We start from the raw sequence: 72089 nt of genomic DNA, 5'->3' as shown, positions 1-72089 counted from the left end.
TAACTACTCTATATTTCCTGTAAAGAGAACATCCTTTTCTTATAAGTACACCTCATAATGAAATAATAAAACCAAAGTCAGTTACAAACCCATAAACCTAGATTATATGGGCCGGAATGCATAATTTTGAGAATGATTACTTTTAGGGAAAGGATAATTTAATAAAAATTATTTTCAGAATATACACCAAAAGTCTAAACATACAATATTTCATAGAAGAGAGATAGGGAAAATTTCTTCTTTAATAGAGGAGAAAGTTGAGGCTTGGGAACAGTGAGGAGCTTGCTAGTCACATATTTAGCAGGTGAAAGAAGTAGAGTTAGAAACAGAAGCCTGAACAACTCCAAAACTGCCCTTGACAAACATCCTGTGTCTCCACAATGAGACCCGACTGGCCTCTCTCAATAGCTGGAAGATTTCTCTAGAGAAGCCTTGCTAGCATATCATCAAAGTAGTCTTTGGTTTTGTTTTTTGGTGTGGAGCAGGCCTGAGATGTCTCTCTCTCTCCCTCGTATCCCCATAATAGCTCAGCTCTGCCAAGAAGGCAGGGGTAGGTTTTCAACTGGATGTGAAGAAATAAACCTGCTTTGTAAGAGTAAATCAAGGATGCAGCCACTGGAATGGATGCCCATGAAAAGTGCAAGGGTCCTGTGGCCACTTGGCCTGGGGGACTCAAAGAATGAGGGTTCCTCCCCAGAGACCCTCACAGTTCTGCTCCTTTCTCTCCTCAGGACCAATTCTGAAGAAACAAGCTGCAGCAAAGCCAGATTTCTGCTGGATGAGTCCCATTGCCGCTACCACGATGAGACTCTGAGTAAAAGTCCCTGTGACGCATTGAACGCTCTTCCGAGATACTAAAATAGAAAACCAAAGCTGTCTCACAAACAGTTTAGTCCTCACCATGGAAATGGTCTCTGAAGGTCCCTGGTGCCCTCAAAATCTGTGTCCTTGTCATTTAATTCTTCCTTGCCAACGGAGGTAAACACCACCCAAGGACAATGAGCTCAAAAGAAAAGGAATAATAGTTCTGTGAGTTAAGAGCTGACATCCGTCAATACTTTACAGAATGTCTCTCATCGTTGGTTTGTAAGTCAAGGGACATTGTTTCATTTTACAGATTGCGGGGCTCAGAGAAGTGAAGTAATATATCAGAGATTGCACAGCCAACAGCTCTCTAGCCCAGAACCCTCTGGTTAAGCTGACATGAGCTCATGGACGAAGTGTGTCTTTAATCTTTTCCGGAAGACTCTTTGGTAATAGCCTTGTACTTCGTAGCGAGTTGGCAATTAGGTCACTGAGGACCTTCCCCCATGGTCAGCCTTGTGCTTCCTGCCTGTGTTGTCAGTAACACACTAAGTTTAAGGAAGACAAAATACCACTGAAAAGAAGCGAAAAGCGCCACATTGTCCCCCCCACACACACCATTTAAAATGTCACAGAGGAGCACTGGATGTCAGCAACACACACTGACATATCTGTGTCTCTCCACAGTGTCAGACTTTATTGAATAATAATAAATTCAGAAGCTATGCCAGTTTTCTTGGTTGCAGTCTGCCAAGCAGTCCTGCTAGCTTTCCTTGACAGCTGCCAGGGGCAAGCATAGGTTCTTTTATTCCGATCGTAATTACTAATATTAATTCTCAGCTCACACAGTAATTATATCTGTGTGTGTGAGCATGCACCCATGCACCTGCATGTGTGTGTGTGTGTGTGTGTGTGTGTGTGATACAGACCTGCACAGTTCAAGCAGGTCAAAGAGGCTTTCCTCCCAAGGCAAAAGAAGGAAGCGCACACAACTTCAAAGAGATAGCTAATTGCTAATAAGGACCCAGCTGTGCTGAAGGGTCACCGGATTGATCCCTACCCCAAGCCTGAGCAGAGCCTCAGGTGTGAGTCGGGCTGCTGAGGAGAGAAAGCCCAGATGAAGAAATGCCAAACCAAAAGAACTTGGGGACAAGCTGAAGTACTGGGTTTTGATGGACAAACTGATGGGCCAATGAACGGATAGATGGATCGATGACAGTTTGCATATTAGGCTGTGACTGTAGTGAGGACTAAAGTGAGCTGAAAGCTCTGCTTCAGTCAGGCGTTCTCTACTTCCTTCCTTTGACTCAAATATAAGTAGTCATACCGACAGGTCAGTGGGGGCCCGGGGCCACGGATGGCATTACGTCATCTTCTCTTACAGGATCCAGGTAGGGTTTGGCATCTGTTTCTTAGTGTAAAGTCCTCAGGCCTTGCTGTCCTGATAGTTTTAAGTCCCTGTGTCTCACGTGGTGTATTTAGATTGATAACGTTCTAGGGCAGTGCCTTTTGACTCTGAGGATCCATTGTCAGGTTGTGCGCTATGGGTGGTAGGGATACGAAGGGGCTGTCTCCACATACAAGGTGCAGGGTCATCCTGCCTCTGCATCGATGCTCAAGATGGAGCCCAATGTGGTTTGTGAAATGACCGCTCCGAGCAAGGTTCAGTCCGGAAAGCCAATGCTTTGTGTTATGAGGAACAGCGGAGAACAGCAGTCACTGCAGACCTCAGGGGAGCAAACCAAAAGCGAGGGAGGCAGGCAGCGGGTGTGTGTGGAGGTCTACTGAGAAAGGGCTATTTATTCCTAGCAAACCGTGGCTTGCTTCTCAGACTTGCGGGATTATTTTTCAGTCTCCATTCTTTTTCATGTACTCTGTAACATATTTTTTTTTTATCAAAAGAATGAGAGCTCTGAGCTGTATCCCCAGCCCTGGTAGAGCTGTAGAGACGTGACTTTCTGAAGTGCTGGAATAATGATAAAAGCTTCTGTCTAGTGAAAGACTTTCCGGGAAGGTGTGAGGACACACCACTGGCCCTCCCTTAGAAGTTAATCCAAGTGCTGGCTGGATGGCTCAGCAGTTCAAAGCACTTGCTTTTCTTGCAGAGGTCCAAAGTTTGGTTGCAAGTACCTACATGGCCTCTGAAGACTGCAATTCCAGGTCCATGTGAGCCGACACCCTGTTCTGGCCTCTGCAGACAACAGGCAATGTGTGCAGTGCACAGACTTACATGCTTGCATTATAAACCACTCAGGCACATAAAATAAAAATTCTTAAAGAATCAATGCAAATGCTTTATCATTCACCAGTACAGGAGAATCCCCTTGGAGAATACATCTGCTCAGAGGTTTTAGAAAGGAGCATAAAGCCCACTAAACACATGAACCAGCGCAGTTACTCTGTGAGACTGGCTCACACCGCGATGCTCTGATATGAGCCTCACCTGTCTTCTATGCTCTACACTATGCGTCCCATCTGAATCCTTTAAATGGCATCCCCAAGGAGGGGAAGCAGAAGGGAGACCAGAGTGAGATTCTGGTAACATTTGGACGCTTCACAGTTGAAATTTGCCAAGTCTGATTTCTCTTGGCAGCTTTGCATTGTGTTTCTGGGAAGCTAGCAAACGCAGAGACCACAAATGGGAAGGGGAAAAAAAGATAAAGACGTTGCAGATCTCTGCTTCCTGGGCACTCCTACAACGGCAAAGAGCTGATTCGATTCACAAAGGTAATTGGAAGGAGGGACTAATGATACAGCCCTAGTGGGGCACGCGGAAAGTGGCCACTGGCAGGTTTGCTACTGGCCAGAGCGAGAACTGAACAGCAGGAGCGGTACATTCGGAAATGGAGCCCCATAGCGTGCATCTTCCTTCCTGAGCCTCTGGAGATCTCACACCACATCAACAAGTGCTGAGTCCCTCTTTCTCCCTTGCCGTTAATCTTTTGTACCTAAGATCCCAGGATGAACCACAAAATACCTTTGCTTTTGCTAAGTCCCCTGTTGAGAACATTTCCTGTTTGGTGCCTGTGCCTTCCCCAGTAAACAAGGCTCACCAAGAGACCTGCGGGGTCACACCACCTGCCCCTTCAATGCACTGTCCACGTGACTTCATGGTGGAAGCTACTCGTGAGAAGTCTTCAGTAACCCATCCCTCAAAATCGCATATGCTTTGGTATCTTCCAGCTAAACACCCATATGTTCAATCACTAAAACAGTCTCTGCCCTGGGCCGCCTCCAACACTAAATAAGTACTGTGGGCTTTGATGTAAAAATGAAGAAGAGGATTTCCATGCTATGAAGAAATTAAAGCAGTCATATAAAAGAAAAATCCAACCCCTCCCCCAAAGATAAAACTGTCAAACCCACAATATGATGAGTAGACGCGTCCAGCTCCGAGTGTAAGCAGCAGGAGGGCTCGAACCTCAGGCGTCAAAGCTCACAGAGATCGAGTGATCAAGTCTTTCTGTTACATGGTCCAGGCTGATACAGTGCAATACCATCCTATGAGGCTTCCACAGTGGACATCTATTGTTTCCTCGCGGTTCTAGAGGCTCGGAGTTTAAGATCACATGGCCCTCAAGCAACCTCATTTAGCTCCACTTACCTTCTGAAGATGCTATCTCCAAGTGGTTTCGTTGGGAGTTAGAGTTTCAACACATAAACTGGAAGGCTGTACAGTTTAATCTGTTATACCTCCAGGGTGCTAGGACTTGGCCAAATTGAAGGCAGCTAAGTGGGGGTGAGGTGCATTGTGAGCAGTTTCAGAGGCTGCAGCAGAACCAGCACACTGGAGCAGAGCAAAGAATTGGACACAGAGTGCTAGACTAAAGGAAGTCTGGAATCCTAAGCATAGTGGACTTTGCCACACTTTATCAGGTAGGAAATGGGGATGCTAATGGAACTTTAAGTAACAGAATTGAACAAGCTCTCATTGTAGAAAAAAAAAAACAAAGTAGCTGATGTCCATTTGAAAGACAGCAGAAGGCAGAGAATTAGAACTTGGAACCCACTCCCTGGGTATCATAACAATCCCAGGAAAGGGTCTTGCCAGGCCCAAAGCAATAAGTATGTCTTAGTTAGTTACTCTTGCTGTAATGAAATACCATGACCAACGCAACCTAGGCAGGAGAGAATTTGTTTGACTTACAGTTCCACATCACTGTTCATCAGTGAACGAAGTTGTGGCAGACACTCAGTAGGGCAGTAACATGGAGGCAGGAACCTGGAGACAATTGATGCAGAGACCATAGAGGAGTGCTGCTTCCTGGGCTGCTCCTTGTGACTTGTTCAGGCTGCCCTCTTATAGAACCCAGGGCCACCTCCCAGGGGTGGCCCCACCCTCAGTAGGCGCTCCCACCTAGGATATAAATCCTATCTGTGCAGAAGTCTTATACATTGGACTGTCTTTTGTTTACAGTAATGCCAGTGATAAACACAAGAGCTGTTAGTCTCTCTAAGTTTCCATATGGTTCTGGGGAGACACACTTTTTGAGTTTTCAGAACCTAAGACTATAATACAACTCTATCCACTACTGTTAATTCAAAGACTAATCCTTATGTTTAGACACCCTGACCATCTTTCCGATCATATTGTTCCAGATCAGTTCTGCTCAACAGAGGTGCACCTAGAACAACAGGCATGAGTTATGGCTGTTGAAAATATAATCTGAAAAACTTTAGTAGCCATATTTTTTTTAATTTATTTATTTATTAAGGATTTCGGCCTCCTCCCCGCAACCGCCTCCCATTTCCCTCCCCCTCCCCCGATCAAGTCACCCTCCCTCATCTGCTCGAAGAGCAATCAGGGTTCCCTGACCTGTGGGAAGCCCAAGGACCGCCCACCTCTATCCAGGTCTCCTAAGGTGAGCATCCAAACTGCCTAGGCTCCCCCAAAGCCAGTACGTGCAGTAGGATCAAAAACCCACTGCGATTGTTCTTGAGTTCTCAGTATTCCTCATTGTCCGCTATGTTCAGCTAGTCCGGATTTATCCCATGCTTTTTCAGGCCCAGGCCAGCTGGCCTTAGTGAGTTCCCGATAGAACATCCCCATTGTCTCAGTGTGTGGGTGCGCCCCTCGCAGTCCTGAGTTCCTTGCTCGTGTTCCGTCTCCTTCTGCTCCTGATTTGGACCTTGAGATTTCTGTCCCGTGCTCCTCTGTCTCTGTCTCCTTTCATCGCCTGATGAAGGTTAATATTCATGAGGATGCCTATGTGTTTGTCTTTGGGTTCACCTTCTTACTTAGCTTCTCTTGGAACATGCATTATAAGCCCAATGTCCTTTATTTATGGCTAGAAACCAAATATGAGTGAGTACATCCCATGTTCCTCTTTTTGGGTCTGGTTTACCTCACTCAGGATAGTGTTTTCTATTTCCATCCATTTGTATGCAAAATTCAAGAAGTCCTTGTTTTTTACTGCTGAGTAATACTCTAATATGTATATATTCCATACTTTCTTCATCCATTCTTCCGTTGAAGGGCATATTTTTAAAACAAAAAGAAGTTTGCAGTTTGGTGTCCAAATGGTTAGGCATTGGTCTCATAAAAAAAAAGAAATGAATGAAATTAAATTTCACAATGCCTTAAAAATATGTAAAATGTTAGCACCTTATCGTTTGTGAATATAAAAAGCTATTTTACATTTTCGTGGTACTGTTATTGAGCCCCGGTGTGTAGTTTACACTTTGTAGAACATCTGGAAGCAGTCAGGATAACTGCCAATTGCTCAGTGTCCTGTGGTTTTGCGACTTCAGAGTCCTGTGCTGGGTAGTGCAAACTAAGAAACGCTGAGAGAAGCATTAAATATCTGGCACCATTTCTCAAGGGTGTGAGCTAAGCTGTTGGTTGACTTAGAATAGTAATAACAATAATAACATTATATTAGCACTATAATATGAAACGCTGAACAGTATTTCAAAGAACATTTGGTCACATGATTCACTTTGTTTTCTACTATGAATTCTAGCTTCCAAAAGCTATATAGTAAACCAATATTTAACATGCCCATGTTTGAAGAATATTTTCTGATGTATTTTTAAAAATAAATCCATCAGTGCATTCCCAGCTAGTCCACGAGGGAACCAACAAAGGTTTCTTCCTTTTCTATCAGCTGTCACGTAGGGCCCCCCATTAGGTGACAGGGGTGAACCGTGACAACAATGCAGTCATGGTTTATGACATAGGGTCAGGGCTGCCTACTCACTCAGCTTCTGGGAACATAGCCAATAGCATCTGCAGATCAAGTACTTCATCTCAGCCAAGGCCTGGAGTCAGGCCTGAGACTATTTATAAATATCTGCCTCTCTGTTGAATATTGATGACTTCGCCCTCCAAACTCCCAGCCTCTCTCTGCTGACCCACGAAGTGGGAATGCTATAAATGCCAGACAGCATGTTTCCCATCCATCCCGGATAGATTCGCTTTCCTGGGGCAGATTAACTGGCTCAAGAAGGCCATCAACCGGGCTGTGTCCTGTGGTCTGTCTCTGCTGCTCTGCCTTCTACTATCTGACACCCCACTCAGTGCACACAGCTTCTTCTGTCCCCTGGTTCACAGGTATAGAATATACTACCTGTAGAGTCTCTGTGCTCTGCCGGGTACTGTGCTTTCTTCAGAGATGAGAGAGAGCTGCAGGGTGGACGACAGATGTGCTACCAAGTCAGGAAGGAGCCCAGGGCCAGTATTGCACAGGGCTGATGCATGCTTTGAGCTCTGCATTCTGCTCAGGCCTATGTGTATGTCTCTGACCCACACAGTTTTAACTATAATGGCCCACTTAGTCTTATGTATTGTAACCCAGGCCCATTTATTCATTCTTTCACAATCATGCTTAGACCATTCTTAGCCCTTTGCATTTTCATGTAAAGTTAGGACAGTCGTCTCAAGATACACATGTACACACAAATACGTGCATATAATTGTTATTTGGGTTGTAATGCTTTGACTATAGAGAGATTGACTTGGTACTAATCAGGGTCCTTACATAGTCAGGCTTCAATACAAGTAAAATGCTAAAAAACTATTGGATTTGGGGGCAGTTAATAATCACTGTGAGCTTGGCTTGCTTTAAAATTAACTTAAAGATGAATGCAGCAGAGCTAAAGGTGTGTTTGTGAGGGTCTTCTCTGAGACACTTGAATGCTTTGAAACTGTTAGGAGAATAAATCCTGCCTCCCTTAGCTTATTTTTTGTCAGGATCTTATCAAGAAAAATAGCTAAGCATTTCCTTAATTGTGTGGCTTCTACATAAAGGAGTTGTGTATATAGTTCTTTTCGCTCTCATTTTGTACTTTATGCTATTACTAGTGATATGTTCTTTTCTATAATTTTATTTTTAAAACAATCTTATTTTACATACCAATCCCAGTTCCCTCTCCCTCCCATCTTCCTGCTTCCCCCATCCCTAAGAAAGGGTAAGGCCTCCCATGGGAGTCAACGAAGTCTGGAGTAGCACTTGAGGCAGAACCAAGGCCTTCCCCCAATAACTAGGCTTAGCAAGGTATTCCTCCATAGGGAACGGACTCCAAAGAGCCAGTTCATGCACTAGGGATAAATACTGGTTCTACCGCCAGTGGCCCCACAAATTGCCCAAGCCACACAACTGTCACCCACATTCAGAGAGCCTAGTTCAGACTTATGCAGCTTTCTCAGCTGTCATTCTGGAGTCAGTGAGCTCCCACTAGTTCAAGTCAGCTGTTTCTGGGCATTTCCTCATCATTGACCTGGCCCCTTTGCTTGTAATATCGCTCCTCTCTCTTTATGGCTGGATTCCAGGAGTTTGGCTCAGTGCTTAGCTGTGGATCTCTGCATCTGCAAGATTCTATGATGACAATTAAGGTAGTCATCAGTCTGATTACAGGGGAAGAGCAGTTCAGGCACCCTCTCCACTATTGTTTAGATTCTGAGCTGGAATCCTTGTGGATTCCTGGGAGTTCCCTAGTGCCTGGTTTTTGCTTAGCCCATAATGACTCCCTCTCTCAAGGTCTCTATTTCTTTGCTCCCCCTCTCTGTCCTTCACCTAACTTCACCCAACTCGATCTTCCTGATCCCTCATGTTCTCCTCCCCACTCTCTAATAATTGCCATTAAGCAAAAATTATGTCAAGAGTCTTGCTAACACTGTTGATCCCAGGGACTTGTTTCTAGTTTCTTTTTGTACTTCTAATTTTGAAAATTTAAACTAAACTTTTTATTTCTAACTTTTTTTGATTCCCTTTCATTTTTAAGATTCTTATTTGTAAATAACTGATAATCATTTCCCTTTCCAGTCACTTTTAGTTCATTAATCAATTATTTATTTCCATGTGTAAGTCAGCAGCTCTCAAACTTTTTATAAAGAGCTCATACTGATTGTTTCTGCTCCAGTAGGGTTCTGAAGAGAAAGCCCTGTCATGTCAGCTTGAAGTGTACAGTTTCCACTTTCTGTTTCTTTGTATCTTTTCCTGGTTTGCTAAGAAGCACACTTCTAGGGACTGTTGGATTTTTAAGTGTTTTCTGTATTTACTAAAATAGCCATATTTTCCATTTAAGTAACCAAAATAAATTTTTAAATAAGAAATTAACCTTTCACTTTATAAGAATAAGTTCAACTCAGATTAAGTGTGTTCTTATTGTTGTTTTTATCTATAGACTTTTGGGTTCTGTTTTGATTCTATTTTTCATAGATTCAAGAATTTTAAGACAATATCCTTTATTTCATTTTTAATGAGTTATTTGGTTTCAACAATACATTTATAGTAATTGACTCATTGACATTTATTTATATATTTACTAACTCTTTTGGGGGGTTTTCAAGACAGAGCTTTGGAGCCTATTCTGGAACTCAATCTGTAGACTAGGCTGGCCTTGAACTCACAGAGATCTGCCTGCCTCTTCCTCCTGAATGCTGGTATTAAAGGTATGAAGCACCACCACCTGGCATTCTATTTATTAATTCTTTAAGAAATACATGTGTTCTATTTTGATCATATTCACCCCTCTCCTGAACTCCTTCCAGATCCTCTCCCATTCCTTATTCACACAACTTTGTGTACTCACTTAACAATAAGAAATCAAGTCCCACTTGTGATGTGTGTATACTCTTGGATGTGTGGTCTTCCCCTGGAGCGTGATGGACTTCCTCTCCTGGCAGCTGTCAATCACCACGAAGTTCTCAGCTAGAAATGGAACATCATGATGATGTCCTCCTCTGGGTGGAGTTTTGTCTGCCTTGAACTGCACTGGTCCTGTGCGTGCTGTTTGGGCGACTGCCCTGCTGTGTCTGGAAGATACTGACTCACTGTAGTCACTCGCCTTCTCTGCTTCTTAGAGTCTTTCCACACTTTCTTCCACAATGATCCCTGTGCCTTTGAAATGTAGGGAGCAGGTAAAGCACCTTGTCCTAAATACTGCCATTTTGACTTGTAACTCCATTTTACCTGTAAGATGAAACAAAGTTCAAGTTCCCAAGGAGTTCCCATGGGAACTGTTTAGAAACTAACCAACTGCCTCTCTAAGCAGCAATCCCCAAAACATAGTGTCTGTTCATAACAACAAAAAGAACAAATAAAACTAATTGAAAAATCTGTGTCAGTTTACTTCTGGAAGTTTTTCATATATGTATAAAGTTATTCCGTAAATAATTATTTGAGACAATAAAGCTTTGAAAATTGTCTAAGCACCCAATAGTAGGGCTTACAAAGTCATCTTTTCATAGCTAAGCTCTGCTTTTGGATGGCTAAAGAAGGGACATGGTTGTGGGTTTTTTATAACAGCCCTCCCCAAGTTGTATTGCGAAACAAATGCAAAAGAAAATAAATGTTTTTGCCAATGATCTGAAAGCACTGTGGGTCTCTGGAAGAGATGAAAGCTGAAAACTGAGTCTGTGTAACGATTTAAGTTTGGGGGCAGCTGGGGTAGGAGGAGACTTTCTTTTCACATGGAGAGTTTTTTTTTCACATATACATCATGAACATATTGCTAAGCGTGGTGACATAAAAAAAACCTATTTATCTCAGTGATAAGAACCCACAGTTGTTATGGCAACCGCCCCTCATTCATCCAACTAGAAAACAGCTTTAAAAACTCATTTAAACAGGAGGAGATAAAATGAAATCTTCCATGAGATGAATTTTATGCAAATCTATACTAATTTTTGCTTTTGCGGTGTAGTTTTTAAAAATTCTTCCACCAAAGCACAAAGAGATATTAAGAAAATGAAAATCTTTCTATTGTCCAGGACTATTATTATGATAGTATGGTAGCATTGCCAGGCAATTAGCTCAGTCAAATGATTTTTAAAGCGCTCTCTCTCTCTCTCTCTCTCTCTCTCTCTCTCTCTCTCTCTCTCTCTCTCTCTGTCTCTCTCTCTCTCTCTGTGTGTGTGTGTGTGTGTGTGTGTGTGTGTGTGTGTGTGTGTGTGTGTGTAGGTTTCATGTGTACATTTGGAGATGAACACGCCCCGGTGCCAAGGTGAAGATCAAAAGGCATAACCTTTGCTGTTATTTCTCACCTTCCACCTTGCTTTGAGACATGTCGGGGGCCAGCCTCGACAAAAATGCCCTCTTCCAAAGGCATGGAGGCGTGGGAATTTGGAAATATAGTGAAGATTATGAAGACATAAAAATAAAATAATAAAACACAGAAACATATAGTATAGTGTTGGAAGGGAATTTTTCAGTGAGTACCGAAAATTTGCCCGTGTTTAATTTCCAAATGCTTAACATACCCCTGACCCCGAAACATAGGAGTAAGACAAAGGACTGCATTAATACACAAATTGAAAATCTCAGGCTACATTCATCACTCAAGCCCAAGACTCTGCCCTAGAACAAACGCTTTCCAGGCAAACTCCCTGGGTGGAATCACAACTTATATCCATACAGGGAACTGGAACTTAATTGGATCCTTAGACTTTTGTTTTAGGTAGGAACCAACTACACCCCAATTTCAGGTGCACAAGGACTAGCAACTAGCCACACCTATGTTGACAATAGCTTTGAGAGAACAGAACTCTTATTTACAACGAGGTGGGACGTTTATTTGAGTTAGAAGCACCATAACCTTGAATGAACTAAAATCAAGTCCCAAACTCTCTGACCTTTGGCCTCTTTGGGCCTCCACAGAGACAGGTCCTTGTTTAACCTGCATATGCCAGGGAAGCTGGCCCATGAGCTCCCAGTAATCCCCTGTCTCTACTTACTATCTCTCTGTAGGAATGCTAGGATGCCAGACTCCTGCTACCATGTCCGACTTCATATGGTTGCTGGGCCCCAGGTTCTCAGACTTTGTGGGAATTGATTTACCTACTGAGTAATTCCACCCCCCAACTGCTCCTAAATTAATAAAAAATAATTTTTTAGGAAAATATTCAGTGTTTAAGAAAATATTTTTACTGCTAATGGTCACTAAGTAATAGCCTAGATTCCCATATGCACTGTAAATAATGTATATTTCAAATGTCACAGTTCTCACAAGCAGGAGATGCCACCCAGATGGCAAGAGAAGATACACTTCCCAACAGTTTGACATTCAGTGTTTTCAAGTACATAACTACTCCTCTGTGTTTTCTGGATCCGTTTTAGAATGGAATGTTGAGCTGAAACTGCCAGTGTATACTCAGAGCTTCATGAGCCACTGTAGGGACTTGGAAAACAGGAATGAGGAGAGCCGTGCAGATGATAGAGGCCAGGGCTGGAAGGCTTCGGAGGGAAGCAAAGCCTCTCCCAGAGGCACTTGACTGACATTTTGTATTGTAAATGTGTGGTTTCACGTCAGCTGGGGCTGAGGAAGCAGCTGTAATAACAAGAGGCCAGCATCACTAACGGTGAAACATTTGCTTTGCTGGAGAAAGTGTTTTTGCCTAATGGGAGTGAGTGCTGCTTTTCCGATAATTACAGGTTTCGCCGCACTCTGTGTGCTTAACTCAGAGTCAAGATTTTCAAGCTATCTAGGGACAGAATCGCCCTTGCTTCCGGATAGCTTCCAAAACAACAATCTTCCTTAAATCTCTCCTCAAATGACTGGTCATCCTTTTTATGAGTTGTCCGCTGATATCCTAGATACGTGTGCTCCTGCATTTTCGGGCAAGTAGGTCCAGTTTGTTAGATTCTTGGTAATGTTAGACAGCAGACTAGAAAGTGAGTAAATGCAATAAAAGTAAAGAGAATCATAAACTCTTAGAGTTCCTTGTGCGTGTCCATGTTATCTAATCCCAGGAGAGGCCACCTTCCTATGACAGACCTTGCTTTAGGTTATGGTGGCCAAGTAATCCCTGTTATAATGATACAGTTAGTTGGCTGATATAAAAAGAATCATTAACAATATGTTATGATATATATAAAAAGGCACAGCTATGTCTCCAGTAAAATTTTATTTGTAAAATCATGCATCTCTCTGGATTGGTCTGTGAGCTGCTGTTTATAGGCCACTGAACTAATAATACAACTCAATCATCCTACTCCTGCAAAGTAATTTGAGCATGAAGATGAGCAGTGATATTTCAGATGGAACGGGGAGGTCTTGGTGTGTGCCTATTGTCTTACTATAATTACCAATGCTCCCATCTTCACTCATAAACATCCTGGTCTTGATGACAAATTAGATGGCCACCCTTTCCCAAGTCCTTTGGCTTAAGGAAATCCTCATGCATTAAGAGCTCCCCAAAAGTGCTCCAAGTTGAGTGCACATGATGTGGGAGTGTCATATATCAATCTGTTGATTTCATTAGCTAAGCAATAAAGAAACTGCTAGGCCCATTGGATAGGCCCACCCTTAGGTGGGAGGAGTAAACAGAACAGAACGCTGGGAGGAAGAGGAAGTGAGGTCAGACTCCACAGCTCTGCTCTCGGGAGCAGATGCAAGAGAGACGCCATGCTACCTGCTCCAGGGAAGACGCACGCTATGAAGCTCTGACCCAGGATGGACTTAGGCTAGAATCTTCCCGGTAAGCGCACCTAGGGGCGCTACACAGATGATTAGAAATGGGCTAAATTAATATGTGAGAATTAGCCTAGAAGAGGCTAGATAGGAATGGGCCAAAGCAGTGTTTAAAAGAATACAGTTTCCGTGTAATTATTTCGGGGCATAAGCTAGCCGAGCCGGGCAGGTGGCTGGGGTGTTTGGGGACGCAGCCCCGCCGCTCATATTACTACAAATGGCGCCCAACGTGGGGCTTGAACCCACGACCCTGAGATTAAGAGTCCCATGCTCTACCGACTGAGCTAGCCGGGCAGGGCAGGCGGCTTGGGGTGTTGGGGACGCAGCCCCGCCGCCGCCCCATATTACTACATGCACATATATCAAAATACAAATATTTAGTCACTACTATATTGCATTTGTTTAATTATGTAAAGATGTATTGTGTTTACCTCCCTTGTGTAAGGCACCTAATTCATCTAATAAAAAGCCTAATGGTCAATGATTAGGCAGAAGAGGGATGGGTGGGGCTAGCAGACAGAGAAAATGGGTTAAATGAATATGCAAGAGCTAGCCAAAAAGAAGCTAGAGCTAATAGGCCAAGCAGTGATTTAATTAATACAGTTTCTATGTGGTTATTTCTGAGCTATCTGGTGGTGGAGAAACAAACAAGCAACCTCCAACAACAGGAAAGACATCCTGAAAATCTTGACTACAGACATAAAGAAATAAACCAAGAAAAACTACATGACACGTGACCTATATACTGATCCCTCTGCATGGGAACAGTTGGAGACTGGGAAAGAAATACTCAGGAGTGACATCACCCCCTAGGTAGCTGGGCCATCCGCCATCCCACCTCAACCATTAATCAAGAAAAAAGCCCACAGATGTGCCCATAGACCAATTCGATGGAGGCAATTATTTGAATTGAGATTCCTCTTTCCCAGATATGTCTAGGTTAGTATCCATGCAGAAAAAAACCAACCAGCACAATACTGAATCTTTTAGTCCATTTCCCAAGATCATTTATTTAACCTTAGAAAATGGATGACTATTGGGGTATCAAAAATTTAAGCATTATTTTATTCTTCATCAAGAAACAGTAGCACAGTAGCAGTGTTGTGAAATATTGCTCTGTGAAGATGTGTTTTATTTGTTTATGCTGCATTTGCTTAACTAGACAAAAACAGTGTTACTCGTAATGCTGCATTTTTTTTAATTAAGTAAGGATGTGTTGTTGTTTCACCTTGCCTACCTAAGGCACCAAGTTGTTCTAACAAAAAGCTGAAGAACTAAGAGCTAGGCAGAAGAGGGGTGGTTGGAGTTGGGGAGGGAAGAGATAATAAGTTGGAGGAGGACTCTAGGCTAGAGGGAGAAGAGAGAGAGAATGAGGGGAAAAGAGGAGATATTCAGGGCCAGCCTGAATGAAGTAGGACATACAGAATGAAAGAAAGGTAAAAAACCATGAGGCAAAATGCATATCAATAGAAACAGGCTAATTTAATTTATAAGATCTAGTAGGACAATCATAAGATAAGGAAGGTCTAACATTCATAACTAATAAGAAGTCTCTGTGTCTTTATTTGGGAGCTGGTGGATAGCCCAAAAGAAAGCCTAATACATTTGCCCTTTTTGTCTAAATAAAAAAGAAGAAGTTTAACTTTAACATTGTAAAACTATATACAGTAAGAACAGTTATCAAATAAGAATTGCATTTACAATATCCAGTCTATTTGCATTTGGCAAATTAATAGAACACACTCCGTTATTCATTCTATCTTGGTGAATTCAAAGCTTTGTACATAATTTACCTTCTATCATAACTAAGGAAAACAGTAACTGTAACTATCTAGTCTTCAATTCCATCAAAGACCCCAGAAGGATGTAATATTACCTGAGTAAACAGAAAGTTCAGTACAAGTTACTTACAAAACTACAGGAATGACAGAGACAACTGACTACCTGGATAGTCATCCTAGGTTCCCCTGAAGCATTGGGACATCCATCTTCAGCCTACAAGCCTAGAATATCAGGCAGACTTTTCTATGAAGCAGGAATTTTGAAGGACTGTTCTACCTTGTGTTGGCAAATTCAGCAGTCACTTTCCTTTCTGTCCTGCATGTCCAGTTTGGATGGTATGCTTTTAGCAGCTGAGTCAAGGACAGTTTTTTGCCCAATTACCTAGCTTTGCCACATAGAAAGCAATCTCCCTATGGAGGTTCTTTGATGTTCATCATTCTTTTATTGGTAGATTGGTGTTACCAAAATCAAATGTGTCTTACTGTCAATGAAAATCCCTGTGTTAACAAAACATTTTAAATGCCATGTCAGGTAGGTCTTTAAGATGCTTGAAGACTATGTATCTATGTAAAATATATCTCTATATGATCTTGAAAGCAAGATAACTACAAGTTTGATTGTTATAGATGACTATTAACCTGCATTTATCTATTTTTACATTTATTTACATTTTTAAGTGATCTGCATAAGCACAATATCCCAAACAAGAGTAGAACATACATACAATATAACAAAACACATCCACCCAAGAAATATGATAATGATAATATTAGCAAAATTATACACCAGAAGTTAAATGTGAATTCATCCAATTCTCTAGATCATAGGTATTACTAATAAATACAATACCAATTAAGATTATAAAATATTTACCCCTAGAAACTAGCTATTCTAACTGCACAGAAGTTCATGAAATATATAGACTTTGGGTCTGGTTAATTTCACTTGTGTGATTATTTTTATTTGTAATTTCTTCATAATAAAATCAATTAAAATGCAAGAAAGATTTGGTTCTTGAGCTTATAGAAGTATGGGACATACTAGGAGCTTCTCACACTTCTTGCAGTAAATTCTCCAGGCTCCACCCCACAGACTTGACACACATCTGGATGTGGAAGAGATACTCCAAATAGCTCTGAAAGAAGCACATAATGGACCATCTTTGATAAACATCATCCAGGAGAAGGAATATTTACCAAAAAGTTGAAGGCAGTGTGGAATCTGGATCAACTTATTATCTCAGCAAGTAAAGAAGAGGTCAGGAAGGGAGAACAGATCTGAGTCAACCTTCACCATAACAGCTTTCTCCATAAGTTCTTCTTGTCCAACAAGTCTGCATGTCGCCCTTCCATGTGCCTGAATGTAATTGTACTTTTCAGTGACAAAACCCAGTCAACTGATGGCTATAAAGTTAATATCAGAAGCTAACTCAACTCAAATGGAGGGCAGTGCCCAAGGAAGTGCCACAGGCTTGACTGCAGGAAGCTGGAAGGCCATGGGTGCTTTTGCCACTTCTGCTGCACTTACTATGAAAGTTTTGATTTTATTCCCAAAGTGGAAGAATAATTTCAAATCCCATAAATAATACATCCAAAGAGAAAAGTTGTTTGAACCTTGTATCTGGAGAGGCCCTGCTAGGATAAAAGGCTCTATTCCACGCTTCTCTTGCTGGCAGAGAACAAGACAAGACAGTCAGGCAAGGCTGTAATTTACCCAAAAGCATATTGGGGAAATGAGCTAAGGAGAACATGGAGTGGAAAGCCTTGTCTAGAGAGAGCAAAAAGCTACACATGCAGCAAACCTGCCATTCAAGTGATATGAAAATGGGTTTGATCTAGTAGATTGGTGTTCTGAATGCTATGAAATCCAATATTTTTCCTATTGCGAATAGGAAGGTACAAAGTAAATTTGAAGTCAGTGCTTCACCCTCCTATCTCTGCTTGTGCTAGCTAATTTTTATGTCAGCTTGACACAAGCAAGGACCTGGGAAGAAGGAATCTTAATAAAGAAAATGCATCATAGGGTTGGCCTATATGCAAGTTGTATCGGCATTGTCTTAATTGGTGACTGCAGAGGGAGGGCCCAGCTCACCGTGGGTAGAGTCATTTCTGGTGGCTCTAGGTTGTATAAGGGTAAGCTGAACATGTCCATGAGTGAACAAGATGGTAAATAGCACTCCTCCATGGCTTCTGTTTCCGTTCCTGCAGGTTTTTATCTTGAGTTCCTGTCCTGACTTTCCTGGATGGTAGACTATAATGTAGAAATGAAAGTAACATAAACGCTTTATTCTTCAAGTTGCTTTTGTTCATGGTGTTTTTTGCAGCAACAAAAACTTTGAGATGCTCTTAGACAAGCAGAGGATACAAATAACCAGAACAGGTAGTTATGTGAAATCTTCACGGGGAATGCTGAGAAGCCAGTATGTACAGAAGGTAGTTTACAATAAATATGATCCCAGCTGTCTAAGAGTCCTGCTATCTCTGCTTTACAGAGACACTGGTCTTACTGTAGCACACAAAACAAGAGTTTCAGCATTTTCTGATGAACCTGTGAACATGCATTTAAATGTTCACAGATTCGTGCCTCTAAATGAAGGCCTATCACTACATAGTAATAAGGGAGGATACTGGTCTGATAAAAAGGCTGCTAGGAAAAAGTAGTTTTACAGTAAGCAGTTAATTCTTTTTTTTTTTTTTCCATTTTACCTTCCTGAAAAAGGTTTTTTTTTTTATTAATTTATTTATTTATTAAGGATTTCTGCCTCCTCCCCGCAACCGCCTCCCATTTCCCTCCCCCTCCCCCAATCAAGTCACCCTCCCTCATCTGTTCTAAGAGCAATAAGGGTTCCCTGACCTGTGGGAAGCCCAAGGACCGCCCACCTCTATCCAGGTCTCCTAAGGTGAGCATCCAAACTGCCTAGGCTCCCCCAAAGCCAGTACGTGCAGTAGGATCAAAAACCCACTGCGATTGTTCTTGAGTTCTCAGTATTCCTCATTGTCCTCTATGTTCAGCTAGTTCGGATTTATCCCATGCTTTTTCAGACCCAGGCCAGCTGGCCTTGGTGAGTTCCCGATAGAACATCCCCATTGTCTCAGTGTGTGGGTGCACCCCTCGCGGTCCTGAGTTCCTTGCTCGTGCTCCGTCTCCTTCTGCTCCTGATTTGGACCTTGAGATTTCTGTCCCGTGCTCCTCTGTCTCTGTCTCCTTTCATCGCCTGATGAAGGTTAATAATAGCAAGAACCTGGAAACAACCTAGATGCCCTTCAACGGAAGAATGGATGAAGAAAGTATGGAATATATACATATTAGAGTATTACTCAGCAGTAAAAAACAAGGACTTCTTGAATTTTGCATACAAATGGATGGAAATAGAAAACACTATCCTGAGTGAGGTAAGCCAGACCCAAAAAGAGGAACATGGGATGTACTCACTCATATTTGGTTTCTAGCCATAAATAAAGGACATTGGGCTTATAATGCATGTTCCTAGAGAAGCTAAGTAAGAAGGTGAACCCAAAGACAAACACATAGGCATCCTCAAGCAGTTAATTCTTAATTATCTACAGAAGTAAAAAACAAAGATAGTTAACACTTATTTTTAATACCTATAATAATTTTACAATTGTAATTTTACAACTTACAAATTCTTATAAATCTTACTACTTATATTCTTAGAAAAAAATCATGTAATATTCTGGATACCTCCATATGCACAATACAGAGGACCAAAAAATATATCAAGACAAGTATTACTTAGATGTGTGTGTGTGTGTGTGTGTGTGTGTATGTGTGTGAGTGAGTTTGTGAGTGTTCATATATATGCGTGAATGTTGGAGGTCAAAAGTTGAGGCCAAGTGTCCTCCTCAATCATTGCCCTCATTTATTGAGACAAGGTCTATCACTGCACCTGTTGCTAACAGAATTGTCTCTCTCTATGTCCTCAGTCCTCCAAAACATCTAGGGGTAATTTTTGTCAGCTAGTAGTTTCAGGAGTGTCAGAATGTCATTAAAATATCTCACAACAAAGGATGCCAATGCCTCAGATCGATGTGAATGCCAATTCCAAGGCCCTCCTCTCTCTCTCTCTCTCTCTCTCTCTCTCTCTCTCTCTCTCTCTCTCTCTTCTCTCTCCCTCTCTCTCTCTCTCCCTCTCTCTCGTTACACACACATATGTATATATATATACATATACATGCATACACACACATATATATAGCATACCTTTATGTAAAGATACACATACAAACATATCATAACAGATCTCACTACTCTGACACTAAGAATAGGCAAAATATTTTATTTTGGAAGAGAGATGTTAGCACAGCAATAGTTCTGTGTTGTTTAGTGTCTTTCTAACACACTGACATGTGAAACTGTTTCTGAGCCTCAGGTGAAGTGGATAACATGGCAGTAGAGTGAGGAAAAGACTGTGCTTGGGGTGTAGCTCAGTGGAAGATGACGGTTGGTCTTCAGCATCATACACGTACACACACACACGTGCGTGCACACAAACATGCACACACGCACACATGCACACACACATGCACACACACACACACACACAAGACTGGATGCTTCCTTCTGTGATGGGTGATGTAACAAGTACTCAGCATTTTCCAGAAGTCATACTCAGTGTACTAACGCTATAAAAAAATGAATACAAACAAGAGCTTTGGAAAGTAAACTAAATAAATAAGTAAATAAACAAAACCTTCTTTATTTTTGGTTGGACAAATTGTATATGGAAAAGTCTTTTAAAGTTTAGCTGCCTGCAAGCTACTGGCGTTAATATTGTCTGTGGGGAAGTAAATAAATACAAATATAACTCACAAAACAACCAGTTACATTCATATATGCCAGAAAATAAGTAGAAAATAAAATTGCTTGAAATTTCCTATGTAATAGCCTAAAATGCAAACTTCTTTTTTCTATTTATTTATTTACCTATTTATTTATTGTTTTTTCCGTTTGTTTTACATAGTGACTACAGCTTCCCCTCCCTCCTTTCCTCCCATTCCCCCCATTTCCTCTCTGCACCCCTCCATCCATTCCTCCTCTGTTTCTGTTCAGAAAGTGGCAGGCCTCCCATAAATGCCAACAAAGCATAGCATATCTAGTTGAGGTAGGACTAACCTTCTCCCTTTGTGTTAAGGCCACCCAGTATGGGGAACAGGCTCCTAAAAGCCAGCTCCAGTGTTAGGGACAGTCCCTGCTCCCATTATTAGGAGTCTCTTAAGTAGATCAAGCTACACAACTGTCCCACAAATGTAGAGGGCTTAGGTCTGCCCCATGCAGGCTCCCTACATGTTGGTGCAAGCTTCTTAAAGATAAAGAAAAAACCTGTGTAAAACAAAAGCACTGAAAATTTCAAACTTTGCTGAGAGACACAAGAGCCAGATTAGCAAAAATGATAGGTTCATGAGTTACGGTACTTGCTAACGTAAGATTATCAACGATTCCTAGATTGACCTGTAGGTCCACTGAATGAAACTATTGCAAATATTAACAAGAACTGCATAGAAATTAACTAGCTGACTCTGCCATGTATCACCAATGACCTAGAATGGCTAAAATATGAAGAAAAAACAAAATTATGTGTTTCTACATCATTTCAATGTTATACAGCTAAAAGAATCAAGGCAGTGAAATATTAACACAAAGATTCTGTGCATATGTGTGTGTACACGCACATGCATGCACGTGTCCCTATGATATAAAAGAATAAATGTCATTATCAAAAAACAGTGCTATATTAAAAAAACAAATAAATGGAAAAATTAAACTATTCACAAAATGAACTAAAATGGGTCAGAGACCTAAATGTAAAAGCTACATGGACACATTTGGAGAAAATAAATGTGACCTATTCCATCGTAAAGATACACTATATAAGACACTTCAAGCAACAGCAGCCAATGAAACAACAATCACCAGTAAGATGTCACCAAAACTGCAAAGTTGCTGCTCAAAATACATCTTTATAAAAATGAAAAACAGGTTTGGAAGTAGGAGAAAACATTTGCAATCTATCTGTGGCAAAGGAGTAGTACCCATGACAAAGAAGTTAATAATTAGAAGGCATACCAAGAATTAAAAGGCACACGAGCTAACAAGAAAGAAATTGGCAAGGTGTCTTCCAGTCAGCTGTGTTCATAACCATGGAATGTGCATCTCTGTCAGTCATCAGAAAATGCAAGTCCAATCTCAGATATATCAGTGCATACTCACTAGAAAGGCTAGAATTGGAAAGACTAAGCAAATACGGGCAAGAATGTGGAACAAGTAGACTCTCCTACTCTGCCAGTGGGAGTAAATAATAGTACAATCATTTTGCAAAGCAATTTGGTGATGATTTACACATCTAAAGATAAATCCACACTATGAAACACCCATTCCACTCACAATAACAAGAAAATATGTGTCCACCAAAATCTATAATTACTGGCATAAATTTAAAGATATAACCACTTCATAACACAATAATTCTACTCAAGATAAATGTGAAAGTTTGTTAATAAAACATTTGTAAGTACACTTACAACAGGAAGCATCACAAACATCCATCAGAGTAAAAGAGATTAGGAACTCATTCAATGTTTACACAGAACACTCAGCAATAAAAGGGACCATTGCTTGCACAACAGCAAAGAGAGACATCGGCAACACACAAACACACACTATGGCTGCATTTCTGCCATGCTCAAGAGCAGACAAACTGAGCTGATGACGGAAATCAAGACCCTAGTATCCCGAGTGAAGGGAGAATGGGAACCCAGAATGACAACAATTTTCTTTGTGATAATGCGATGGTGTAGTGTGCTATGCACATTTGCCAAGCTATGCCACATTTCACACTGAAGATCTGTCCACTTTATTGTATGCAAGTTTGTATAAATTTAAAAGTACATTTTAAAAACTAAAGTCATGTTAGGCTTCTTTATTTCTTTGCTATGAATTTAGTGATTTCATAACCATTATATCTTTGCCTAAGTTAAATTGTCTCACGTGTAAGATGCTAGTAAACTGAATTTCCAGACAGGAGGATGATAAGTCAGTGGATCTATGTTGTGTTTCCTACAAGATATGCTAATGTAATTGTGGTACCAAGCTTCTGGGAATAACCAACCAATATCTGATTTGACTAAGAACCATTCCATGTCTGATACTGCTTGAATGACCAAGAACCTGAGAATAGATAGCCGAGGGACCTAGGGCAAAACCAAATACTACTGTTCTTTTTTTTTTGATTGATTGATTGATTTATTAAAGATTTCTGCCTCCTCCCCGCCACCGCCTCCCATTTCCCTCCCCCTCCCCCGATCAAGTCCCCCTCCCTCATCAGCTGGAAGAGCAATCAGGGTTCCCTGACCTGTGGGAAGTCCAAGTACCACCCACCTCCATCCAGGTCTAGTAAGGTGAGCATCCAAGCTGCCTAGGCTCCCCCAAAGCCAGTACGTGCAGTAGGATCAAAAACCCATTGCCATTGTTCTTGAGTTCTCAGTAGTCCTCATTGTCCCCTATGTTCAGCAAGTCCGGTCTTAAAAACAAGAAACATAGCAATAAAAATCATTATTAACACCATTCCACTATACTCATAGATCAGTGACTTGCTCAGTCATCATCAGAGAAGCTTCCTCCTGCTGCAGATGGAAACAAATACAGAGACCCACAGCCAGCTATGGGGGGGGGGGGGAAGGAGGAGGAGGAGGAGGTGGAGAAGGTGGAGGAGGATGATTTTGGAACACTCAGCCCTAAATGGGATGTCTCCATCAAATCCCTCCCCTTAGAGCTCAGGGAACCCTGAAGAAAAGGAGGCATAAGAAGTGTCAGAGTCAGAGGGATGGAGGACGTCAAGAAAAAAGGCCTCTAAATCAACATGATCAGTGCACATACACATGCAAGAGACTACAGCAGCGTGCACAGGACCTACATGGTCTGCACAGGACCTACATGGTCTGCACAGGTCCAGTGTTTATATTATGGCTTCCAGATTAGTGTTTTTATGGGAGTCCTGGGTGTGGAAATGAGTGGACCTCTGATTATTATGCCTTCTCTTGAACTCTTTCCTTTTTTTGTTTATTTTTTCCAATTTCAAAGTCTTAGTTATTATTTTATCATACGATAAGGTATTATATTATACCTTAGAAGCCTGATTATTTTCTAATTAGATAGAGAAAGGGGGCAGATTTAGATGAGAAGGTATGTGGGGAGGAACTGGGAGGAGTGAAAGGAGGAGAAAACCATAATAAGGATATATTATGTGAGAAAAATCTATTCTCAGTAAAAGGGAGAACATTTTAAATGTTTCTATCATGTATATATTATTTTATAAATCATATGCAGAAAATACTCTTAATGAAGTTCCACAGAATGCTAACCTGCATTAAATTGTTTTTCTAAGCATCAGTCTTTGGCTACCAGGCGTACAAGATATGAAAGACTTTCTTGTGGAACAGGAACTCAGAGGGGTATCAGCCTACCTTGTCTAGTAAAGCAGGGCAATCAGCTCCTCAGTGTCTTGCCTGTCCATAGTCTGGACAGCATATTGGCAGCAGTTGAGGTGAAAAGCAGTTTTTTTTTCTGCTCCATGACCGGCTTTGTCATATTTAAAGCAAGTTCCAGGTGGAAATTCTTCTGTTCCAATCCATCTTCTTTGGAGGAGGTAGGGACACTGCCAGGAGTTGGCGTGTCTCTCTATCATAAAAAGCATTTTTATTAAACATTTTATTTTATTTATTTTATTTTACTTTATTGGTTTTTCAAGACAGACTTTCCCTACAGCACTGGAGCCTGTAATGGAACTAACTCCTTAAAAAATAAATAAACGAGAATTCAGGATTTGGTAAGAATCAGTTGTCTCTCATTGGGTAATAGAGTCTCCATTAAATGACTATTCAATCAACCTGTAAGCCCACAAACATCTCCCTCTTTAATTTCCCTACTTACTAAAACAAGCAGTTGCCTCTGATTGTTTTGTAAAGATGTAGAGAGTGTTGCTATCATTTGCTATAGTTTGAATATGACATATCCCCCACAAGTGTTGAAGACTTGAGGGTACTCTTTAGAGAAACTGTGAAACTGAGGAGAAGCGGATCTGGGGGAGCAGAGAAGTGGAGGAAAGGAAAGCTGCTTTCGGATATATTGTATGAGGAAAGAGTAAAAAAGGAAAAAGAAAACAGTTTATTTTGCACTTTTACAATGCAGTTAAACCAGTTATATTTAAGTCTGTTCAAATAGATACATTAGCTTTTTAAAATTCATACAAGCAATATGTTAATCTAATTCCAGTAAATGGAGGTTTCATTGCCTCTAGGTATATCTGAAATAATGTATAAAATATAATTTTCTATTTAACGCTTTTTTATATAAAAATTAAGCATATTCTTTTGTTTCTGGTCTTACGAATTCATGTTTTGCTAAGTAAAGTAATTTTCCCTGCATATATTTAGCCATATTTGTGCATATATACAACATTTATATACATACATATATGACTTGCACGCACACATATATACTATGAAAATGCTAAATGTAGCTTATATTTATTGAAAATTTGCTACATGCAAGGCCTTCTGCTACACGCACTGCATAAACTCTCTTATTTGCACTAAAGGGGAATGAAAACAAAACAGGAAAGCAGCTTCTATTTATAGCTGAGCCCCTGAGAGGGATTGGTTGGATTTTGATAGTCTGACTATTGAAAAGGCGCCTAAGCAGATTTGAAGAGAGAAATATGACACAAAGCCGTGCAGGCTCCAGCTTGGCCATCACCCTGGCTTTCCCTTGTGTCTCCCGCCTCCTTAAAAGGCCTGTTGTGAATATGAGCGGACAGTGCAGGCAGACAGCCCATCAAGTACGCCAGGTTCCAGCCGAAAGGGAAAACTGTCAGTAGAAGACTGCATTTTTGCTAAGAGCTCAAATACGTCACTCTAAGATGGTCACTTCTGCCAGACTCAGCTACAGGTGACCAGCTAGAACACCATGGAACGAAAGAAGCCTGGGGCACAGAAGCACAATGTTCTATGCTACAAGATGTATTCCCAACTGCGTCTCTAACTTGAGGCTCCGTGTGTCAGATCAGCATGTATTTGCTGTCACTTGTGAGCCAGCCAAGACTCCATCAAACCCCGCTTGCCAAATGGAATGCTTCTGACAAGGTCACCAGCAAAGTCACCTTCGGTGGTTGAATGCAGATGGTTGCTCTGTCGGGGCTTGAGGCTCTGTGCACAGATGCCAGAGACCAGTGAACATGGACCCGTCCTAAAGTCAGGAGCTGCATCGTTATCTGCCACAGACACCCTGTGAGCAATCATGTTATTACTAATGGTGGACAGTTTATCAAGAACAGAATACAGAAAGTGCTTCAGCAGACAGGAGTCACAGTCTAATCTCTAGCTCCTGACTCTGATGGTTCTGTCTCACAAACTCAAACTAATGACCACCCAACTGTGCTCTAAATTCACACCAGCAATAGATAGGTAGGTAGGTAGGTAGGTAGGTAGGTAGGTGATAGATAGATAGATAGATAGATAGATAGATAGATAGATAGATAGATAGACAGATGATAGATAAATGATAGATAGACAGGCAGACAGATAAACAAACAGCACATCTCCTTTCTTCCAGACTCACTTGGCAGTTCTGAAGACAAGGGAATAGATAGTAATTAATTTGTGAGTCATTGTGTTTCTGATCTAATAAAATTATTTATTCATCATAATGGGTAAGAATGTAAGAGATATAAGTAAAATTAATCACTCAAATTCTCTCACTGTACATGTCGCAAGCTGGGATGGGGCAATGTGGCAGTGTCTCAGTATTTCATCACACAGAACAGTCAGCAAATGCTTCGGTGTAGGAAAAAAAATGCAAACTTTGAAAGTTCATTTTAGGAAAGAAAAATGGCCTTTTCCTATCTGTCTCCATTCTTTCTTCCAGCTCGCTAACTTCTGTTACCCAAGGGGATCCTTAAAATAGAGTCTATTTATCCCCAAACAGATATAAAAGCATCTGCACCTAAAGAGCTGCTTCCCCTCTTGTTCTTTGGGCTTCTCTAAAAGCAAGAGAGAAAGGCAATGAGGGCTTAGGGAAGTGACGGCTTACAGACCCTTCTTTAAGAGAGTATGTGGTTAAAGGGGTTGCCATGACTTTTCATGCACAACTTATGTTTCCAACAGCTTCACTGGGGAATCATTTATGTGCCACAAAACCCACCCATTGTCATATATGTCTGAGATTTGCAGAGTTGAACATTATCCCTAAAAAACTAATATGTGAGCTTCATGTACCCTGCCTTAGTTACTGTTCTATTATCATGATGCAAACCATTACCATGGCAACTTATAAAAGGAAGCATTTAACTGTGGGCTTCCTTACAGTTTTGGAGGATTAGTCCGTGATCATCACAGGGGGGGTATGGTGGCAGCAGGCGTGGTGCTGGAACAGGAGCTGAGAGCTTCTATTTAATTCAACCAGCAGGCAGAAAGATAGGGAGAGGGAGCCTGGCATGGACTTTGGAAACCTTAAAGCCTACACCTACTGACACAGTTCTCCCAACAAGGTCACACTTCCTAACCTTTCCTAAGCAGTCCACCATCTGGCAACTAAACGTTCAAAAATATGAGTCTATGGGAGTCACTCTCATTCAAGACACCACATATCCCAAATGGCCTCCTGTCCCTTTTATATTACTCCTGTGTGACCACTGTTCTGCTTTTACTTTAGAGAGAATTGCCTATTCTGAGTGAGTCATCTAAATGGAAGTGTAGGCTTTGCAGCTCACTTAATGTAAGGGTTTTAAGGCCTATCATCAAAGAAAAGCAAGTAAAGCTGTTTTAGAGTAAAAATAACTCTGCTCTTTTTATGGGGTGAATAGTACCCTCCACTAGATGGACACAATGAGGTTTGCTTATTTAGTTGTGAGAAATAAACATGGGGTCACAAAGAAAGAGACCACCATTCTAACCACAGAGTCTTTAGAAGGAGAACTTCACTCTTGATCAAGAGTGTGTGCTCGGGAAGACCACACACAAAGAGACAGGAAATGTATTGATTTTTATTCTAAGGAAGGTAGTGGCTGTGGAAAAGGGTCACTATCCCAGGCCAGCCAATTTCTAGAACAGAGTAGTGGGTCTTTGAGTAAACAACAGTTTTTCTGGTGGGATGGGGTGTTGCTTTAACTTTGGGACAGTGGCTGTCAGTCAGCAATTGTGACTCCATGGTCATGTCCTGCTTCTCTGGCAGTGGCCCAGCTACTCAGGCCACAACCTAGTGGGAATTCTGTTTCCTCAGGCCCTGGCTCTGTTGCTGCCAATAAAGGTAGCTTTAACTAAATTTCTAGCACTCTATTTATAAATAAGACTTGAGAGTCAAAGTCTGGGGTGAAAACCTGCTAGCTCAGAGAGGTAAAATAGCATATAGGTAACCTTCTCTCCTTGCTGGCATCTCCCAAAGAGAGCATCTCTAAAATCAAGAAGAGCCTGGACAAATTTGCTACAGACCCTAACAGACCACAAATGCTAACCAAGATTATTCTACACATAGGAACTTTCAATCACAAAAAATGGATAAAATAAGACATTCCATGATAAAACCAAATTCAAGTAACATCAGTATATAAATCAAGCCCTACAGAAGGCACTAAAAAGAAAACTCCAATCTGAAGAGGTTAACCACACCCAAGAAAACAGAGGAAATAAATAATCCCAAACCAGCAAGTTAAAAGAAGGGAAACACACATACACACCACCACCATCACCAACAACAACAACAGCAATACCACCACGACTACCATCATCATCATAACAAAAATAACAAAGTAGCAAAAATCAATATTCAGTGCTCATTGATATCTATGGTCTCAACTCATCAATAAGATACAGACTAACAGACAGGATTTTAAAACAGGATCCATACTACTGCTTCATCCAAGTAATACACCTTAACATCAAGGATAGAACATCACCTCAGGGTAAAAGCATGGAAAAGAAATTCCAAGCAAACAGACCTTCAAAGAAAGTGTTCATAGCCATTTTAATATCTGGAAAAAAAGACTTCAAACCAAAACAAATCAAAAGAGATGGGGAAAGACACTACTATGTACTCACCAAAGGAAAAAAAATCTACCAAGAGGACATTGCAATTATTAACATCTATGCACCAAACACAGAGGCACTCAAGTTCATAAAAGAAACACAGCTACAGCTTCAGTCGCATATTGACCCTCACACCCTGGTAGTGGGAGGCATCAATGCCTCACTCTTGTCAATACACAGGTCACACAGAACAAAACTAAACAAAGAAATGCTGGCGCTAATGGACATTACACCAGCAGATATTCACAGAACATTTCACCCAACCACACAAGAATATACCTTCTCATTATCTCATGGAACTTTCTCCAAAATTGACCACTTGCTTACACACAAAGCAAGTCTTAGTAGATACAGAAAAACTGAAAATCTCCCTGCATCCCATCAGATCACCATGCATTAAAGCTGGATAACAACAGCAAAAGCAACGGAAAGTTTACAAACCCATGGAAACTGAACAACTTTCTAGTGAATGAAAAAAAAATGTGTCAAGACAGAAAATGGAAGACTTTCTACATTTCAAAGAAAATTAATATACTACATACCCAAACTTATAAGACACAATGAAAGCTGTTCTAAGAGGCAAGCTTATAGCACTAAGTGCTTCCATTAAAAAGGGAAGGGGAAGAATTCTTATTATAGCAAATTAGCAGCATACCTGAAAGCTCTAGAGCAAAAAGAAGAAATCACACCCAAAGGGAGTAGATGACAAAAAATAATCAAACTGAGGGCTGAAATCCATGGAATAAAACAAAACAAAAGAGTCAATGAAACAATTGATTCTTTGAGAAAATCAACAAAATAGGCAAACCCTTATTGTAACTAACTAAAGGGAAAGAGAGAATAGTTAAATTAACAAAAACAGAAAGGAAAGGGGGACATAACAATAGACACTGAAGAAATACAAAGAATCCAAGATACTAGACCGTAAAAGGCTAATCAACCCAATTATAAAATGGGGCACTGAGCTGAACAGAGAATTCTCAACAGAAGAAGTTCAAATGGCCAAAAGACACTTAAGGTCATGCTCAACTTCCTTAGCGATCAGGGAAATGCAAATCAAGACAACTTTAAGATACCATTTTATACCTGTCAGAATGGCTAAAGTCAAAAACACCAAGGATAGCCTTTGCTGGAGAGGCTGTGGAGGAAGGGGTACTCTCATCCATTGCTGGTGGGAATGCAATCTTGTGCAACCACTGTGGAAATCAGTGTTTCGGTTTCTCAGGATATTCGGGATCAACCTACCCCTGGATGCAGCAATACCACTCTTGGGAATATACCCAAGAGAGGCCCTATCATATGACAAAAGCATTTGTTCAACTATGTTCATAGCAGTATTATTTGTAATAGCCAGAACCTGGAAACAATCTAGATGCCCTTCAATGGAAGAATGGATGAAGAAAGTATGGAATATATACATATTAGAGTACTACTCAGCAGTAAAAAACAAGGGCTTCTTGAATTTTGCATGCAAATGGATGGAAATAGAAAACACTATCCTGAGTGAGGTAAGCCAGACCCAAAAAGAGGAGCATGGGATGTACTCACTCATATTTGGTTTCTAGCCATAAATAAAGGACATTGAGCTTATAATTAGTGATCCTAGAGAAGCTAAATAAGGAGAACCCAAAGAAAAACATATAGGCATCCTCCTGAATATTAACCTTCATCAGGCGATGAAAGGAGACAGAGACCCACATTGGAGCACCGGACAGAAATCTCAAGGTCCAAATCAGGAGCAGAAGGAGAAAGAGCACGAGCAAGGAACTCAGGACGGCAAGGGGTGCACCCACACACTGAGACAATGGGGATGTTCTACTGGGAACTCACCAAGACCAGCTGGCCTGGGTCTGGAAAAGCCTGGGATAAAACCGGACTCTCTGAACATAGCGGACAATGAGGACTACTGAGAACTCAAGAACAATGGCAATGGGTTTCTGATCCTACTGCACGCACTGGCTTTGTGGGAGCCTAGGCAGTTTGGATGCTCAACTTACTAGACCTGGATGGAGGTGGGGGTTCCTTGGACTTCCCACAGGACAGGGAACCCTGATTGCTTTTCGGGCTGGGAGGGGGACTTAATTGGGGGAGGGGGAGGGAAATGGGAGGCGGTGGCGGGGAAGAGACAGAAATCTTTAATAAATAAATAAATTAAAGAAAAAAAACCTAAAAAAAACCCCACAAGCTTTGCACAGCTGAAAGCTACACAATATAGGCACATATCAATGGGAAATAATTTTCAGCCCACGATTTCGTATCCAGTTGGCATAAATGGTAAATGTAGAATATGAATAAATAAATCACCCCCCAAGACTTGCAAAATCAAAAAAAAAGAAATACAAAGAATCATAAAGACATACTTTAAAAAGCTATGATAAAACCAAATTGGAAAAAAATCTAAAAGAATTGATAATTTCCTCAATACATACCATTTATCAAGTTAAATCAAGACCATATATGCAATTTAAACATACATAAAACCCCTAGTGCAAAAGAAGTAGTCATTGAAAACCTCCCAACCAAAAAAATCCCAGGGCCAGATGGTTTTAGCACATAAATCTACATGACTTTTAAGAAGAGTTAATGCTAATATTCCCCAAATTATTCCATAAGATATAAACAAAAGGAACATTGCCAAACTCATTTTATGAGTACCCTGATATGCAAACCACATAAGACCCAACAGATAAAGAAGTACAGACCAATTTTCCTTATGAACATAGATAAAAAATAAAATATTAGCAAACCAAATCCAAGAATAAAGCAAAAAGATCATCCACCATGATGAAGTAGGCTCCATCCTAGAGATGCAGGGATATTTTAATATACAAAAATCAATAAATATAATCCACCACATAAACAAACTGAATGACAAAAACCACATAATCATCTCATCAGATGGAGAAAAGGCCTTTGGCAAAATCCAAGTCCTTCATGATAAAATTCCTCGAGAGATTGAGAACAAAAGGAACATACTGGAACCTAATAAGGGCAGTTTGGAGCATTCCCATAGCCAACATCAACTTAAATGGAGAGAAACTCCAAACAATTCTACTAAAATCAGAAACAAGACAAGAATATCCACTCTCTCTATACCTAGCCAATACAGTACTTAAAGTATTGGGTAGACCATTGAGACAATTAAAAGAGATCAAGTGGGCAAATTGGAAAGAACGGCATCAAGGTATCTCTATTAACAGATTCTATAATAGTATACATAAATGACCCTTAAAATTCCACCAAGAAACTCTATGGCTGATAAGCACTTTCAACAAATCATATGGATAAAAAATTAACTCATTAACTCAAAATATCAGTAGCCCTCCTATACAGCAATGCCAGGTGGACTGAGAAGGAAATCAATGTAACAACACCTTTCCCAACAGCCTCAAATAATATCAAATATCCTGGAGCTGATTCTAATCAAGCAAAAGATTTATATGACAAATATTTTGAAACACTGAAACTCAAATGGCTGAGAAACACTTAAAGAAGTGTTCAACATCCTTAGCCATCAGAGAAATGCAAATCAAAACTACTTTAAGATTTCATCTTCTACCTGTCAGAATGGCTAAGATCAATAAAAACATGAAAATTTTTTTAGTTTTCTCCAAGGTAGTCTCACTGGGTAAACAAATTACTCTAAAGGGGAAACTCCAAGCCTGGCAGTAGATGCCAACAGAAAATGAAGTCAAAGGCATCTTTGGAGGCTCCTTGTCTCATAATGTCATGCCAGGACTTTTCTTTAAAATTCTATTTATTTTTATTCTTTTATACATATTTTTTCTTTTTACTTCATAGGTCCTTTGGTTATATATTATGGCTTCCATTTTAGTGTTTTTATGGGATTCCTGAGCATGCAAACAAGTGGGTCTCTGCATCTTTATTTGTTTCTTGTGCATTTTCTTTGATCATTTCCTTCTGTTTCTTTGATTTGTCATATATTCATACTTTAGTTTTATTCTATCTTATATTTTATTTTATCATTATTCCTTAGAACCTATTTGTTTTCTTAATCAGAGACATATTGGAGGTAAATCTGGATGAGAGGGAAGGTGGGGAGGAATTGGAAGTAATACGTGGGGGTTGGGATGGGAAGGCCATAATCAGGATACGTATAAGGGAAAAAAATCTATTTACAGTTAAAGGAAAACCGAAGGAATTTTCGGTAGGCCGAACATTTTTGTAAGGTCTTAAATCTCTTCCCACTTGTTTCCTTAAATTGCCAAAGGCAGAAAATAAAGCTTTCATTCTCCTGCAAACTCTATGGTAGGCAATGTTTTCAGCGCCTTGAATAGACATCACAACGCTACTTATTATACAAAGAATAATTAAACTCATATCAGCACTTAAATATCACAGTCAACACTTTTCATTCTTTCTACTTCTTCACACAACTCACTATTGCGTCCCATTAAAAACCTCCCTTTACAGTCAGGCAGTGGTGGCACACACCTTCAATCTCAGCAGTTGAGAGGCAGAGGCAGGCAGATCTCTGTGAGTTTAAGGCCAGCCTGGTCTACAAGAGCTAGTTCCGGAACAGTCTCCAAAGTTACAGAGAAACCCTATCTCGAAAAATCAAAAAAAAAAAAAACCTCCCGTCACTACCTAGCTATTAATTTCATTACATTTCCAAATGTTTTAATAACATATTAAATTTGTTTTAAAAATAAATGAGTGGGGTGGACTATTGATGACTCCTCTGAATAATCCCAAGAATAACACAAAGTAGACCAATCCAGTTCCAGCTGACTGTAGTGGTCCTTTAATCCCAGAACTTGGAAGGAGAGGCCATGAAGAAGCACTGCTCATGGACTTGTGCCCAATGGCTTGCACAGCCTGCTTTCTGATGCATCCCAGGGCCATCTGCCCATGTGGCTCTGCATCCGGTCGACTAGACCCTCCAGCGTCAATCATTAAATCAGAAAAGGCCCTATCGACTTGATGACAAACTATCTCATGGAGGTGCTGTCTCAGGCCAAGGACCTGTTCCTAGATGACTCTCACATGTGTCAATTTAACACAAAGCTAACCAGGACATCTTTACATTCATTTTGGTTTCTGGAATCTTTGGTGATAGTCTCGTGTCTTCTCCTGTTTACTCACTCAGCTTAGTTCGGCTGGCTCTTTCAGCCACAGACTGCAGCCTCCCAGGTGTCAGCGCTACCTCGTCTGTCTGGCTGTCACATCTCTCACCAGTCCTATGACCCCTAACTCTATCCTCTTCCCTCTCTACCAAACTCACCAGTTTACCCACTGAGTACCTGAGTGCAGGGTTTCTCCTCTCTGCTTTGTATAAAATCCCTCCACTCCCAATGGAGTGCTAGGCTTCCTCAGCCTCCTTACTCCCCAGGGAAAGGTGAGTGCGCTATCCGTCCATTCCACAGCCCCACGATGCAGGACACCCATTCCGCAGGCCAACAACACAGGACAATCATACTAGATAGGGAGTCAAGTCAAAGCAGGAACCCAGGTTATTAATATGAGTGTCAGCTATATATGTTAAGTGACAGTCTGTGATGTGGGGTTACCTCCAGCCAATGAGAGACAGCCAGACCCTCCCTCTGGCTGGAGGGGCATCTACATAGTTTTTGCTGTCTCATCCTCACTCAAACTCCAGCGGGGCTTTTCTCTGTCCTACAGGCCTCAAAGTATAGGCCCTGAACTCAAGTCAGGCTTTTTTCTGTGCTATAGGCCTCGAGGTTCAGGCCCTGAGATAATTTTAGCCCAACAGTGGAGAAACTGCAGGCCTTCATGGTCAGCCCATCCAGGGAGAGCTGCCCCATCAACCTAGCTGGTTGCAGAGAAATCAGAAGAAGCCTCCAACTCAAATGCTGCACCCTTGCTATTCACTCACCAAGTTCCGTTTTCCTCAGCAACAAGTGCGTCTCAATTTATCACTATTTTTGTGCCAATCTCCAGAGCTCAGAAAGAGTTTTGGAATTTTCATCTAATTTCTCACTTTGCTTTTGTGAAAAAGATGTTCCAGTTTCTTCGGTTGGACCGTTCATGTACAGTTTATTTGAATTGCCTATTGCCTCTTAATTGTGCATGCCACGTTGACCCTCCTATTTCTCCACTTTTACCCCTGTAATGTCTCCTGTCTTCTGCTGCTGCTATCAGCTCTTCATTGCCTTTCTCTGGAAATACTGAAATGGAGAAAGTAGTGCTATAGAAGGATGAATACTGTAATTACAATGGCAGGAGAAGTGTCTGAAGACGGAGAATGTGGACACATTAATGGAGATCCTGCTGGGTGTGATTGTGGCTGACTTTTTTCCAATTTTACGCAATGTAGTTAGATGATCATTATTGATAATTAATGGGTGCGGGGCTTCTTTTCCCCAAGAACCTGATGATAAAGAGGATAAGATGCTAAGCCAGAAAGCAAATGTATAATTGTATAGTTGGTCAGAGCAAGAGTATGTAGAGGGAACATGAAAGAATGCCTCACAAATGAGCTAGTTCAATGGTAATGCAATACATGGTTGTTATCACTAAGGAACAGCTCATGAGAGGCCAATCAGATGGACACAGAAAAATAAGAGTCAGAGACAGTGATAACAGAATCCATTAAGAACAGCCTGGGGGGGGCGGTGGAGAGATGGCTCAGTGGTTAAGAGCATTGCCTGTTCTTCCAAAGGTCCTGAGTTCAATTCCCAGCAACCACATGGTGGCTCACAACCATCTGTAAAGAGGTCTGGTGCCCTCTTCTGGCCTGCAGACATGCACACAGAATATTGTATGCATAATAAATAAATATTTTTTTTAAAAAGAACAGCCTGGGAAGAGGCTGTCACACTCCCAGGATTAAATACAACTGGTCTGAGTTGCATTTGGCCCTTCCTTGTGCAGTTAGTTGTATCCTGCTACCAGCTTTTCAGAATCCAGCATTACAATCAAATCTCCTCTAAGACCTTGCACACTCAACATCCTGATTACATAGAGTTTGCTTTTAGAACCAAATTAACCAGCCACAGAACACCATTAGTTCATCTGTCTCAGTGAATGCAGCATAAAGATAAGCTATGGAACTCATGGCAATCCTCTGGCTGTGGTTTCCTGGGGGCTGGGATTAGAGGCATACACCACCACATTCTAAATTTTCATCTGTATCTTTATGTGAATTGTGTGTCCACATGCACTTGTCAGGTGCAGGTGTGGAGGTCTGAGCACCTCTGGCAGGCACCGGTTCTAGCCTTCCACCGTGTGGCTCCCAGGGATCTGATACAGGTCCTCAGGCTTGGCAGCAAGCACCTTTACCTGCTGAACCACCACAGTGGCTCTATCAGTGCCTTTTATATGTTTCCATTCCAGATGCCAATCATACAGCAGTAGCCAGAACAGATGAAAAGAACAGTGGACACTGCTTCCTTTGTAGGACCCTTACCCAGGGATCATACTCAGGAGTAATCCCTATGGTTTTACTCCATGGATCATTCAGGAGATGGTCACTCTCAAGCAATGATGCCCTCCTATGTAAATTTGTCAGGATTAAGCTATATCTGTACATACTCCCCTGCGTGTGTGTTAGTTAACTAATAGGCAGCCAGACATCATTGAGGTCCACAGTGACCAAAGCCATTTGCTGCCAAACCTAAGGACCTGACTCAGTACCCATAAACCACGAATAGGAGAGAACTGACTCCCTCAAGTTGTGTTATTATATCCACGATGCCATTGTATTATTGTATGAAATAATCAAAAAATAACATTTTTAATTAAAAAAGATTTAGCAACTAGTTATGGTGGTGCATGCTTCTCATCCTAGCATTCAAACAGCTGCAGCAGGAGGATTGCTCTGAGTTCTGGGACAAAGTCAACTACATAGGAAATTTAAGGCCAGTGTGAGCTGTGTAGCCATATCCTGTCTCAAAGCATCAGGGAACAAAATGAAAGAAGAATTTAACCAGTTAACAGTAAAACACCATTTCTGGAGCTAACTTTATCTTCCTACACAGTGGACATATAACAACACTCTGGAGTTGAGGTGTTTAAGAAAAATAAATAAAAACTTGATTCATCTTAGAATGAGGATGTTTTCATAAGCTACAAGAGTCTGGTACAGAAATGGCAACTCTTTAATTGGAGGTGATCCGAAGTCTTCAGCACCAAATAAGGTCGAATGAAGAGTCAATACAACCTCTATCCCCATCTCAACATGGTTTGTGGACAGAACGGGGTGGGATCAGGTGGATGGTAGGCCTTGGGGGCACCTCGGTCTGCCTCAGTCTCCCTGGAAATCACAGCTAAAGTCTGTGCTTACAGATTAACAGAAGAAACTTCCTCACTAGTGTGACCGACAGCCACAGATGTTAACTCAAGAGAACTCTAGCTCTCAAATACATCAAACCACCGAGGGCTGGATTCCAAGCATGGTCCACTGTGATGAAGAACTGAGAAGCCGGGTTATTGGTGTTCTCTCCCGCTCCCCTGAACTGTAACACAGCATAATCCCTGCGCGAGAGTAAGTCTGTGCAGAGGGCAAGCATTAGCATTCTGTCATCCTCCTGCTCCACTTTATCTCGCGTGGGCACACATGCTCACGTGCCCTAGTCACTTTGGTGTTTAATTAAACCGCTCTCCTCAGAAATAGCCGCATTCTCATTCCTGAGCCCCTTTGCATTTTCCCAGTTCCCGGAGACAAAAGTAATTTGCTTTTCTATTTGTCTTATTCCTAAATAAATAAATTTTATTAGTAATTTAATAGATGCCTTTTAGATTAAATAAGCACGCAGCTTGGATCCTCACAGGGCCATAAAATATGAGCTTGTCTCTCACATTGCGATGGCCTCGTACTAGACAGGGCTCCCAGGAGGCATAAAGGGAGGTGGTTTTAAAAGCACAGTAAGTAACAAGTCAATGAATGTCTGGGGTTCTGATTGTATAGACAGCCCTCATGGTGCGGTAACTGCAAACATTCTGGACTTCATCATTACGTAATGAATCACAACATTTTACACATGCATGTAAAACTATGTTTATATATAATATATGCTTATCTGTATGTAATACAATGGCAGCAAGAACAGATGTTGTCTGTTTTTCTGGGAAAGCTCCCACTGTTTGACAAGCTATGGAAATTTCTCAGGCATCCCAAGGGAACCATCGAGAGAGGAGTCCTGACACGGGAGGGCAGAAGAGAAGCAGAGCAAGGGCGAGGCCAGTGATTTCCAGGATGGCTGGCCTGTGATAGTCAGCTTTCCAATGCTGTGATGAAATACCTGAGAAGCAACTTACAAGGGGTTAAGGTTTGCCCAGCTCAAGGTCTCAGGGGTTTCAGTCTACAGTTAGATGACCTACAAGAAGCACGCGACAGAGGACGCTGGTCACTCCAAGGCAGCAGGCGATCAAAAAGGGTCAGGAGCCCGGGTCCTGACATCCCTTGGAGAACACACCCACAATTGCTTCTCTTCCTACACCACGCCTCATTTCTCAAGGTTCTATCTCCTCCCACTATTGCCTCCCAGAGAAGCAAACCTTCTACACGTGGGCCTTGTGGGAGTACACACTGTACACCTTAATTTCTTTCCCCATCAAGGAACGAGGAGTTAAGCACTGTCCGTCAATCCTCTCCAACAAGGAAGGAAGTGCTTCCCAGAAGCCTCCTGCCTTTGGCCAGCGAGGCCCACTAGCAATACTGTTGGTGAAAAGTTCCCTTACGGGCTTCCGGATCCAGCCAACAGCACAGGATCCCCAGAAGATGTGAACTGTTGAGAAGCAATGAGTTTTTAAAAATATCTTCCAAACATTATGCTTAGGTTACCTATCTTCTTTCTAGAAATCGACTCCAATAGCAGTGTAATTTTGATCCATGTTTCCCAGGAAGGACATTCCAAACTGATCCACTGCGGGCTCCCTCTTGTGTTTATTAGTTGTTTTTAATATTGTTTTTTTTGCACTTGTCACTTTTTGCCATCGCCTTCTCTTGGGAGGGAATGACTGCTGGCACTCAGGATTATTTCTTGATCCCTGCAGGATATTATATTTGATTGTATCATGATGATGATAATATCTCAGCTTCTCCAGACAGAAAAGGACCGCTTGGGGACCCATATCCTCTTCCTGTGGGTTTTCTATAGTGCTTGTAGTTTATCAAATGTTGGAATGCAGGCAACCCTGGTTAGCATGACCTCTAAAACTGGGCCAAATTACTTCCTACCTACAAAAAGTCTTCAGGCTTTGCAACCTTCGGATATAAGGTCATTGAAAGAACAGGAAGTGACCTGAAAATAAGAAACTTTATTCCTGTGTAGCAATCGGGGAGTTATTTCAAGATGTTTACAGCTTTGGCTAAGTTTTGCCATTTGGTGATGAACAACCTAGGCTCTCCTCACAGGAAAGAATATTAACACTAAGGGTAAAGGCTTTTTAAAGGAAACAAAATCATCTAGAAGAACATTCCAGAAGGACTCAGGTGTCATAGCATGCATATAACTTGTGAGCTCTCTTCCAATAAAGTGATGTCTCATTTTCCTAGCATCTTTGGAGAGTATTCCATGTTGAGTTAAAGACATCAAGAAATATTTCTACATCTTTTAACATGCTGACAAACCCTCTTAGCAGCACTGGTCCTTGTACTATGTTGCTATGTAGCACAAAAGAGGTGACCAAGGGAATGAACCCCAGCAAGAAGTTGTGCTTTCTAGCACCCCAGGGATCGTTGGGCTAGGAGAATGGTTGGCTCGTCAGCACATTGCCCTGGCCCTGACCGCTGTCTGATCCTGGTACCAGTGGTTTTTGCACACAGACTTGCCCAATTTTCTTAATTATTCAGTACTAAACATGTTCATTCTTTCCACCTTGTCCTTAGGACTGAACAATAGAGTGAAAAAACTATTTGGATAGTATTTGTATTGCATCGAGTATTACAAACCATCTAGAGCTGATGGAGGGTTGCAGGTCACATGAAATATGCTATTTCCTAAGTGTTTCCTGAGCCCCTGCAGACTTGGATATTCATAGGGTGGGAAGTCCTGGGACCAATCCTGTTCTCTCTCTCTCTCTCTCTCTCTCTCTCTCTCTCTCTCTCTCTCTCTTCTCTCTTTCTCTCTCTCTCTCTCTCTCTCTCTCTCTCTCTCTCTCTCTCTCTCTCTGTGTGTGTGTGTGTGTGTGTGTGTGTGTCTGTCTGTCTGTCTGTCTCTGTGTGTCTTTCTGTCTGTCTGTCTGTCTGTCTCTCTCTCTCTCTCTCTCTCTCTCTGTGTGTTTGTCTGTGTCTCTGTCTCTGTGTGTCTTTCTGTCTGTCTGTCTGTCTGTCTGTCTGTCTGTCTCTCTCTCTCTCTCTCTCTCTCTCAGGCTAAGCTTTCTTTGTAATGGCATCTTTTCTTCTTTGCCTGAAATTTCAAGTAGTCGGGGCATATATTTAAAGACAAGGCACATGGAACTTGCCACCCAGAGACATTTTTACTGCCTTCTCTTGTTGTTACATTACCAATGGCTGAGATTTGAATTTTCTTGAAGCATTATTGAATAACCATATCATCCATAAGCCCTGTGTGCATACAATACATTTGATGGTCACTGGTATTTGTTTAGTGCTGAATGGTTAGTAACCTTCCTCTTAAGAATTGTGTGTTATTTTTCAAATCCTGTGCCTATTATAAAGTAATGGAATTTGATGGCAATGGTCAAGCTGCCACAGGAAGTGGAGTGAGTGGCCTCCCCTTTTTTTGAACACCCTGAGTAGACATTTGAATGCATCTGGATTTGAGATATGTCTTCCACTTGCTCCGCATGCTTACTGGGATGGTGATTCTTTGAGTCCAGGTATGCTGATTAAATGATGCATATTCAGTTGATGAGTCCTTAGTTTAAAGAGAAAGGAATTCACTACGGGTTTCCTCATCTCTGTCATGTAAAACCGGCATAATAACAGCAGGGGCTTCAATAGTTTGCCTAAAGTGAACCCCTGCCTAGCAGTTGCTGTCATTACTTTCAGTGTCATTGTATCCTCTAAGAGTCTTTGTCCGGCCACATCTGTCCCACGTGGTTGTCTGTTGAAGGGATAGTTCCCAAGTCCAAGAGATGGGAAGATAAACTCTTCTATTTTCTTATATTTTCAGAAATGTTTGTGTGTAGATCATTATACAATATTTGTTACAATTTTTTATCCTAACTACCTCTGAATTCCAGTATCCCGTGGGTGCTCATAAATGCTTACAGGAAGAAGGAGAAGGAGATGTGATTTGCTGTAATTTCAGAGAAGTGGTCTTGCCAAGAAGCTCAAATAGAGAACTAAGAACAGAGAACAAGCGAATAATTTACTATGAATATCCTGGTGACCAATTAAAATGCAAATCCTCATTCCCTTTTCATATCTATGTCAAATGCAAGGCAGAAGCCTTAAGATGTTTTATCTTACAGAGATTAATGCCCTTGCTTTTCATTCCCATTCCAAGGAACAACTATTTACTTCTCAGACCTGAACTATTTCTCCTTAAAGCGTGTTGATATGTCTGCACGTATCCTTGAGATTCCTGAGAGCTCGTCCAGTTCAATTTTACCATTCAAAGGGGACAATAGGAGACCATGGTGATGCTCAGGCCTCCACTCTTCTTGCTGGCTGGCAGATATCTAGATATGACCCACAATTTATGTGGACAGGCCACAGTATTACTCTTGAAATTCTCAATCTCAGCAGTATCCACATAGGGCTCCTCCTCCAAGAGGTTACTCTCATAGCAGCTGAGAAAGCGCAATTTTGTACTCAACCGATTTGGGAACTACTATCTAAATAATATGTAAATTTAGAAATGTTTCCTTGGGACTGGAGTGATGGCTCAATGGTTAAGAACTCTGGATGCTCTGAGGACTAGGTTTGATTCCCAGCACCCACATTCAATCTTCTGCAATTCCAATGCTGGGAGATCTGATGCCCTCTTCTGGCCTCTGTGGGTGCTAGACATGCATAGGTATACTGCCATACCTGAAGGCAAAATGCCCAGGTACATAATTTTTTTCCTTAATTAAAATAGAAAAAAAAAGATCTTTCTAAATATTTGCCCAAAGTCTTAAATTTCAAACTGATGCCAAGCTGAAACGCTGGAAAGCTGATTAGGACCTACTGATCCCTACTGTTTTTATTACACTCCTCAACAAATTAAGCTATTGAAGAGTTATTATTCATATGCTAAACTTCTTTAAGGCTTTATGGGCTTTTTAACAAATTTCCCCATCTGTGTGAGTTACACAATGCACGTTTCTGATGTCTAACTTACCTCCTTGAAACAAACAAAAACACTATGGTGTACTAGTAGCTTTTGATTACAAATTATTTGCCTTTTCCATCCAAAATTTTTACATTAGCCATTTTGTTCACAAAGAACATTCTTTGTACCTCTTAGGGTGAAGTCTCAATGCACTGCTTGCTCTTTCAGACAACGTTTGCCCTTTCCCACAGTCCCTGCCTTGTGAATCAGCAACCTAAAGGCTGTTATGAGACTCGTGCATGCAACTGGATAGAAGTGCATAGGAGTTAAGACCGTAAAAGTGTCAGTATTAAGGGAAAGATTATTTATGCCAAAGGAAATTATCAGCAATCAAAGATTATGCATATGTATAATCTTTATATATAAAGGTATTTTAAAACTATAAGAAAACCTAAATAGTGACATTTTATTTATGTTTTTTTTTTATTTTTTATTTATTTTTATTTATTTATTTATTTATTTATTAAGGATTTCTGCCTCCTCCCCGCAACCGCCTCCCATTTCCCTCCCCCTTCCCCGATCAAGTCACCCTCCCTAATCTGCTCGAAGAGCAATCAGGGTTCCCTGACCTGTGGGAAGCCCAAGGACTGCCCACCTCTATCCAGGTCTCCTAAGGTGAGCATCCAAACTGCCTAGGCTCCCCCAAAGCCAGTACGTGCAGTAGGATCAAAAACCCTCTGCGATTGTTCTTGAGTTCTCAGTATTCCTCATTGTCCTCTATATTCAGCCAGTCCGGATTTATCCCATGCTTTTTCAGACCCAGGCCCTATCATACAACAAAAGTATATGCTCAACTATGTTTATTTATGTTTTATAAATAAAGCTTGGCTGAAGAACAGAAGGTAAAGCTAAGCCAATAGAGGCCAGGCAATGGTAACACACACCTTTAATCCCAGGATCTGGGAGACAGAAGCAGGTGGATCTCTGTGAGTTCAAGGTCACCCTGAGCTACACAAGGTCAGTGCAGAAACAGATCCAGGTGGTGGTGGCTCACACTTTTAATCCCAGCACTAGAGAGGAATATAAGCCAAGATGAGTCAGGAACTGGCTCTCTTTTCAGTCTGAGGGTTTCTTAGAGGTCAGAGCTCTCTAGTGGCTGGCTGCTTTGTGTTTCTCATCTTCAGGTTAAACCCCAATATCTGTGTGTGTGTGTGTGTGTGTGTGTACATATGTGTGCTTGTGTGTGTGTGTTCATACAGACATGGGTCCATACATCTTACTGTGACTGGTTTTATCATGGAGTACTAGTTAGCTTTTGTTAGCTTAACACAAACTAGAATATATAAGGAAAGAGAGCATCAACCAAGGAGTTGTCTCCAGCGGACAGGCCTGTGGAGAAGTGTGAAGGACATTTTCTCACTGTGGGCAGAGTCATGCTTGCCTCAATATGGGTCTGGGACTGGAAGCAAGCTATTAAGCATCACACTTCGAGGCTCTCTGCTTCAGTTCTTGCCCCCAGGTTCCTGCCCTGACTCCCCCAGTGATAAACTGTCATCTGCGAGTGTAGCCGAAACAAACCCCTCCTCCAATTACTTTTGATCTTGGGGTTTCTAGGACACATGGATTCTGGGAATCTGAGCTCAGGTCCCCACACTTTCAAGTCACTTCACAATAAAACCGTCTCCCAGCCCTCACCTAAGTGGTCATTTACATACTCGATGTTGAATGTAGGAAAAATATAAACAACTATTTGTAAACTACGAGAAATACCTAGGGAGAAGTGCACCTGAAAGGGATAACACAGTGTCAATAGCAGTCTCTAATCATCAGTAGACTCCAAAGGTATACCATTGCTCTCCGCCAAAGGTATACCATTGCTCCCCGCCAAAGGTACTGCATCTTTGGTATGTAAACTTTGTTCCATTTTCCTATTTTTCCATGTGGTTTTTTGTTTCAGACATGTAACTTAAATGTGGTACAAGCATTTCATATCATTCATGCCTATACACTAATTAAAAGAGGACTTCTGGTTCTGGTTTTATTTGCATTTTCTACAAGTTAATAAAATTGAACATATATTTCAATTTTATTGTTTTGTTTGTTTGCTTGTTTGCTTTTCATGTGTTTTGGTTTTTGTTTGTTTTGGTTTGTTTTGGTTTTTCAAGACAGGATTCCTCGATGTACCTTCTGCCTGTCCTGGGATTTTTTTTCTTTCTGTCCAGGCTGGCCTTGAACTGAGAGACCCCTCTGTCTCTGCCTTCCAAATGCTGGAATTAAAGGCATGTGCCACCATGCCCAGCTTTTGAACATATTCTTTTAAGCATAGGAGCCATTTAGCTTTCCAAATTGTGTGTCTACATATATACAACTACATGACTATCTGTATATTTATAAACATCTATCTTTAATTGTGTACTTATTAAAATTGCTCATTTGCACATTCAATTTTGGATGGATAAGCAAACAGGAGGGCCTAAATATAGCTCCCTCACAAGTACTTGTTTAGTATATGAGGAACCCTCAGTTCAATACCCAGAATCACATTTTTTTAATATAAATTACTATCAGCTTTGCAAAGAAGAGTTCTGGAGGGTGAAGTCTAACCAGAGACGTCAGGAGAGTCACACCCTACTTCATGAGATGATGCTCTCTTTCAGCTCTCCCTTGCTTGACTCTGAGCTCTGGAGGAGAAGAGCCCTGCTTAACTGATCACCTAGCACCTGGCACAAGGCTGCCTCTACTAACCACCCCAGTGAGCACTACTGAACCAACTTGCCTAACTGTGGGTAGTATCTAACTTTATTACTGCCTTACCCATAGCCGGTTACTTTGCACAGAAAGTCCCGTCCCTCTTAGAAGCTAGAGCTACTTTGATCCTGTGCCTCACCCGAGCGCCAGGAAAAATGCTCCTCTCCTCCTATTGTGAATAACCACGGCTAAGCTGAGCCGGCTCAGATGATCTGCGCAGATGCCAAAGATCCTGGAGGAGACAAAATGCAGCCTTATGGGATTCTGACTTTTTATAGCTCTCCTAAGTGACAAAACCAGGCTGATGGACAAAAATGAATTCATTTCGGTGAATCCCAGCCCTTCTGCCTCTTTTGTGTGAATGAAAGCTTGGCTAAGAATCCCTTGAGGGAGTGGCCCTGAATTGCAGAATGAAGAGGAAGTAGAGAATTTGGACCACAGGAGGATTACAATATTCCCTGTTAAGGTTTTGCTCTGTTCACAGCCCAGACTTTGTATCACCTACCCAGTGAGCTGGCACAACTGCAGATCCAAGATCAAGTCAGCTGTCCAGTGCTTCCTGAGACTTCTGAAGCAGAAAGGGAGGCCGTTTCTCTCTTCTCTGAATAAGTTAAAAAAAAAAACAAGAATAATTTTTTATTTTAAAAAGAAAAATTACTAAATAATAAATAATCCTTCGTCATTTGGGACATATGAAGCTTTATTTGGAACACACAAGCACAATAGTATGCCAAACAGAACAGCTACTTTTTAAAGTCTTGGCAGTAGATCTCAAAAAATATTAATATAATTTACCATAATTTAATTCATACTTTGTACTAAGAACAAGCTGTCAATTTCAATGAAGTTGCAGAATTGCCTGAGAAAACAGTCTTAGAAAAGTCTATTTGTTACAAAGCTGTGACTTTTTGTTGTTGTTGTTAGAATGTCAAAGACCTTGCTAAATAATCATATTGATACTTTTCGGGCAAATAGATTTTCACTTTGTAAATATCATTGAACAGCATCTCTCCAGCTTTATAAACCTTCTTGGAATGTCCCTGGGGTTGTGATCTGACCCCGTAAAATTTCCATCTGCTGGGAATTACATGCTCCAACATCTTTGGTATTTCATATTTCCTACTGGTATATTCTCACTAATACCATTGGGTTGAACCTTTCTATCAGTCAGAGCTACATAAGCTAAATTTTTCTTTGGCTTTCTGAGCTTCCATTTATTCAGCAACCTCGAAAAACAAACGACAAATGCAAGTTGTTCTCGAGCGAGCAGTTTCCAACAATGTAAAACCATCAGCTGGAGCCAATGGCTTCAAATTCAGATTAATATATGGCTGTTTAAGCCACACAGGAAGGACAGACGTCTAATCAGGATGGGCTTGAAGTCCTTAGAGCCGCCTGCTTCCAATCAGTGATCCCATACACCAAAGCATTTTCTGAGAAGTGCATTTATGGATGTATTTTTGAATTTCCTCTGCTTTGCTGTGAGGAGAAAAACATCCCCAAAAAGTACAATTGTGCAAAACAGAAAATGGCAAAACACTGCGAAGCAAATGCACGGTTTGTGGCTTTCTCGGGCTTCCTTTCAGGTGGCAACTAGCGGTATCTGTGATCGGGCAAAACAGGGCTAAAGAATTTGTGTTACAAAACGATACCACCCAAGAAACCAAAACCAAGGCTAGTATATATATGTATGTGCCCAAATAATAAAAGAAACTGTAGTTCGGCTATAGAATTCTATGCTAGGAACTTCTATGATCAAAAGTTAGACAGTAGGCTTAGATTAATATTCTTGGGCACCAACTCTATGTAATGAGTTGGTGTGGGCATCTTAAGACAGCAAAGAGAAGAGATTTAGTAAGGAACTGTCTTTAAGGATCTATCTCTTGAGCCCCAAAGACTATGCTATAGAAAGGAATAGCTTTCTTTTTATGTTACCCTTGTTATTTGGTTTATTGATTTTTTTGTTAGTAATCAAACTTTTCCTCTCCTTTTTTCTTTTCATTCGTTTAAAAACCAAAATTGGTGAGCTAAAGAGAGCTGAGGACTCCATCACTCCTAGCACAGGAGGCCGGCAGACTCCTGATACAAACAAGACAGAAGAGGACAAACATCTGTTAAATGGACATAGCGGCATATTTCCTTCCAGACGTCTGTGGGAAACTTAATCCTTGCAGTGAATAGTTGGGAGGGCAGAGACTCACAGCTGCTCAAAGTGTTGTAAATAAGAGGCACTTGTATGCTTAATCCAAAACAAGACATTTTTCCACCTCCTTCTTAGTGTAGAGAACACTGCAGGGAAGGGACAGAAAGACTGCACTATCAGGAGTAAGGAGACCGGTATCTAGGCCTGACACAGCCACTGCAGTCTCTAACCCACAGCAACTGTGTTTACTTGCCCTGGGCTTACACTAGACTGACTCTGTTGGCCATCAGTTACCAACAGGGGAGACACTTATAGGGTCCTACCTCTTCCTACTGAACTACTGGCTACTGAAAGATGCCAAGAAAGGCATCACTGTCTTCAGGTGTGCACCAAAAAGTGAGCCAACCAAACTCCAATGACTAGCTTCAAACCCATGGTCATACAGACAGCCTAATTAAACTCAATGGGTCACAAACCAAAACAAAAATACATGAATGTGGGAAAGCAATTGATAAGCATGAGAGGACCAACAGGTGTGGGGGGGTATTTATAATATATTTTAAAGATGTATGAAAATGTCAAGGAACAAATTGTATTAATAAAAAAGAATAATCATCCATCTAACAAAAAAATCAGCCAATAATATTATGAGAATTAGCAAACTTTTCTTAATAATCCCCTTAAATGTAAAATATCTTATCTTTCCAACTAAAAGAGCTAAGGTAGATATAGTAAGTGTAAATACATATGTACCAATGTTTGGGGCTCCTAGATTCATAAACAAACACTAATAAACATAAAAGCATACAAGCATCCTTATATGAGTGAGTGACTTCAACACCCAGTGTCATCAATAGATAGGTCAACCACCTTAGGAGTCAATAAAGAAATGTAAGAGCCCCAGAGTCCGGGAGTCGAAGCCGGTTGTCAAGCCAGTCCCGTTCCGCGCTCCCCTGTCTTTTCTTTCTCTTTCAACATGACAGGTGCCGCTGTGTCCTTCGCCAAGGACTTCTTGGCAGGTGGAGTGGCTGCGGCCATCTCCAAGATGGCGGTAGCGCCCATCGAGCGGGTCAAGCTGCTGCTGCAGGTGCAGCATGCCAGCAAGCAAATCACGGCAGATAAGCAATACAAGGGCATTATAGACTGCGTGGTTCGTATCCCCAAGGAACAGGGAGTCCTGTCGTTCTGGCGTGGTAACCTGGCCAATGTCATCAGATACTTCCCCACCCAGGCTCTCAACTTTGCCTTCAAAGATAAATACAAGCAGATCTTTTTGGGTGGTGTGGACAAGAGGACCCAGTTTTGGCGCTACTTTTCAGGGAACCTGGCATCAGGTGGTGCCGCTGGGGCCACATCCTTGTGCTTTGAGTACCCCCTTGATTTTGCCCGTACCCGTCTAGCAGCTGATGTGGGCAAAGCTGGAGCTGAAAGGGAATTCAAAGGCCTTGGTGACTGCCTGGTTAAGATCTATAAATCTGATGGAATTAGGGGCCTGTACCAAGGCTTTAATGTGTCAGTCCAGGGCATTATCATCTACCGAGCTGCCTACTTTGGCATCTATGACACTGCAAAGGGAATGCTTCCAGATCCCAAGAACACTCACATCTTCATCAGCTGGATGATTGCACAGTCTGTCACTGCTGTCGCTGGCTTGACTTCCTATCCCTTTGACATGGTTCGCCGTCGTATGATGATGCAGTCAGGACGCAAAGGAACTAACATCATGTACACAGGCACAATCGACTGCTGGAGGAAGATTGCTCCTCCAGCAAGGCCTTTATCAAGGGTGCATGGTCCAACGTTCTCAGGGGCATGGGTGGTGCCTTTGTGCTTGTCTTGTATGATGAGATCAAGAAGTACACATAATTATGTCGTAGGTGTTCTCCCCGAGAACAGGCATGTTGTATAATATGCCATATCATGAACATTCTGGACAGATTCTCTGGGCTTGTCTGTTTTATCAATGGCAACTATTTACCAGTTGAAAAGTGGGAAGCAATAATATTCATCTGACCAGTTTTCTCTTAAAGCCATTTCCATAATGACAATAATGATGGGACTCAATTATATATTTTATTTCAGTCACTCCTGATAATAAAAATTGAAGAAATAAAAAATATCTAAAGACAAAAAAAAGAAATGTAAGAGATAATTCATACAAAGAGGATGGGCTTATTAGTTGTTTACAGAATATTTCATCTATTAGCATTCTTCTCTGTAAGCAGACTTTTCTTCCAGTTTCCAAATAACCAGCAATAATAATTCAAATATTAATTATAAATGCTTAGCCAATATTATTATATGATATTATCAGCCAATATTATTAGCCAATATTATTATCTAACTCTTACATTTTTTAAAAAGATTTATTTATTACATATACAGTGTTCTGCTTGCGTGTATGGCTGAATGCCAGAAGAGGGCACCAGACCTCATTACAGATGGTTGTGAGCCGCCATGTTAACTCTTACATTTTTAGATTAACCCATGTTTTTTAATCTACCCTCTACCACATGGCTCATGGCTTGTTACCTCATTTTCTACACATCCTGCTTCTTCTGCATCTGCTGGTGCCTCCTCTGACTCTGCGCTTCTTCATTCCAGCCTCTCTAATGAAGTTGTCCCACATATACTTCCAGCCAGGCTGCCGAACAGTCAGCTTTTTATAAAACCAATTTGAGCGACAAATCTTTACAGTATACGAAAGGATTATTCCACAGCAATTTTCTTTCTCTAAAAGAAATCACATTTTAAACTGGAATTCAAGTCTTAACAAATGCAAAAGCACTGAAATAGTTTCTTGTACGTTATCACATCACTAAAGAATATAATAGAAATCAATAGCAAGAGAAACGTCAGAAGCTATAATAATAGTTCCAAACCCACAAATGACCATGATTTCTTAAATAAACAGGGAAGAAGATTAGGAAAGCATGCAATCCAATGAAATAAAACCAGACCTTTCAGAGCTTTTGTTATACATCAAAAACAATTCTAATGGAATAGTGTGTATTACCACAATTAAAAACCAGAAAGACTTCAAATAAATAATTCAATGCTGCACCTCACTGTCTTAGAAAAACAAAAAGCCACTGACAGAAATAAAAAATATCACACTTAAGTTAAACAGAGGTTAACAGAATAATACAAAGAATAAGTGGAGAAAATTGGTCCTTTGGAAAAAAATAAGCAAGATCCATAAACTCTTAGCTGAAAGACCAAAACAGAGGACAAAATTAATAAAAATTAGAGAAGAAAAGGTGGGCATCACAGCAGATTCCAATGAATCAAGAGAACCATAGGGGAAAAATGCTTTGAAAACTTATATTCTAAAAGGTGGAAAATCTAGAAGAAAAATAAATCTAGAAGAATTTATAAAAAATATAAATTTTGGGGCTGGAGAGATGGCTCAGTGGTTAAGAGCGCTGCCTGCTCTTCCAAAGGTCCTGAGTTCAATTCCCGGCAACCACATGGTGGCTCACAATCATCTGTAAAGAGGTCTGGTGCCCTCTTCTGGCCTGCAAACATGCACACAGACAGAATATTGTATACATAATAAATGAAAAAATATTTTTAAAAAGTTGTGAGAAAAAAATATATATATATATAAATTTCTTTATATTTCTATGAACTACAACTGCCAAAAATAAATCAAGAGGATATAGATAACCTAAACAGATTCACAACTAACTAGAAGATTGAAGCAATTTTAAAAATTAATGTCTCCTGACAGAGAAAACCCCAGGAGAAGATGAATTCACTGCCAAGTTCTACCAAACCTCTAAAGCAACTCTCACAGCTATGTTTCTCAAATTGTTCCACAAAGAAGAGGAAAGGAACACTGCCAAACTTGCTCTAAAAGGTCAGCATCACCAAACAAGAATACCCTAAATAAAACCATAAACAAATTTCCAAGATGGGTATAAATACAGAAATTTTTTTTATATATTCTGTTCAGGCTTATGCATAATTTTATTGTTTCTCTTTTCTCTCTAGCATAGAAGAGCAATGGGGTAGGTGGTGTTTTCTTGGTTTCTGCAAACTTCTGGTAGGAAGAACTTCTGACAGGAAAATTATTGGATTTGTGATGACGGGGCATATGTTTGTCATTAGAGATAATCTTCCTTAAAATGCAGTGAAACTTAAGCTAAATAAATAAGTAAATAAAGTTAAAGGGTGAGGTTTCTTTAAAAATACATTTTTTTCAAATATAAGCATGTTGTCGAGGCAATTACATACATTTCTAACCCAGTCTTGGACAGATGTCACCAAATTTTTTTATTTGTATTTATTGCAAGTTTCTTAATGACTTAATGAATTTTGTGATATTAGCAACTTTATAAGCATATTTGTTCTTTGATATAATTCAGCAGAAGAATTTAATTACTACAAGCTTCTTGATATTACCTATCAAAATTATTAAAGAGAAATTTGGATACAAGTAGAAATTTCTGTATAAAACTGTGGTTTTTCTTCAGAGTACAGAGAAATGGAATTGAGAACATAAAGGCTTATGAGAAATATTGCTCCTATTCCAGAGAGAAATTCTTAATGAAACTATTACAAAACAAATTCAAGAACACATTAAGATCACATACTATAACCATATACAAGAATGATTTGACACACTGTAGTAATAAGAGCGGCGGGGCTGCGTCCCCGGCACCCAGCCGCCCCCACGGCTAGCTTTACCCGAAATAATTACATGGACACTGTATTCTTTTAATCACTGCTTGGCCCATTTCTATCTAGCCACTTCTCGGCTAACTCTCACACCTGGACTAGCCCATTTCTAATATTCTATGTAGCACAGCTAGGTGCACTTACCGGGAAGATTCTAGCCTAAGTGCATCCTGGGTCGGAGCTTCATCGCGTGCATCTTCCCTGGAGCGGGGAGCATGGAGTCTCTCTGAGGCGTCTGCTCCCGAGAGGAGAGCTGTGGAGTCTGAGCTCACTTCCTCTTCCTCTCAGCATTCTGTTCTGTTTACTCCACCTACCTATGTTCTAACCAATAAAATGGGCCAAGGCAGTTCCTTTATTAGCCAATGACCTTCCTCCATCAACACACCTCTATCTGTACCTACTTCTACTTCTACATATTCCTACCTAACAACACACAAATGCACTTAAGGACAAAAATCAAATAATATTAGCAAAGAACAACATTTTCTATGATAACAGCCCTAAATAAATTGAGTGTAGAAGGAGCATATATCAAAACATTAAAGGCTATAGACAACAACCCAAAATCTTCGACCTAAGATCCAAATCTCTGAAACTGTTAGAGGAAAGCATTCCAAGCTTCAGGCATAGCTAATAACTTTTCTGAAGTGATTCTAGTGGCAGAAAATAATCCCAAGCTCTGGTGAAGAAGATTCATAAAATTGAAAAGCTTCTCAATAACAGAGGAAACAGTCCTCAGAATGGGGAGACAGTTTCCTGAAAAGGGAACAAGCTACTGCAACTGTCCATGAGATAGTAACTAATGTTAGGATCTGAGAAGAAATTGCACTAAAATATAAACACCAAAGAACAAGTCCACTCAACAAAGGGGTAAAGGAGCAGAACAGCCAGTTCTCATCAGAGAAGAAGGAAAAGGGAAAATAAATGGGCACCAACGATCTGAAAGTGTTTGTCTTATACAGGGTTTCTACTGCTGTGAAGAAGACTCCATGAAGACTCTTATAAAGGAAACCATTTCATTGGGGTTTAGTCCATTGTTGCCATGGCGGGAAGCAAAGCAGATGCAGGCAGACGCGCTACTGGAGCTGAGAGTTCTTACGTCCTTTAGGTCATTCCATTACCCACATGCTCAGTAATGTATTTTGCAAGGATTATTTTCTAAATTTTTTTTAACTTCTCATTCCCTAACGGTACCATTCATAGAGAAAAAGTTGAAGTTCTAAGACAATTCAATTATAGTTTTCTTTTGTAGACAATGCTTCTCTCTGCACAGCTCACTGAGTTTTAAGAAAACATATTATGTATGATGGTCACTGGCCACATTTATCTTTTTCCCACTGGAGATTTCCATTTCCATATTTCCCAAACAATACGTATAAAGGTACTAAGTAGCTAATTAGGGCTGAAAAATTGGAAACCTAGTACAAGAATGATAAGAAACCCAAGACAGTATTTCATATAAAATAAGATAATAACATAGTCTTTAAAAACTGTTCATATGCCAACATTCTTAAACATGAATATGTGCCAGAGGAAGGCAGTATTAATATAGTGGTAGGATACTTTCCTAACTCACACGCCCAAAATTCAATCTCCAGACCCCCACGACACATACACACACACACACACACATACACACACAAATGATGAAACAATTAATAAAATAAACAGTAAAAAACATTCATATGCTAATTTCAACTATTTAATTTTGGTAAACAGAAAGCAAAATCCCAGAACATGTATTTAGAAGCTACACTGGTGGCTATAAAACAAACCTAGGGCCTAGTGGTGGTGGCGCACACCTTTAATCTCAGCACTCGGGAGGCAGAGGCAGGCAGATCTCTGTGAGATCGAGGCCAGCCTGGTCTACAATAGCTAGTTCTAGAACGGGCACCAAAGCTATAAAGCTAAACAGAGAAACTCTGTCTCATAAAACAAAAACAAAAAAACAAACAAAATCTAGGAAGCCTGAAGCCTGGGAGAGAGAATGCTCATGAGATCTCTAAGAGGACCAGAGTCACATGGCCAAGCCAAGGTGTGCTGTGAACACAAGACAGAAGGAATGCTTTTGCCCACAAATCCCTTTACTCTTGGCTAAAGCAGACCGGTTTTTCTGGGCTCACTTCACCTTTCAATTTTGCTTAAGTCAGTCATCATTATATAAATATCCCTCATTATCTGATCTATCCCACTTCTGAGACTAAATTACAAGGCTTTTAATGGCACTCTATTCAAGCCTAGGTTTTACTCTTAGAGAGTGACTGTTTGGATAGGATGGATTTAGTCCTTCCTTCTTTGAAAGGGGACGAGAATGTGAAAGCTCTGAGCTCATCCCCCATCTCTACTTTATAGAACACCTCTTAAATCAACTCAGATTACAGCCTGTCCTATTTCAAACTTTCACAGACAGATCCCATATCTTGCCAAGGAAATGATACGTAGCCCTCTCTGTAAGTGACTTCTCATTTCTAATGGAAATAAATTAAAATAAGGCATAATTTCAAAGAATCTTTTGTTCTAAGTAGCACTATATAACTTGACTTAGGGCTTTTCATGTTAATCATATAAAAAGAATCATCTTTTGGTTGTGGAACTTCCGGGGAGCGCCAGTTTCTGTAAGGAGTTTATGTTAGTGTTGGTGTTTTATAGGGCATAGGCAAGACTGACATTGTATAGCTGGGATGAAGCACCATTATAATAATAATCCGTTTGCTTTTCTGTCCATTATCACCTTTACCATCTCTCACCAGTTACCACCTAACTTGAAGGAAAGCTTTGGAAAGTATTTGGGAAGTTAGAGCAGGTACGGCTGCTATTAAAGCTTTTGTGCTTGCTGGCTGCTTTACAGAGTTCCTGGATTCTTTTGTCAGTTGTGTAAAACAGATGGCCTGAAAGTTCTGACCGAGTATGCACATTTAGTCTACGCCTAACTTAAATATTATTTTTCATTTTCCCTATATTTATCCTCTATAATTATGAGTGTCTTCCTTTATTTTTCCTTTTGTGTTTTTATTATATTTTGACTTCTCAAATAAAATCCATTAAGACTAGGCTTTTTTTTTCACTAGACTATATACAGCATTTAGTTGTCTGTCACACTTTCCACTTGTTGTGGATGTGTGTAAGTGGTTTTTAAGAGAATTATAAAAGTTTGCAGCTTTTTAAACTGAATGCCTTTTGTGTATGCCTTTGCATTTTCTATTACATAATTATACATTTAGTAAAGTTGACTTCCTAACATGTTGGCTCTCCTTTATTACTCCACAGTTTTTCTTTTTCTTTTAAAGTTTCAGAGGTTGGACTGCATAGGGCAACAGCAGAGCACTTGCCTAGAACATCCAGACGGGAGGAAAGAATAGGTAAGATCAACAAATTGCATCTATCATTCCTCCTCAACCATATGAGCCACTTCCCTAAAACCAAAGTGTTCATAAAACTGAGTTAAGGGGACTGCTACAGATTGGAAGTCAAATCACCTGGGGTTCTTAGCCGGATTAGACTTTCAATTTGTAAAGATAGTGAAAGAAAAATTCAACAATTGATATCCAAAGTGAGGATATGAGATGCATTGTCATAAATTTTATAAGTATGCATTATTCTATAACATAAATTTTTACTACTATGGAAAAGAACGTTTCTAAGCTGAATTCTGAGGGGAAATCCTGTCCAAATTTCAGAGTAAATTTTGGGTGTTGGGATGTCACCACCTGCTGGACGATCAGAATCAGGAGGTTTTCATTTTAGAAACCCTCCACAGAAGCAAACTCATTAACACCAGACACCGGTTGATCCCCACTCTTCCAAGGTGCCGATGTCCTCACTGCTTTCTGTCTGTGCGTAAGGAAACAGACACACAAAGCTTAGGCGGTGCCCGATTATTCCCGCAGATGGTACTGCTAGTTATGCACACCGATGTCACGCCTGACTGATTTCATCTAAGACTCCTCTCGGCCCCCCGGTTCTCCAGTCAGGACCTCTGTGCAGCAGCACATGCCCTTTAAGCATGCGGACTCCATGTTGGATGTCAATGCCCAGTTTAACAACGGATATGGGTTCCACATGACATCACTTTTCACAGTGAAGGGTTTTCCTGCCTCCCTCATCCTCTCGTTTTTGTTTTGAGATAATTTAGACCTGAGTTTCTACTGAGTCCTTGTGTTTTCTCCTGAAGGTGAGTTGGCTGAATTATTCAGTACGAGCAGTCTGTGTTCCTCATTCTCTCCTTATTATTTTCTCACCCATAATAAAAGAAACAACACAGGTGGCATTTCCAACCCTCTGGCTGACAATTTAAGAACTGGTGGAGAGGATGCGAGAGCAAATGCTTTATAAACTGTGAGATGGATGATTGGTGCTCAAGTTGGCTAGTAGTTTGAAAGCTTCAATCACAAAGATACACCCCTTAGCCTTTGACCCAGCAATTCCACTTTGAGAATCCGTTCTACCCATTTTTTTCAGACATATATATTCAAGGCAGTACTATTTGCAATAGCATAATAAATATTTGGAAACAATATATTATAATAGTCAGGTAAAATAAATTGTAGGAAAACTAAGCAACAACACTGTGCAGAATATTTTGCAGCCTTTATTTGCTTGTTTTACTTTGCTTTTTATTTCATTTTGCTTTGCAGGGGAGTACTGAGAATTGAACCCTAAAACATTGTGCGTGCTAGGCAATGTCCTACCACTGTGTTACATCTCCAGCAATCAATACACTTTGTAATGTGTGATGGTGTTAGGTAAGAAATCATGTATAAGGTGGCTCCATGTAATTCCCAATTGAGACTTTGGGAAAATGTTGGAACATTCCTATCACTGGCCTGTCTGAGGCCCTGGCTCTCAGGGGTCAGGCCTGGTGAAGGCCCTCTCCAGGTGCTTTGCTAATGGCTAGAGGAGATGGGCCACTTGGTTTTGTTTTGTTTGTTTGTTTCATTAGTTTTTGTCAACTTGACTCAAATAAGAATCATCTGAGAGGTGGGAACCACAATTTTCATAAAATTAATCTGTGGGTATTGCACTGTCCTGACACTTGCTCTTTAGACCAGGCTGGTCTCAAATTCGGAGATTCACCTGCCTCTGCCTCCCAAGCGCTAGTGACTGTAAGCTTTTCTTTAGTTCTTTTTCACAAGTTAGAAATGTAGCTGTGTGGGATCTTACCCTGAGGTTACCGCTCCTTTTATTCCATTTATTAATCTATCTGTTTCCTTGAACACAGGACTTAGCTCCATTCTACCTCCGGGTGCTCTTCTTCTCCTCAGACTTACATTTTGTCATTTACCCTGCTCAGCTTGCTCCTTTTCATTATAAATCTTTATAAGCATGGACAATAGTAACCACATGGCAGTGTCTACATTTGGCTATTTTGAGATTTCCTCTGCCAATGGAATTAATCCAGAACTCTTCCCTTCAGTCTCAGGCAGCTGAGAAGTTCCTACACACTGATAAGCCTCTCCGATGATGCAGCAATTCAAATCAGACCAAATCAAATCAAATTAGAAAAAAGCCCAGGTTTAATGGATAAAATGTTCCTGGATGGTTTTCCAAGCTCCCAGAGAAGAGACAGGAAAGGAAGACCAGAAAACCACGCATCTGTTTTTTGGGGGGCAATTTGAATACCCTGTGGGAGCAGACTTGAGCATCTCTGGGGGAGGGGTCATCATTTGGTAGGCTTTCTGAGATGTGGCAGGTTTTAGAGAGAGATGGGGGAAGGGGGTTGGGATGGAGCTTCCACCAGAACATCCCAGACTCTGTAGGCATATGGATACGAGAGGCTGGGATTAAGATTCCAGTAGAACAGCAGACTCTTCAGACTAGGGCAAAAGGCAGCCACCTTTGTCACAAGAATATTTCTAATTTCTACCAGAATGATTTCTAGGTAAAAACATACTAAAAATTCTCTTCTGAAACCTCTTGAGTGAGCCCTCAACAGTTCAAATAACTCTTATCACCTCTATTTTTCATGCTCCCCCTAGTATGGGCCATTAGGCAGTGCTTAAAGCGTTCCACTGTTTTCTTATCCCCAAGTAACAAAGTCCAAGTTCCTCCAAACAAAACAATGGTCAGAGCTATCACAACAATACCCCAGTCCCTGATACCAATTTCTGTCTTAGTTAGGATTTCTCTTGCTGTGAAGAGACACCATAATCATGGCAACCCTTATAAAGGGAACATTTAATTGGGGTGGCTCACTTACAGTTTCAGAGGTTCTGTCTGTTACCATCACGGCAGGGAGCATGGCAGCATGCAGGAAGATGTGGTGCTGAGAAGTCTACATCTTGCAGGCAACAGGGACTGAGAAACTGGGCTGTATCCTGAGCATATAAAACCTCAAAGTCCAACCCTACAGTGGCACACTTCCTCCAACAAGGGAATACCCACTCTGACAAAGCCACACCTCCTAAGTAGTGCCACTTCCTGTGAGACCGTGGGAACCAACTACATTCAAACTACCACACTCTCTGAGTTGGTTTTGGTCAGCAATAAAACCCCAACTAAGACAGAAGAACAAAAGACAACAACCCCCTTTTTTGGATCATAGTAATTCAGAACCTGGGAAGAAATGAAGGGGAAAGCCTAAGAGACACAGCAGAAAAGGTTTCTAGTCTTCCTTAGTACAAAGAGAGAAGAAACATGTATGGAAATGACATTAGAGCACATTACCTTCTATCTGCCTTTTCCTCAGCTAAAATCAAATGGCAAGGGGCTTAAACCAATCTCACCCCATTTCAAAGGTCAGGAATTTCACTAAGAGACAAGAAGAAAAGTCAGCCAAGTGTGAGACATCTTTGTGGAAGCGTTGAGAATTCATTCAAAGATGACATTTATTTATTTATTTATTCAGACTTTGATAATAGGCTTTGAGAACTATTCTTTCAGCTTCAAAGCCTGCTTTTGCAAGCAGAAAGGATCACTGTGAATGAAGGGGGGAGAGAGAGAGAGAAGGGAAGGAAAGAAGAAGGAAGGAAGGAAGGAAGGAAGGAAGGAAGGAAGGAAGGGAGGGAGGGAGGGAGGGAGGGAGGGAGGGAGGAAGGAAGGAAGGAAGGAAGGAAGGAAGGAAGGAAGGAAGGAAGGAAGAAAGGAAGGAAAGGAAGACATAACTGCTCCTAACGGGTTGAGATTCTTACTATAGGTATCGAGGGAAGCATAGGCAGAGAAGGGACCATGATTCCAGAGGAAGGAAGGGGAAAGGGGAGAGTCAGAAGCTGAGAGACCAGGAGAGTAGAAACCAAAAGAGGCACCACCTAGGCAAGAAGACTCTTGTAGCCAAATGGCTGGGTTATATAAGGAATCAGAGAAGTTGGGGAAAAGAAAACCCAGCCTAGTCCCTGGGCTGGAGAGTGTGGAGTAGGGGGCAGGGTATGCCATCCAGGATAACTCCATAATAGGTACTAGGGACCCTGAGAGAAGCTGGGGACAGCATCCTCTTCAATATGTTAATAGGCATCTCAGCCTTTGGTCCCGTTTGACACCTATCATCCCAGCCTTTTTTGTTGTTGGTAAAGGGGTGGTAAGTACTTCTAGGTGAAATAGGGGTGTTGTTGAGGGGAGCGGAGGCAGGAAGGCTGGAATGCTGGCCAAGGCTTGGGAGAGAGAGAGAGAGAGAGAGAGAGAGAGAGAGAGAGAGGGAGGGAGGGAGGGAGGGAGGGAGGGAGGGAGGGAGGGAGGGAGGGAGGGAGGGAGGGAGGGAGGAGAGAGAGAGAGAGAGAGAGAGAGAGAGAGAGAGAGAGAGAGAGAGAGAGAGAGAGAGAGAGAGAGAGAGAGCTAGGCCTGATATTTGGCCCACTATCTCAGATCTTTAGAACCACCTGGGACTTCGGAAGTGCGGCTGCTCTGGAGCAGTCTGGGAGGCTGCGCCACCTGGAGCTAGCCGCTTTGGACCATTTTGGAACACAGAAGCTCACGCCGGAAAATGAGTCAGAAGCATCTAGGGTTGGCATGTTTGGAGCAGTTTGCAGTCTTCAGGCGATCGGAAATCCGCTGGGACAGATACAGCATCGGGAAAGAAGGCAGAGTTAAGGAGCTTAGGGGAAAATTTTTATCTTGGGTGTACACTGGAAACTTCTAGGCCCACGGTCCTGGTAGATGGCTGGGGTAGTCCCAAGACCAGCGGAAATGGAGAAAGAACCCACCCTCAGGAACAGGCAGTAGAACAGGCAGTAGTGGGGAAATTTGGGCTCTTGGTTGACAGGCCTAGTAACGGGAGTGTTCGACCTGAGAGCAGTCGATCCAACTCTCATAACTCCTTGAAGCTTACAAGATTTTTTTTTTTACATTTAGAGACGTTTTAAGCATAATGAGAGGCATTTTTAAGTCTATACTTAGAAGACAACCAAAGGAGATTTTATATTTTGAGTTTGGGACTGTGCTTTCCCAGGGCTAGATCAGCTAGAACTCCACTCCTTTCTGTTAAAACTCTGTCTTAGCATAACAATAGCATAGAGAGGGGGGAAAATCGGAAACATCTTTTTATATTACCTTGAAACACCTTCTTAGACCCTCACAACTTACTTAAGTGTTCACATCCTCAGTTCTTTACAATTTGCATTTATTTACCTTAATTTCTTTAGATCCTCAGAACTTAATCTTCAAACTTTTTTTTTCCAATCATTTACCACAAAACATAGGTGTTAGGTCTCAAACCTGGGGTGGCTACCCCACCCGCTGCCCAAACTCTCCAGCCCAATGACTGGACTGGGGGCTTCCCTTCCCCCAGCTTCTGATTCCTATATAAACTCGGCCATTAGGGCTACTAGCTCTTTAGCTTCTTGGTCTCCTGGTCCCTCTCTCTTTCTCTTTTGCTCTTTCTCCACCTTCTCCTCTCATGGTCTGGTTTAGTTTGTACCCTTCCAGATGCCTCTGCCTGTGTCCTTCCTTATATCTATAATAAATTCTCAATGCCTTAGGAGCAGGCCACCATATCCTCCTTTTATTTCTTTATCATTCAGCTGGTGCTGAAACCTGGGAGGAGCATGAATCAGTTCCCTCCCTAGGAACTCAGCCGCTCCGCAGCGAGCTACAGATCTGTCTCTCCTAAAGTATGGCAGATCAGTTGTTTCTGCTGGCTTCTGCCACCCAACAAATTTCAATCCAAACTCTGAAGTTCATCTCTCCTCCTCTCTGTCTCCCCGGTTCCCGGAGCCTAACATACCCACATGGGCATCTCTCTACTGAATAAGAATCACCCTGGAGCTACTGACTTCATTTACTAATACTACAAAAACCACAACCATGTGCCAGAAGCTCCCCTGGTCCTTCTGGGCCCCCTTATCACATGAGTAAGAATGCCTCTTGTCTGTGATTCGGAACATTTCTCTCTGATAAATTTCTCATTCCACTTGGGGATGTCCCAAGCAGAAATTCTTGACACAAAGACATTTTAGCCACCTCGGTTTGGCTCCTGCCTGGAGCTTTCTCAGCCCTCTTCACAGAAGCAGCTGGATTCCCTGTAGTCCCACCTGTCACCTCCTGTGACTCTTTTCTTGTCTTCTCCCCCCAGGGGCTGCCAGCAGTCTATCTTCTCAAAGCCCGACTGGGCCACTACATGATCTCTAGGGTGCCATCTGCAGTCCCTCCGCATCTGCTCTCAGCTCCCTTCAGAAGTTTCCCCTCCTTCCCTTGAGAGTCACCTGCACTATCTCTTCCTTAAGCCCTCTTCTCAGCCTCCTCCTGTGGTCCTAGTACTTGCCTTAGCCCTTCAGGGCCCCCTACACCCTCTCCCAGCTCCCTCTAGGAGCTTACAGAAGCCCTCTCCCTGGAGATATTCTGTTCTGCAACCCTTTCTGTCTTCCTCCTCAGGCTCAGATTTTATTAAAGCCTCACTCTCTTACTACAAACAACTTGGCCTCCATACAGATCAAAAATCAAAGATTGGTACACACAATTTTTAGATTCTCTCTTATGGTAACAAATTCTGCCACTGCACAAGCAAATGATCCCAAATCTCTAGTGTCTAAACTTCTCACCACTTCAATAAGTCTCTTATCTTAAGGCTTTTCTAATTATCACTTTAAAAAATCTTTTCTCTCTGATTTCTCTTTGCTCTGCTCTCAGAAAATCTCTTAAAACTATGTTATGAACTCTATCTTAATCTCAGGGTATGGTTTAAACATTTATAAAATCTGTAACAAAAATCTGGCTTAAAAGTTATACTAAAAGGCTTATAGTTTAAAACCCATCCATGGATAATCCAATTTGCTAATATGTATGTGTGTGTGCTCACACGCATGTGTGTTTGTGTGTTTCAAATCTTGTTTAAAATATACTGTATAAGTAGCTTAGATTCAACTCTTATTTTAAAGAAGACTTGCTAAAAGGGGGGGAGGGATTTTGAACAGCATCCGCAATGGTTATCAGCCATCTTTATTAAGGTTAAAGCATACATACCATGTGACTTCATCACTGTCTTAAGATGACCAGATGGCATAAAACTTCTCAGTCCCACTGAGCCCTTGGTTTGTCATTGTCTCTGCTTTTTAGACTAAGGAGACAGGTCTCCAAAATATCTTAAATTAATATGAAATTTTGTAAGGTTTATAAGTTCCTAAGTTATAAAGATAAACTCGGGTTATAAAAATAACTCAGGTTAAAAACTGACTTAGTGACATATGTCTAACCACTTAGATCTTTGTTAACTGCTCAGCACCAGGCTCCTAGAAAATTTAAACAGGAAGCAATGTATGTTTGAATAAGGGATTTTTGATAAATAAGGTTTTTAAAGTCTTAAGTACTACTAAGGTTGACAGTAACTAACCTGAAGATACATTTCTAGTCTTTCTGTCTTTGCTAACTTTGTTAAGCTTTTGATATTTGGATAAATTGTGTCATCAAAAAAAAACTGTGACCTTCTGTAGTAGAGCACTATAAAAGAATAAAGTTTCCAGTCTATCTGTGGACTATATTTATGGCTTTGTAAAGTCCCCAGTCTCTCTATGGACTGTATTTATGGTTTAAAGTTTTATTTTAATGCTGAAGGATCTTCAATTAAATCTTGAACTCAAACTTTTAAGGCTCAAACTTAACAGAGATAAAGATGTAAAATTCTTAATTTTATAAAAGCTACTAATTTGTAAACTGTCATAGAATTCATTTAATGACAAGCTTTATTTAGCTTCCTAAATGTTTTCAAGGTTAAGCCTAAAGCAAGTAGCTAAAACAAGTAAAGTTTATTTAAAATCAGGTCTACTTCATAGATGGCCTTCAAAATCTTCAGAGATCAGATGAGTATGGTTTTTAAGATGCTTAGTAACCAGGGCAACAGTGGTGCACACCTTTAATCCCAGCACTCAGGAGGCAGGGCAGGAGATCTCTAAATTCAGCCTGCTCTACAAAGCAAGTTCCAGGAAAGCCAGAGCTACATAGAGAAACCTCTCAAAAAAAAAAAGCCTAATAAAATATCTTGCTATGATAGACAAATGGGATAAAACCGGACTCTCTGAACATGGCGAACAATGAGGGCTGATGAGAAGCCAAGGACATTGGCAAGGGGCTTTGACCCTACTTCATGTTCTGGCTTTGTGGGAGCCTAGCCAGTCTGGTTGTTCACCTTCCTAGACATGGACGGAGTGGTGCGGACCTTGGTCTTTCCACCGGGCAGGGAAACCTGACTGCTCTATGGACTGGAGAGGGAGGGGGAAAGGAGTTTGGGGGAGGGGGAGGGGGAGAGGGGTGGGAGAAGGAGGAGGGAAAGGGGAGGCTGGGAGGAAGCGGATACTTTTTTTCCTTTTCTCAATAAAAAAAAAAAGCCAGATCCTAGAAGCAAACTTAAAGTCTCCAAAGAAGATAATGGGGCACCAACTATGACACCTGGATTATAGGGACGTTAACCACTGGGAAAATTTCCCCCTACCTCCCCTGCCACCAGGTCTCTGCCCAGACCATGTGCACTGTTGGCTGACTGCCCTACTCCGCCTCATCAAGGTGAGCTCAGTTTTCCTTCTCCACAGGAAAATCTCTCAGATCTTCTGGGTCAGACAGGCAAAGGCCGATGCTGCCGTGTGTGGTAGCTGAAAATCAAGATCCTGCACAACAGCTGAAGACAACTGCTTCTGCCCCCAAGAAAGCCAGCAAGATGGTGGCAGCCTAGGGTGACCACCCAGCTACAGCAAGTCCTCCCTTTCCTGAGTTTAGGCCACTTGGATTACACTTTCTGCTATAATGTATCCTTCTCAGATCTCTGGTGATATTGACTGGCTAACTGTAAGCTTTAACAGCAGCCTGGGTACCAGCTCCTTCAGGGAGGCTGCCGTTAACCTTGATAGTTCATTTGAATCAGGTCTCAGGCTTCATTTTTCTAGAGCTGCTAGGACTCCTAGAAATAGGCAGGTGCTCTCTTGATAAAGATAAACTGTGTTTCAAAGAAACTATTTACTATCGATTTACTTAAAGAAATTGCCTTAAGTTCCCATTCTTCCTCATTGTCCGCTATGTTCAGCTAGTCCAAATTTATCTCATGGAGGGTGACGGAAATGGGAGGCGGTGGCGGGGAGGAGGCAGAAATCCTTAATAAATAAATAAATTAAAAAAATAGAAAAAAATTTAAAAAAAAAGAAATTGCCTTACAATGACTGCTCATAGGAAGCAACCATCTATTGAACAAAAAACAAGAAGTAAAAGGAGGAAATGACCGTTCCTAAGAGGTTGAGGTTTTTGTTGTAGATGCAAAGCAGAGGCAGAGGACTCAGCACCCTGACTGTGGCTGAGGGCTTGCTTGTCTTAGGCAGAAGGGAAAGAGGGGAGGAAGAAGAGAGGGCCTGAGAGGAGAACAGGGGAAAACAGAAGTTCCTGGGACCGGACAAAGACTTGAGAAATACCTGATTAACATTTTTCATTAAATCAGTAAATGGAATAAAAATGCAGTTATTCTGGATGCTTTCAAACTGCTTTTTTAGTGTAAAGGTGTTATGAGATGGATAAACCCCACGCATTTTATGGTTAGCAGCTGATCATTTTGTTAATCAGATTTAGCTTTACAGTCCTCTATACAACGGTGATCATAGCTGGTCTTTACAGTTCTCCATATACCAGTGATCACAGGAAGACAGTTGGTCTTCTTACTGTATACTTCAGATATAACACTATGTTCCTGGAGGGTCCGGGTGTAAAGAAAGATTAGGAGTCCAGTGCTGAGTCTGGAGCCTCCCATTAGAGCTGAAGGCTGTGTGCTGGTGTTGGTGGGCCCTCTTGTGGACATGTGTCACCCTGCACAAATTTTACTTTTTTTTTTTTTTTTTGAGACAGGGTTCCTTTGTGTAACAGTCCTAGCTGTCCTGAAATTCGCTTGGTAGACCAGGCGGGCCTCAAACTCACTGAGATCCACCTGCCTCTGCCTACCAAGTGCTGGGATTAAATATTATAAAGAAATAGCCGAGCCAGGCACAATGGCACATGCCCATAAGCTGAGATGGAAACCCAGTGAAGGCCAGCTGTTCAAAGCTTTTCTGGGCCACTTCAAAGATAATAACTGGCTAGTAACAGCGTGCGGTGGAACGGAAAGTCCCAAAGATAACTCGTCAATTACTGTTCTTAAATGTTTATTCTGTTAACAAGAGATGGTACATTAGTTAGTTTTCTTATTTAAAAAAAAAAAGGAAGGAAGGAAGGAAGGAAGGAAGGAAGGAAGGAAGGAAGGAAGGAAGGAAGGAACGACTGATAGAAGCAACTTGGTGAAGGACTCTGTAGCTTACAGTCTCAGGAGAAATTGCTCCTTGTGGGTGGGGAAGACATAGTGGCAGGAAAGAGGAGTTTGAGATATGAATTGTTCACATTTTAGCAAATCAGGAAACAAAGAAAAGGAGCATCTTAGGACACAGTCCTACTGGCCTCTATCAGGTAGCTCTATTCACGATGCAACCAGTTGGAGACTAAGTGTTCAAATGCATAAACTTATAGAGGACATTTTGGATTCTCTAGTGATATTTTATTTCGATTTTAATGAATAAAGCTTGTCTAAAGATCAGAAGGGCAGAGCTAAGCCTTTAGAGGTCAGGCAGTGGTGGCACACACCCTTAATCCCAGGATTTGGGAGACAGAGGCTGATGGATCTCTGTGAGTTCAATGCCACCCTGGACTACACAAGATCAATGCTGAAACAAATCCAGGTGGTGGTGGCTCACACCTTTGATCCCAGCACTAGGGAGTCATAATCCCAGCACTAGAGGGAATGTAAAATGGGAGGGGAAAGAGGCTCGAACTGTTTAGTCCACTTAGCCTGCAGTTGCCCAACCTTGGGAGAGGTAAGACAGCTCTAGCGGCTTGGCTGCTTTGCTTTTCTGGTTTTCAGGCTAAACCCCAATTTCTGTCCTTGAGTTTTTATTTTTTTAATATTTATTTATTACTTATTATGTATACAATAGTCTATCTGTGTGTATGCCGAAGGCCAGAAGAGGGCACCAGACCTCATTACAGATGGTTGTGAGCCACCATGTGGTTGCTGGGAATTGAACTCAGGACCTTTGGAAGAGCAGGCAATGCTCTTAACCACTGAGCCATCTCTCCAGCCCCCCTTGGGTTTTTATTATTCATGCTATGGGATTCAACACTAACAGATGGGGAACCTAGACTTGAGAGTTAGTGAGAGAGAAATCCCACCCTCACCCTGGGACATTCTCACATGGTAGATACCAGAATGAAAATGAACGGGGGTACTACAGTGCACACTGTCAGTCTGAGACCTTGCCAATATTCAGTAGAGAGAATCTGTGGGTCCTAATATTGAAAATGACATCTGAATTTTATATCCCACAGAATCTGGGGAGCCTCTATGGGTTGTACTGTGTTGTACTGCTGACTCATAGGTTTAAAATATGTAGCTCTACTCCCTAAGATAACATTAGGAGATAGAGATTTGGGAGGCAATTCTATCCTGTTCACAGCATTGGTATCCTTATTAAGACAGGCACCAGAATAGCACGCTCACCTCTTCCCCAACCCCACAGTGTGAGGACCCAGCAAGAAAACAGCCATTAAAAATTAAAAAGATAGCTCTTGCCAGAGCCCGCAGGCCGTCTTGACTTTCCGGTTTCTAGAACTATGAGACAGTAAGCATCAGTGATTTAAGCCGGTGTGTGTGGTGCTTTGTTATGGCAGCTGGTAATACAGCTCGGGAGGAACTTGCTGTAACAGCCCGAGTCTAGAGAAGACCAGTATCACTACATCAAATGCCCCTTTCTTCCACTGGGTCATCTGTAAATCAGTGGCGCTCAAATACCACAGAGGAAAGTGGAAGAGACCCTGCAGGGAACTGTTCCCAATCTTTCTCAGAGCAACATCACAGAACATGGTGGTCACTGCAGAGGTTCAAGGCTTTGCCTTAAAAACCACTGCTTCCCTAGAGCTGAACACTTCAGAACAGCAGTCCAACCTCAGCCTACCCTGGGGATGCCAGAGAGAAGTTCTGAGGTAGGAGGACAGTGTGGAGGTTTGGAAGATGGCAGAACCTGACGAAAAGGCAGGGCAGGAACCCCATAGATAGGACTGTCTTCTAAAACAGACCTTTCTGGACCATTCTGCCCAGTGCTACGTGAACCTGGAATCCTATTTTTACTGCCTTTTGCCTAACTAGCTTCCAGAGAGCTTTTCAACTGCCCGTGGATTCCTCATTGGCTCTATGTTTAGACAGAGGGGAGTGTAAAGTGTTTTCCATCTGACAACCCTCTCCCCAGATACAATAATCCAAATCAGACCAAATCAAACTGAAATAGACAAAGCCCAGCTTTAATGCGTGCCAGCACTCCCAGCGCTCCCAGGTGGCCCTGAGAAACCACGGAGAGTGGGGTGGGAGGAGAACCAGAAAGACCAGGTGTTCCTTCTCTGGGCATCAGTTTAAACAGCCTGTGGGAGTGGTCTTGACCCTCTCTGGGGAGGGGTCACCATTTGGTGAGCTTTCTTGGAGGTGGAGTCTGGACTGCAGCAACTCCCAGGGGAGGGGACTTGGGGTGGAAAGTTCCACCCAGAACATTTTAGAATTGATGCTAAGGGCCTGGGGTGGCACTTCCAACCAGTGAGCAGCAATACACTACTATAGCTCACATGGTAGCTGCTGGTAGCCTTCCTTTACTTTACTTCTTACTTTTCTGGGTCTAAACACTTTCTTACCAAAGTCAAAGAAGGTGATACATTGCACAGCTGACCTGAAAAGTAAGAAATAAGAGAGTATGCCTCCGAAACAACCAAAAGAGGTGATGCAAAGTCCCTGTAAAGGATTGGCTCGACGCCTACACAACTCTGAAACCACTGACAACAGTTCTGCCTGCAGACACCAGCCTGAAAGAGAAGACATCAGTGATCTTAGACCACGGTATGTGCTATTCTCGGGCAACTTCAATGTTTTCTGCTCATAACCCTTTTGTCTGCAGAATATTAACATGATTCAGGAAACAGGTACATAAATAGGTATACAAATCATTCTATTGATAACAAATCATAAACAATTTTAGTTTGAAGCAATTCTTTGTCATACATGTAAACATATGATCATAAAGCAGGCTACCCACTTACTACAATTTCCAAATTTGTGGTGGATGACTCAAAAAGCCCATGGGTTAAAAAGCTTATTGCTTCAGGCGGTGCTGACCAGAAATGTGGAACAGGCAACAGGAAGGGACCTGAAACAAAGGCCCCTGTCCTTGTTCTCTTTTGCCTCCTGACCTCACTGTTCCACCATGTTCTTCAGCTATAATATGCTGCCACAGCCCAAAGCAACAATGCCCAAATAGTCACAGGTTTTAAATCTCCAAAACTGTGAGATCACGTGCATTGATTTATTTCTGTGGGAATGGGGTACTTGTCCCTGAGCCCCTCTGGATGCCAGAGGGTAATTTGTAGGAGCTGGTTCTATCTTTCCACTGTGTGGGTCCTGAGGATAAAACTCAGCTTCTCAGGATTAGCAGCAAATGATTTTATCCACTACTGAGCTATCTCACCTACCTAAGTCTTTTTATTTTTTGCTTATTTTTGCTTTTATCGTGGGTATTTATTATGATGATAGAGAACTCACTAACATAGAATTTAAGGCCAACAAAATATAAATTTAAAAGGAGAAGAAAAACTTTACCTAAAACCAGATAATCCAAATAAATTTATAACTATTAAATATACGTCTATAATTTCAATTTCCCTCCCCCACAGGGAAAAATCTAGGCTTGAACACATTTTCCAATAAATTCTAGCCCCACATTTAAGGGAAAAATAATGAAAACATAATATAAGGTGATGGGAGAGATATTTAGTGGTTACGATAGCACACTACTCTCAGGGGACCTGGGATCTATCATTATCCACTCTCAAGGTGACTCACAGCAGTCTGAACCTCCACTTCCACAGGATCTCACGCTCTTCATACCTCCAGAGGCACACAGAGTACATACAGATGGATATATTCAGGCAAATCACACACACACACACACACACACACACACACACACACACACACAAGATAAAAATAATCTGTTAAAAATTTTGAACCAAAAACTACAACAAAAAAGAAAATATAACTTAAGATTTTCTAGGGATTAAAAAAAATGAGAAGTTTTTTCCCCACATATATAACAAAGCCAGAATAAACCTGGTATTAAAACTAAAACAAAATAAGAAAGCATAAAGGTGGGCTACTATTATTCATTAACATAAATTCAAAACCAAACAGGTTTAGTAAATTTGAATTTGAAGATCCAGTGACATCAGAAGAGGTTACATAACACCAATCTCCTAACCACAGTTGGAAACTCAGGACCAAAGAACAGCCATATGCAGAGGGCATCTGGAGGAACAGAAGCCCAGGAGAAGGGAACGCACTGGGTAGATCTAACTCGGTGGTGTCCCACGCAATAGCTCCCCTTGCTCAGACTTGCACATGAGAAGGAGCCTGAGATAAAGCAGCATGCTCGTTGAGCTCGGGATTCAGATGTAGAGTCTGGGGCTGAGAGTGACTGGAACTTAAGAGACATCCTAGGCAAATGAAGGGGTTCCAAATTCTGTAGGAAAAAAAACGACTATTTCTCAAACCCTCAACTGTCCCCTAGCATCCAAACACCAGACAGAAACCAACAAAAGGTAGACTGAGAAATTGGCATCTTTTCCCCTCTGGAGGCAGAGCTGGAATTCAATCCCTGAAATTTGGAGGTAGCTTTCCTTCTCCTGTGGAAACAAAAGCAAAACCCCAACATAACACTTGTCTTGGATTACATTCTAAGGTCAGTAATGTTTAATGTATATCAGCTGATTTAATTCCATATTTTTCCTACTATACAGTGTGTTTCTGCAGTTGTTGTTCCTTTCTCATTAGTATTTAGAAAATTCAAGGTTAATAAAGCATTATCAAGTCATTTCTGGTGGTCTTTGTCATCCCTTTCTGCTCATTTAACATATCCTTTAGAGTTCAATTTGATCTTTGGATAACTGCCTGACTTATAGAATTGTGTGGCATACTTATAATATGTTTTATATTATAATAAGCAATAACTATTTCATTTTCTTAGAGACATATGCTGGAGCATCATCTGTTTTTATTTGTACAGGAATACACAGGGTGGCCATAACTTCTAGCAAATGTGTGATTACCTAATCAGCCTTTTCTGAACTCAAAGTGCTGCCCATTGAAAATCTGAACAGGTATCAATAGTGTGGTGCACATATTTTAGCTTTCCAAATTCTATAAAACAGAACACATTTACTTGCCAGATTTCATTGCTTTGAGTACCCTTTGGGTTACTTCCCATAGGTAGTGGTATTTTGTATAAAGAACAAGTAAAACATTTCCTTACAATTTCCTTGGCTTGTGGTCACATAATGAAACATCTTTTATTTAAACCTTTGCTATTGACATGATTTTTTAATGAAATTCTGAGGCCTCCAGCATGTTTCCAATTAATAATTGATTAATTTATCCATTACCTTATGCTAGAGGGCCTGGCAGAACTGTATGAAATCAGATGTGATATATATATATATATATATATATATGTATGTATGTATATATATACACATATATATATGTATATATATATACATATATATATATATATGGGATGATTTCTATTCCTGATTATTTCTTGTAATTAAATAAATAATAAAGTTTATTATGTATCATCTAGTATAAATTCAGCAGTTTCAATATGCAAAACAATTCTTTCTGCATATTGCAAAACACTAACTATGTTGAAAGTTTCCATAAAATCTATTAGTAGCATGAGAATAACATAATTCTGACTGTTGTACAAAATCATGAGAGCTTAGATCCACTTTAAATTTTCTGATTTGTAACCTGCCTTTCCTGGTTTATTTGCATCCCAGGCAGAGGGCCGTGTGGCAGGTGAAAGACCAGGATGGATAGGTACGCCATGCAGAATGAGATTGGATATTTATTTAGTGGGTTATGGATGGGAAGGGGAAAGGGGAGAAGGGGAGGAAAGGAAAGAGCAGAGAGGGAGAGAGAGGGAGGAAGTGGGGAGAGGAGAGGAGCCACTGCAGCAGCTACCTCTTTGGGACAGAGACAGACCGCAGGGAGGTCAGACTGGAAAGGGAAGGAAGATTTGCCTGCCTTGGCAGTGGGGGGGTGTAGAGAGCCAGACAGGATCGCCATTACAAGATGGCTCCGACATCCTGTCTTGTTGGAAATAAACAACTCCCTATTTGGCTATGCCTTTGAGAGCTGCGTGTCCCCCGCTTCCCGCATGCGTGGTGGATAAGGATCCTTGAGCCTATCCCGGTCTGGTGTCAGCTGTTGGTGGCAGCCAATCACAGGGCGACCCGTGTGCCAATTCCCTATTTAAGCAGCTGCCTCAGTGCCCTTCGCCCCTTCGCTTCATGCTCTCTCTCCCCTTCGCTCCCTGCCCTTCCCTTCCTGCCCCTCGTTTCCTGCCCCTCTCGCTTCCTGCTCCCCATCAATCAAGGACAAATCAAGTAAAGCGTGTTCTGAGTAGAATCCTGGTGTGGTGGTCGTTCTTCCTCGCTGGTCGAGAAGTCCGCCGCAGGGGGGAGTGGGGGGAGATTTGTATCTTAAAAAGACAGGACAGACCATTACAGGTACAGGGAGAAGTATGACCAGAAAGCAGTTAAGCTTTGGATCCACAGGATACACATGTGCAATCTGTAATTTCTCTTCTACCAAAGCCAATTCTCTGTCCGCTGCAGCTGATAATTTCCTAGGCCTATTTAAGTTTTTGTCACCATCTAAAGTTTTAATTTTAAATTAATCGGTTCATCATGTTTTATCCCAATAGTGAGTCATAGATAGGAAATGTCTCCTAGCAATCTTTGAAAGTCATTAAGAGTTTGCAATTGATCTCTCCTAATTTGTACCTTCTGGGATCTAAATTCTGTATACCTATTTTATAGCCTAAATAATTAATAGAATCTCCTTTTTTTCAGGAACAATTTGCAATCCTCGACAAGACAAAATTTTCCTTGTTTTTTCAAACATTCTTCCCAAAGTATCTACATTTGAATCATATAGCAAAATGTCAGAGGCTTTGGGGGAAAAAAGAAAAGAAAGTCTATCTGGGAGGTTCAGGAGCCCCCACGTTCAGCTCCTGCTTATGCCTTTGCCTGTGGCGTTTTTGTGAATTCCTGCCTTTAAGTTGGGCACCAATATGTAGCAGGAATTCTAATAGACCTTAACAATAAAAGTCCAGAGTCAGATACAGGGTAAAATGCTGAGAGGCAGAGAGACAAAGGAGCAAAACCACTGTCACCTACTCAACTTCCTCCTGCTTTATCACTTCCTCTCTCTCTGCTCAGCCATATCACTTTTTATAAGTCTGTACAGACCTCCAGACC

General features: G+C 41.3%; 1 long non-coding RNA gene and 1 pseudogene across 1 annotated transcript; one reads left to right on the top strand and one right to left on the bottom strand.

Annotated features, from left to right (window-relative positions):
• Positions 1-22894: 22894 nt before the first annotated feature.
• On the bottom strand, positions 22895-57601 carry LOC142846467 (uncharacterized). Its single transcript, XR_012910075.1, has 6 exons — positions 57511-57601; positions 49164-49364; positions 44994-45089; positions 44628-44720; positions 23979-24192; positions 22895-23035 (listed from the first exon to the last, which is right to left on the bottom strand). It is a non-coding gene; the product is annotated as an uncharacterized LOC142846467 (long non-coding RNA).
• On the top strand, positions 47593-48750 carry LOC142846466 (ADP/ATP translocase 2 pseudogene; annotated as a pseudogene).
• Positions 57602-72089: the final 14488 nt, after the last annotated feature.

This window comes from Microtus pennsylvanicus, chromosome 3, assembly GCF_037038515.1.
Source record: "Microtus pennsylvanicus isolate mMicPen1 chromosome 3, mMicPen1.hap1, whole genome shotgun sequence".
Lineage (NCBI taxonomy): Eukaryota > Metazoa > Chordata > Mammalia > Rodentia > Cricetidae > Microtus > Microtus pennsylvanicus.
The sequence above is the reverse complement of the archived record's forward strand: the minus strand, read 5'-3'. Positions and strand labels throughout refer to the sequence as shown.